This window comes from Salvia miltiorrhiza, chromosome 3 (genome assembly GCF_028751815.1).
Source record: "Salvia miltiorrhiza cultivar Shanhuang (shh) chromosome 3, IMPLAD_Smil_shh, whole genome shotgun sequence".
NCBI classification, from domain to species: Eukaryota; Viridiplantae; Streptophyta; class Magnoliopsida; order Lamiales; family Lamiaceae; genus Salvia; species Salvia miltiorrhiza.
The window spans coordinates 25,776,193-25,848,281 of NC_080389.1; the positions used below are offsets into that span (position 1 = coordinate 25,776,193).

At 37.8% G+C, this 72,089-nt stretch overlaps 3 protein-coding genes, 1 long non-coding RNA gene and 1 pseudogene across 12 annotated transcripts in view; 2 read left to right on the forward strand and 3 right to left on the reverse strand.

Annotated features, from left to right (window-relative positions):
- Positions 1 to 17,127: 17,127 nt before the first annotated feature.
- Positions 17,128 to 17,893, reverse strand: LOC131013933 (uncharacterized). Its single transcript, XM_057941863.1, has 2 exons — positions 17,682 to 17,893; positions 17,128 to 17,589 (listed from the first exon to the last, which is right to left on the reverse strand). The coding sequence occupies exons 1-2, from the start codon at positions 17,866 to 17,868 to the stop codon at positions 17,192 to 17,194; spliced, it is 585 nt and encodes a 194-aa protein (XP_057797846.1). The 5' UTR covers positions 17,869 to 17,893; the 3' UTR covers positions 17,128 to 17,191.
- A 1,505-nt stretch (positions 17,894 to 19,398) lies between these two features.
- LOC131013934 (cytochrome c oxidase subunit 6b-2-like) lies at positions 19,399 to 19,854 on the reverse strand (annotated as a pseudogene).
- An 11,802-nt stretch (positions 19,855 to 31,656) lies between these two features.
- LOC131013935 (DExH-box ATP-dependent RNA helicase DExH9-like) lies at positions 31,657 to 45,272 on the forward strand. Of its 2 annotated transcripts, none has more exons than XM_057941864.1 (14): positions 31,657 to 32,190; positions 32,856 to 33,056; positions 33,148 to 33,366; positions 36,631 to 36,966; positions 37,667 to 37,771; positions 37,880 to 37,990; positions 38,471 to 38,721; positions 39,260 to 39,383; positions 39,469 to 39,751; positions 39,823 to 39,977; positions 40,382 to 40,534; positions 40,619 to 40,851; positions 41,194 to 41,458; positions 44,519 to 45,272. In XM_057941864.1, the coding sequence occupies exons 1-14, from the start codon at positions 31,915 to 31,917 to the stop codon at positions 44,795 to 44,797; spliced, it is 2,991 nt and encodes a 996-aa protein (XP_057797847.1). In that variant the 5' UTR covers positions 31,657 to 31,914; the 3' UTR covers positions 44,798 to 45,272. The 2 variants fall into 2 exon arrangements, with proteins under 2 accessions (XP_057797847.1, XP_057797848.1); XM_057941865.1 differs by having other exon boundaries at positions 40,385 to 40,534.
- Positions 45,273 to 45,695: 423 nt separating this feature from the next.
- LOC131013936 (uncharacterized) lies at positions 45,696 to 47,672 on the forward strand. The gene is made up of 3 exons (XR_009097910.1): positions 45,696 to 46,418; positions 46,885 to 47,087; positions 47,320 to 47,672. It is a non-coding gene; the product is annotated as an uncharacterized LOC131013936 (long non-coding RNA).
- An 18,462-nt stretch (positions 47,673 to 66,134) lies between these two features.
- Positions 66,135 to 72,089, reverse strand: part of LOC131013937 (uncharacterized) — an 8,090-nt gene continuing 2,135 nt past the window's right edge. For 4 of the 8 annotated variants that reach the window (XM_057941866.1, XM_057941867.1, XM_057941868.1 and 1 more), the window contains 7 exons: positions 71,765 to 71,833; positions 71,061 to 71,183; positions 70,638 to 70,720; positions 70,435 to 70,510; positions 69,910 to 70,095; positions 67,567 to 67,695; positions 66,135 to 66,432 (listed from right to left, as the gene is read on the reverse strand). In XM_057941866.1, the coding sequence (XP_057797849.1) occupies positions 66,268 to 66,432; positions 67,567 to 67,695; positions 69,910 to 70,095; positions 70,435 to 70,510; positions 70,638 to 70,720; positions 71,061 to 71,183; positions 71,765 to 71,833 (831 nt within the window). In that variant the 3' untranslated portion in view covers positions 66,135 to 66,267. Of the gene's footprint in view, positions 66,433 to 67,566; positions 67,696 to 69,909; positions 70,096 to 70,434; positions 70,511 to 70,637; positions 70,721 to 71,060; positions 71,184 to 71,260; positions 71,326 to 71,449; positions 71,508 to 71,595; positions 71,714 to 71,764; positions 71,834 to 72,089 lie in introns of those variants that run through there. The other 4 variants (XM_057941872.1, XM_057941871.1, XM_057941873.1 and 1 more) reach the window with 4 other exon arrangements.

Consider the following 72,089-nt stretch of genomic DNA (forward strand, 5'->3'; position numbering starts at 1 on the left):
ATGGACATGTCCGGGCAGCTTTCTGTTCAAGCCGTTCCCAGGAATGCTCTGCGGAAATGTTGTTGTACGCTGCCCTTTTAGTGTTCTTTGTAAACCCATGTTGCCCACTTGATGCTCTAATTTTCTTTGAATGATATACATGGCTGCCACAACTTGCCAAAAAGTCACAAAAACTGAAATTCAACGAAGATTGCGGTCTGTCCCAACTCTTTCATGGCTGAGCAAACGGCTTTGAGATATCTTGAGTACTCGTTAGTTATGTTGCAAGCTGCCTTCGCAGCTTGATCTCGAATTTTCTCGCCCTCGGTTGACATTACTGAAGGTTTTTTCTGCGCTGACTTTAATCATGACTTCCCTGCTCCCATCAACTTAGAATCCGAGTGTCTTGGTGTTCACAGATGGAAAGTTCACTGATAATCCTCGCCGACAGCGCTGAAGATTGCAAGTTTCTTCCCGAGCTGAGTAGCTGCGCTGAAAATTGAGAGCTTCTTCCCGGGCTGAGCAGCAGCACTGAATCTTCCTTGTGAACCTGCGCTGCCCATTTAGTCTTTTTCGTGAACCTGTGCTGCCCTCTAAGGATACCGTACTACGCTGCCCTCGAAGATTACCGCCATGCCTGTTAATTCCCCGATCCCCCTGTCTTGGCCTGTGGGCTGCGCAGCTCCAGTTGGTCTCGCCTGCGCAGGCAAAAGGCACATATTTGCTGGAATTTCTTGAAACATGATCCTGCGCTGGAAATACATAGAGAGATATAGCAGCGCTGCCCTGAGACATCTTATATTTAGTCCATTCTTTCAACCTGTGAGGATCACACATTGATCTTATTAATCCCATTAATCATACATATCACATGGTTTAGAGTTGAAATTTAATCCAAGAATGTTGAATATAAAATATATGAAGCTTGAGACATCAAGCTCTTCTCTTGTCGAATCTTCTTGGCTATTAAGACAGCGCTAAGCGGGCCTGCATATGCTTGCTGAACGATATCTCTGCTCCAAAATTAGAAACAACGGTGACAGCGCTGCCCTTCGAGCTGCTTTACTTGAGTGGTCGTGACTCTTTCAATTATGACTTTCGACATCCATGCTGGAAAGTTTTCTTCAGTACCGACCATGTTCGCGCTGAACCAATGCTGAAAAACTTAGCTTGAAGTCAAAATAACAGACAACATGTTCACAAAAAAATGGATCGACTGAAAACACCCATTCTAATCTAATAATCCTAGCAAATTGAAAGCAAGAACGCAGCAAAATTAGTCCCAATATTAATCCCAAAATTAGAGTAGAATCATAGTACTATCTGATAATGTTATAAGACTCACAATCAAAGTTAATCCAATTTTGTAATATTCGAGTTAGAGTAAAGGAATCAAAGACTTAGCTTCATTCTTTTTTCCCGCAATTCGGAATTGATAACAAGTAGTGATTAGTATAGACTTTTCGAGCAAGCCTCTCTGGAAGCAAAGTGTCATTCTCGATCCTTGAGTGATACTTCAGTGCTGATTGGTTAGCTGCGCTGCCCCGGTATCTTCACCAGGAGCTTGGTCAGGACGACAGAGCTGGCGGCGCAGCTGCGCTGCCTCGATGTCTTTGCTGGGAATTCGATTATGATGGCCGAGCTGGCTGTGCAGGATCTCCACGAGTAGCACATGGTGTCTACCAAGACGGCACATAGGGCTGTAATCCTTGTATTTGGTCCACTCTTTCAATCTTCTCCTCGAAGATCACCACCCTGTGTTTCCATCAAAAAATGCAAACGCCCCAGATAAGGAACGAACCAACTGAAATAATACAGTAACTTGGCTAGTAAAGTCTAGACCGCAGTTGTATCAACAGCTCCCCACCTTCAAACATCAACAAAGAGCCGACACATAGTTTCCAGAAGTTACCAATCTAAATAATAGATATAATGGCTAAAAATATTGAAGAATGTAATTAAATATAGCAATTATCAGAGACATTTTCTTCCCTTATTCAAAGTCTTATTGTTTTTCCCAAAATCTTGTTCTAAGAGTAATAAGCTCCATGAGCAATTAACAACCCCTTCAGAGATTAGTATGCCAAGTACGCATTAAATTGGTTGCATAATCCCAAGATCAGAGCAGAATCCTAGTCTGCCCCAACATTTCAATGACAAAAATATTTATCATCATGATAAATTCAGGGAGCAATTTAACTAAAAATCAGACTATCAATCATGCAAATATATTAAGAACAAAATCTCCAGACTAGTGAGCCCTCTACTATTCGATCTTCCCACGAATATCATATGATCATACCCATATCTTGGTAAATTAACATCAGAATTGACACTTGAGTGTTTGAATCAGCAGCAACTAAGACAACTGCAGGAGAAATATAATTGATTCACAAAAATCAACAAAGCCAATTAAGATAAAGAACTTAGCTTAGCAGTGCTCGCCCTTGGCTTGATCTTTGCCAACTACGTCAATGCAAGAATCCCCTGCTATGATCTCAATTTTTCTCGCCTCATTTGGCAAAAACAATGTAAAAATAGAAGGTGCCCATAGCCAACTCAGATAAACTCTGCTCTGCTCCATCGGGGAAAGCAACGGCAGTTTGGATTCCGTCGGGGGAGATAAAAATGACATGATGCCCGAACAGAGGAAGCTTCGTGCTGGCGACGCATCGTCGGATGAAATCGAGCAATGACCCAGTTCATGGCTTAGCCGATGGCGAGATAAAAGTCGTGGACGGCCCGGGCAGGGGAAGCACCATATTCCACCTGCCAGTGGTAGGTGCGGAGATCTTGGCCTCAATCGAATCAGTAATACGCCGAAGCATTTGAGCTCTCAAATCGGAAAAACCCTTCGACGATATGATTCTGGCAAAGGTTGTCGCACAGCGCTGCTCCATTTCCATGTTTGATATGCACGGACCAAGTATGTCCTCTTCCCCTAGGGTCGTTTGAACGAAACCTCGAACGCCGCCGGAGCAGGCGGTAATCCAAGCAAAAAATAGGCGGCAAATGCGGCGGCCGTGCGCCGTGCGCCCTAGCGTGCTTTGTAGTAGCCCGCTCTTTTATATATATTAAATCCAGTATTTTGTGTTTATTATTTTTCATCAGTGAATGGAACCGATTATTATCCGGATATGAATTCAGCTTATGATCCTGAATTTATATTATTGAAGCAGTCAGTGATGTTTTTCAAAAGTTATAACTGGCTTAGCGAAGTCATGTTATTTATTGAGCGAGATGAGACTATCGATTATATTATTTATAATTACTTAAGTTGTGGATTATTTCCGACTCATGAGTTAATTAAATCTGCGGATTTAATTTAGACATCAGAACAACGAATGAATTAAATCTACGAATTTAATTTAGATTCATTTTACAACCTGTCAATTCTAGCAAGGCGGGAAATCATATGTCGAAACACAGGATTTATTTAAAAAGTTAGACAGTATCAAAGCAGATACGAGCACGTGATTCATATTACAATTACAAAAGCACCGAGATATACGAATATATCTCATTTATTCACCACAATCAACCTCCATTTCTATCTTCTAAATTACACCAACACTAAGTACCAAAAGGAAATAACAGAATAAGAAAAGGGAAAAGGAAAAGTGGGCTGCAAAGGCAGTCACCACTGCACTCTTTCCTCCTGCTCCACCGCCTATTTTGCACCTTTTGACTAAGCACACTCAAGCGTGCATACCACATCCAACCACCTCAGCCGCAACCTATGACTATACCTCCTCTAAAGGCAGATACATTTTGACTTCCTTGTAGTATCAGCCAACAACTCCATCTTTTAAATCATCAGCCAAGCAATTTCCATCCACTTCTTCACACGCCAACAACAAGAGAATGAGAAAGAGAGTTGATTTGCTGCTGCTTGCACTTCTTCAAGAGGTAAGTCTTGTCTTAATTCCTCCACTACCATTCTTGTTCACCTGCATTTATTAAGGGAACAACACATGATTCGTTTCAGTAAATATCCACTGGATTAAATCCAACAACAACAACGAGCAACGCTAAACCCTCACAAGGTATATACTATCTCAGTTTATCCAGTCCACATTCATACCAACAAGCATGCTCAGTTTTATGGAATGCAGAGTGCATAAATGAGTAATATACGTACATATGGTCATAAGCAAACCACGAGTTGCTGTAATAAGATTAATCCATAGTATATTTTTACACAAATTGAATCCCAATCTATGATGCTTCCCCTTGCTCTAGTAACATGAAAGACATAGATTATAGAATGAGAAATTCCTTTCAATTTAGTGAAACTGAATCTAGTATTTTAGGGAAAGATAAAAGTAGTATTTTGTTGTACCTGATTTCATTAAATCGGGGACGGGTACAAGATGACGTCGACGCTGACCGATGAAGAGGAGACGGAGGTCGTCCAGCTGAGCAGAGGCTGCCCTGTTTCGCCAAACCGAGGAGCATTGGCGGAGGCAGAGCTCTGCTGCTCGTCGGGCGAGATCAGGGGAGAACCCGGCGACGACGACGGTGAGGCTCTCGCCAGTTCACAGAGCGGCAGCGGAGGTTACCACGTCGATTCGTCAGGCAGGAGTTAGGGCTCCGATTCCAAATCTAGATTGAACATGTGTACGTCTGCCTTGGGTGGAGAAAAGAGGAAGCAGAGCCATGGGGCGACAAACATCGCCGGATTTAGGAACAGATGCGGCATCGCGGGAGAAGATGCCGGCCGTTCTCCGGCTTCCGGATTCAGACGGCGGCGATTTCAATTCAGGAGGAAAAATTAGGACTTTCTTTTCTTTCCTTTTCAGTCGATTGAGGGCGGAAATTGGGAGGAGAAATGGAAGGATGGCCATACAGCTCCGCCGGCCTTCAACAGCAGCGACGCCGCCGGAACCTCTAGAGAGGGGGCCGAGCCTCCGAAATCGAAAGAGGAGAGGGAGATGCAAGCTCGGTTTCATGAGGAAATCGAAGGCAGACAAGAGAGAGAGCAGAGCGCCGGACTCAGGCGCGGCGACGGCCGACGCCGGCCGGAGCCAGAAGCGGCAGAAGACCTTACGGGAATGAGCTGTTGAACGATAAAGAGAGAGAGAGAGATAGAGAGAGAGAGGATGATTGTTAAAGAAGAAGAAAGAGTTGGGCCATCTGATTTTTATCTCTTTGGGCCGAAAATTTGGGCCTTCATTTTAATTATGTGGGCTGCATATCTAAATTGATAATGGGCTGTATTTAATTAGTTTGGGCTAGAGTAAATTTTTATTTGGACTGCCATTATTTTTTTTTGGCTTAAAATCAGGCCCAATTTAAGGATAGCCTAGATTAATCTATTAATTAAATTGAGCTAATTCTAATTATTGATTAATTTAGAATGAGGCTATTAATTAGTAAGTGAGTTAGAATACTCTAAGATGAGCGGATTAATTATTTATCCACCCTCATGAGACGATCCTCAATTAGTTAATTTTATTTAATCCGACAATTAAGATTTATAATAGAATCTTCCAGATTATTATCTCAGAATAATAATTATCGGAATATGAGTCATGCATAGTTAAATTACGCATTCTCATTATTTGAGAATTTTCCGTGAGTTAAATTCTTACTTTATATTCTCGGATTAAAGGTCAAGCACAAGAGTACGAGCTAGTCAAGGATTCTTTGCTTATCAGGTGGGCATTAGTTTCATATATATCAAATGAGTTTAAATGTTACGTTCAAGCAAGTTATTTCATGATAAAATCTTTGAGTTAAAGTTATTTCAAGTATTGTCTTGCCATAAAATGTTTAAATTTTAGTATGATATCTATCTGCTTTGGCTTTGCCAATGATGCAATCGAATTCGGGTCCTGAGCAGTTGATAACTATCCTGCTAGGACTAGTGTACACCAGTGACCGTGAGTCATCTAGCGGGTTGGCCGGTCAAGTGTCCGTGAGAGGTGGCCACCTCTCCGGCACACAGCTCCAGATATGATAGATTACAAGAGAACTTAGTCTGCAGACGAACCTTAAGAATCACAAATGAATTTAGTAAGCTTGGGCCTTTTTAGCGAAAAACCCCCTTGCTGTACTATTTATGATGGCATGACAGTTTACAGTCTTTAAGCATGTATTTTTATACCTAGGCATACGTGCCCACTGAGTGCTTTTGTACTCAGCCCTGCATATGTTTTCTAAATGTGCAGGTTGAGCTGATGTGATGATGGTGCTGAAATGAGCGGAGTCTCCAGGGTTGTTAATAAATAGTTAACCTGTCTAGAATATGTCTTCATACATATGTCTAGCTACTTTCCGCTGCAAAATGTTGTTGATGTTATAGTATGTTATGTCATACTTTGAGTCTTAAGATAATGGTTTCATATGATGTATAACTTGATTAATGATATTAATTAAGTTTTATGCTGTCTTTCATAGACTGTTTTCAATTGAGTATTAATGAATAAAAATGACGAGTTTTATTAAGATGAGTAAGTTTTACGGCTATAAATGACGCCCCTTTTCTTCTCCTTCTTCTTTAACCCCATCCCTAGTCGCGGATCACTCGGCCTAACTATCTCTAGTTAGGGCGGGCTGTGACATGCTTCATGCTCCAGAAATCGCGCCGAATCCAGATTCTCGTGGTGATTCGAGAAAATTGCCCTTCGCACTCAAGCTATGATCCAACCAAAAATTTGCTGGGCAATCATAGAAAAGACAAGAAATCATCAGGGTTTGCCCAAAATTTGCAATAAATCGCTGAAAATTTTATATTGAGTGAGAAAATTGGGGGTTTTCCCCTATGTCCATGATCCGGTGATCTGTGCTATTATTCGGCGGCTGAAGCGGGATATTGAGGCTGCGCTGAAGCCAATTTGGGGGGATGGAGATTCGCTGAAGCCAATCTGGTGCACTGGGGACAGACGACGACGAGATTCGCTGGAGATTTAGCCCGCTCCCAGCCGTAATTTAGGAGCTGAGACGAGACCCAGCGGTGGTGCGCGGCGGCACGTGGTTTTCGCACGGTAGTAATCCATGCGAGGTGGTGGCGTGCGGTTTCTACTCTGCGGTGGTGCAGCTCGATTGGGAGCCCTCCCTTTCCTTCTGAACTTTTTTTATTTCTTCCAGCCTGATTTCCAACTTGTAGCTGGGTTTCCCCTTTTTTCTTTCTTCTCGGCATGGTGAATTTTCACCGGATCTTGGAGCCGCGGCGGCGGACGTCTGGGTTTTGCAAATCTAGGTGATGATCGGATATGGTGGAAGGCTGCCCACCGCCCCTGTCGGAAATTAGAAAAATAGACCCCTTCCTCCTCCTCTCCGTGAACAGTAACAAGGTTTGATTTTTTTTGATGAACAGTCACCTCCCGATGAACAGTGACCAGATCCCCCATTTCCCAAATTTTCGATGAACAGTGATTTTCTCGATGAATAGTAACCGGAAAACCATGAATCTCATGCATTAGCTCACTTTTCCCACAGACAGCGCCAGTTGGTGAAGCACGGAATCACCAACACCTAAACTAGAAACTGGAAAGCAATAAACGACGCACGGATTTACGTGGTTCGGCCATCAAGACCTACATCCACGGGAGTTCTTCGTTGGTTCCACTATATTGATAGTGTTTACATATTACAAGTGTGTTGCTCCAAAATGAATTGATTCTCCAGTTTTCCAATAGATGTGTTATTTATAGTTTGTGATCAAACCCTAATTCTAAAAGCCCACTCATCTAGTCAATTGGGCCCAAAACTCAGTACAACGGTCTTATTCCTGAAGTTGAACTATCATACGTAGCTGCGCGGGAAGGTTTCTTGGCTGCATGGCTGCGCGGGCAAGCTTCTTGGCTGCGCAGGAAGGTTTCTTGGCTGCGTGGCTGCGCGGGCAAGCTTCTTGGCTGCGCAGGAAGGCACCTTGGCTGCGTGGGATAGTTCCTTGGCTGCGCGGCTGCACGGGAAAGCTACTTGGCTGCTCAGGAAAGCTACTTGGCTGCGCGGGAAGGTTTCTTGGCTGCGTGGCTGCGTGGGCAAGCTTCTTGGCTGCGCAGGAAGGTTTCTTGGCTGCGTGGCTGCGCGGGCAAGCTTCTTGGCTGCGCAGGAAGGCACCTTGGCTGCGTGGGATAGTTCCTTGGCTGCGCGGCTGCACGGGAAAGCTACTTAGCTGCGCGGGAAGGTTTCTTTGTGCAATCATTCTTCACTCCATCTACTTAGGTGGATTTCTTACTCTTTTATCTAAGATATTCGATCGTACCTGCGTTGTTAGTTTCTGTAATAATAATAATAATAATAATAATAATAATAATAATAATAATAATAATAATTAGGTAAAATAGGCTTGGATTACTAAGCACAGCGCTGATGAGTATTCCAGTCCTCATCAATGAGTATTCCTCATCAACAGTCAACAACGCGCTGATGTAAGTGGGTCGTGGGTCTTCAACAGTGCCCAAGTTGATTTCTCTCAATTCATCAACAGTAGCCCTAACTCCTTCTTCAAAATGTTGATGAGCTATTTCAGCATCTTCTTCTTCGGCAACCACTTCCTCACATGAGGTGATATGGTTTGATGTAACAACATCTTCACGACGCACTTGACCTCAAGTAGTACGAGAAATTGGATCGTTAGCACCATTAGTAATGTAGTAAGATGAAGCCACACTCTCTCTATCTTCGTCGTCTTCGGCATCCCGTGTAAAGACGACCGTCTTCATTTTAGCCTTCAATTCTTTTCCGCATGATACGAGCAAAGTGGTACACCTCTTCATACGAGAAGGAATCGAGCTTCTTAGCTTTTCTGTCATGTTTAATTCATCGGCCCCTTTTGTCACGTCCTTTTTCCATGACTTGCCTTTGCCAAGCCTTTTAAAGACAGATATTCGTCGAGCTTCTCTTTTACCCAACCTTTTGAAGACAAAAACCTTTTGAATTTTTTGATTGTTCGAAGATTCCTAGATTTGCTTGGTGCTAGCATAGTTAGTCGTGGCTCTTTTGATGGCGATACGAACAGGACTTTGCACCGTGTATCCCAGGCCTGCCTTGGGATTTTGGCTCGTGTTAGCAGTTTTTCTCAAATGAGACCCTGACATGGAGCTTTCTTGAGGATTGTATCCGGCGTTTACAAGAAGTTTATACGCATTCGGACCAAGTGCTTTGAGAGTTCTTTGTTTGAGAGATCTACATGTTCTGTGGTGCCACTTTGCTTTGGTCGAACAAACCCTTCGAGTGGTTGGAGAATTGGCTTCTTGGCGTTAATCTTAGTTAGGGGGACGGTGAAACCTTCCAACTTTGGATGAGATTCTTTCTTTTGGCGGGATCCTGACTCCCCGTGCGGCATATCCCTTTCTACCACTGTCACTTTAGTTATTTCCAAATAGAACTTAGCATCGGCAAAATGCGACTCTGCTTCTGTGAAAGGCTTGTGATCACCAACCACTTTTCTCAGGACGCCATTTTGATAGTACTTGAAGTATTGATGCAATGTAGAAGGAATGACACCGTTTTCGTGAAGCCATGATCGCCCTCGAAGCATGTTGTAGGATGTCCTTGCATCAATCACATGAAGCAACGCCGTGGAGTCCATGTCCTGCATCTGCAATCGTAGCTTTGTAGTACCAAGAGCTCTTTGCCCTTCATGGTTGAAACCTTGAATCATTAATCGGCTATTTGATAGCTCGTCTTCTTGAATTCCCAATTGTTTCAAAGTTCTTAGTGGTAAAATATTGACCGCCGAGCCTCCATCGATGAGAATTCGATTGACCTTCTGTTCCTGTATATAACAACTCACGAACAACGGTCTGTTATGAGGTTCAGATCCTAGCTGCATATCTTCATCGGAAAATGTGATTGTGAAGGCGTCATCATCTTCATTCACATTTAGCTCAGGTGCTTCATCTACTTGATTGGATGTATCATATAGGATTTCAATACCTTCTATTATATCACTCAAGTCAGCATAAACCATATTTGCGACAGCAGAATCTTCTTCAAGGGATATCTTTCCTTCTTGAGCCAGTCGCATGACTTTGTCTTTGAAGATGAAGCAATCATGTATAGGATGTCCAACCAATCGATGGTATTTGCAATATTTTGGATCATCCGTTCGTCCTGCTTCATTTGGTCGCTTCATTTCAGGTAGCTCGATAAGTCCCTCTTTGAGCAGGTCATCAAATATCCCAGAGACATCAGAGTCTAAGAAAGGGTACTGCTTTTGCTGCATTTCTTTCAAGGTAAGTTTTCTTTGCCTCACGTCTCGGGAAGAGTCCTGATTGTCTCGTGGAGCATTCTGGTTGCCTTCCTGACTAGCTTCTTTCTTTAGAAATTTCACGGAAGTTGCTTTCACTGCCATAGATTCTTTCATTGGTGCTTTGTCATATGGTTTTCCTCCTTTGTTGAATTCAGGCTTGAATTTGCTAGGTTCTTGGATGGGTGGCCCTTCAATCCCGCTTGCTGCCATACTCAACTCCATGTCATGAGCTCTTGTAGCAAGTTCTTCGAATGTTCTAGGCTGGATTCCCCGCAAGATGTATTGCAAACCCCAATGCATCCCTTGAATACACATTTCGATGGCAGATGATTCAGACAATCGGTCCTTGCAGTTGAGACAAAGGTTTCTCCATTGGTTGATGTAGTCAATGACTGGCTCTTCTTTGAATTGTCGCGAACTTGTGAGCTCCATCATGCTGACAGTTCTTCTAGTGCTATAGAAGCGGTTGAGGAACTCATGCTCCAGTTGTTCCCAACTATCAATTGAGTTTGATTCCAAGTCGGTGTACCAATCAAAAGCATTACCTTTCAATGAGCGAACAAACTGCTTGGCTAGGTGATCTCCATAAGTACCAGCGTTGTTGCATGTCTCAATGAAGTGAGCCACATGTTGTCTCGGATTTCCTTTGCCGTCAAACTGTTGAAATTTTGGTGGTTGATAGCCAAGAGGCATCCTCATGCTGTCAATTCGCCGAGTATATGGCTTGGAGTAAGTCAATGATGACTTGGAGCTTCCACCGGAGTTATTCTTCATTGTTGCTTCGATGAACTCTTTGAGTTGGTCGATGGGAATGAGGCCACCAGACGAGAAGGGAGTGTCATTAAAAGAAATATTCGAGAAGGACAAGTATTTTAAAAGAAAAAATCTGTTTTGATTGAACTTGTCAAAATCTTCTCTAAAAATCTTTCCAACCTGTTGCCTCTGTGATAAAATTTCTTGAGAACCTCATTGACATGACATAATGCAATGATACCTCTCACCTTTTTGAAGCTTCAGTCCCCTGCAGTGACGGCGGACGTGAAAATTTTCTTCAAAAATATTTTTAGGCACAGTCTTCGAAAAACTTTTCATCCTCTTACTTGGTACAAATTTTGTCTATTTATACCATGTTGTCTTTACCCTTTTTCTGCATCAACTAACAACTATCCACAGCCTTCACTGTGAGAAAAAGTTTCAACCTTTCCAAAGTTGCAGAGAAATTTTGTTCCGACTAAAGGAGAAATCTATGACTGCAAAGTCATGGAGTGGGAGAATGACGCTCACATGCTTGGTCTTCACCGGAACCTTCCACTGGATCTCAACGTCTCTCCGACGTCAAAGTTTGCTCTACCCTCACTTGTATCCAGCGAAGCGAGTGTCTTCCATCCTCATGCCCAGATCATACGACTTGAAGTACCTGTCTCAAGAAGACGGTTGTCGCAGCCCGATCCCTGACGCTAGTGATAGCGTGGACCGAGTATCGATACGACTACTTTTTAAAGAATAAAAGATAAGAAGAATAGATTGAACATCAAGCGGAAGCTCGCATCAAAGTATGCTAAGGAAAATCATCATAAATTAACTCAAGGGTAAAAACGTCAACGTCATCATAACTTCATAAATATCAGGAATTTCACGAACAAAAACAAAACGGGTATAGCTCATTTTTCATAAGGAAGCATAATATTCAGAGTATCACAGCAAAAGGCGAACCGATTATATGTATGAAGACACATAACCGTGAGTATATTACTTGATTTCAAAAGAAAGCAAAGTATCTCAATCATCAAGACTCTATCAAACATAAGGGCAAATCAAAATATGAACACATCGATTGAAATGTTTCCCCACCAGCACCAGACTAATCTCGCTCTTTGCTTAGCCTGCACATTTAGAAATATATGCAGGGCGTGAGTACATAATACTCAGGGGCTGTTTGATTGAGTTGCGTAGATATGCAGACATTAATTATATGTGGATTATTAATACAGAATTTGTGAGTTTGATTAACTATAACATTGTTTGATAGATATTAACTAATGTCAAGATAACTCATTTTCTATGTTTGATACACTCTACTAAAATTTATAGATTGTTTTACGAGAAAGACTAACGTGTTGATTAACACATGAAATTACATTATTACCCTGCACTTCAATACCAAAATTACATAATTCTCCCTTGCGAATTTTGGGGGGAAAATAAACTTCCAGCCCCCATTAAACTTCCAGTCCCCATTTTTGTTCTTCGTCTAGGGCAAATAATTTCCGCCAGTATTAGAAAAAGTAGAACTGAAATCTTCCTGCGATAGATTCTTTGTAGAGGGTAGTACAACATGATATTCAAAGCCTTCGAGAGTGATAATCCGACCCTTGCAACTTGACTGATACTTTCTTTTCCCTTGGAGGTTCATAGCGCCGTCGTAAGAAATCCGTCAACACCATGAGTGCACTCAATCAAGGTTAGTTCCTTTCAATGTTTATAAGGCTTTTTGGATGCCCACTCGGTTCCTTGATGTAGCTCTCATCTTTGGGTAGACGACCATTTTAAATGAGAATTTCGAGTTTCCCTTTGGTATCTCTTCCGTTATTGTGCTTTCCTGTTACATAGATTCTTCAATTTTCTGCTTAATCTGGCTATGATGCTCATATTTTGATTGTTATAGATTATACTGCGTGATCGTGGAGTCATTCTTGTGTATTCCTGTATGTTATTGTTGTTGAATTATTCAGTTGTGTAGTGTTTAGAATCGTTTGGGTGCCTCTGTGCTTCATATAAAATATGGCTATGGTGCTCATACTTTGATTGCTTTCAATTATAAAATGTCTTCGTTTGGGTGCCTCTTTGGTTCATATAATCATGTACTTGATGTCTTCTTTGGTGTTTGCACGCGCAGCCTCGCCACGCGATGAAATAGGTCGTGGCAAATCCAAGAAATCCGACAAGACTAGAAGAAGCTGGTCAGTGAGAGAAGAGGAGGTTCTTCTCGCTGCTTTGAAGGAGCTCGTTGTGCAGGGCTGGAAGTCCGACAATGGCTTCCGAGCTGGTTATCTAGGAAAGCTTGAGGAGGCTATTAAGAATGTGTTTCCAGGAACGGACCTAAAGGACATGCCTCACATTCATTCAAAAATAAGCACATGGAAGAGGAATTATGGTTCACTAACAACTATATTAGAGAAGAGTGGAATTGGTTTCAACGTAGATGGCAAGTATATGATAGATTGCGATTCCGAGCAGTGGGCTTTAATTGTAAAGGTAACGTTATCCATTTTTTTGTTAAATATGTCAATTGAACATGTATATACCGCATAGCATCAATAGTAATTGCATTATTGAAGAGATTGTTTTTGTGTTGTGTAGAATGATCGTAATGCGTCGGGCATGCGCAAGAAGAGCTGGTATTACTTGGAAGACTGGAAAGAGATCTTCGGGAAGGATCGTGCGAATGGGGATGAAGCGGAAGATGTGGCAGACGCGATATACGAAATGAATGAAGGAGATAACTTTGACAACGATGGGACGCAAGGTGCTTACAACGTACAATTCGAGGAAGAGACTGAGAACGAGACAGCTGATGATAGTGTATGTCAGCCTTCGAAAAATGTGGGTGCTGCAAGATCAGGGAGCAAGAAACGGAAGGCGAACGATGGCGTTGACGTACTTGTCGAAGTGTTAGGAGAAATTAGCAAGAATGCTGACGAAAGGGTAGACACAATAGCATCACGCATGGGCTAAAAGCAGGACTTAAGCAAGGCAAGAAAAGAAGTGTACGAGCAGTTGAATAACATGCCCACTTTGACAATCAACGATAAATTCGTAGCATATGAACTTCTGGCAGGTGATGTACAGGCTTTGGAGCTGTTTATGGCACTTCCGGACGAGGCAAAACCACAATATGTAGTTCACATACTCATGTCCAAGAAGCCATAGTCAGCTTAATGGTTGGTTAAAAATATATAGGGGAGAATGGATGTGAATGAATCCTACTTTCTACTATGTTTTGGGGTTTCCATAGCTATAGGTTCATTTGAATCTTTCCTAGCTGTAAATTCTGACTTTACCCTATAGGGTTCTTTTGCTTAAATATCTTGTATTTTGACTTCACTTCATATTCTTAGATATGGTGTAAAAAAGAATGGTCTATGTTTATAAGTCCAATTTCCCGGGAACTGCTTTATTTCTACTCAATGATATGTGTGTTCCTTGTACAAGTACATATAATTGTTGCTTGCTGTGAGATAGAATTATGCTTATTTGGTCGACATATCAACCATTTTGTAGATTACTCCAACTATTAAAAGCTGAATTTAAAACTTCCATTAGTAGATAATACAAACTTGACATTTTTTTTTTTACAAAACTAACTACAGCTGCATATTACTTCAAATTAGAACATGAATTTTGTTTCTAGAAAAAGGAATAGCAAAGCAACCATAAGCTTCCTACAAAATACACAGAGGAAAGTACGAGTACGACGGGTGATATAATAATAACGGGCATATGACAAAATATAAAGATGACAACATGACGACACATTCATGCACTATCACAGGAGACCTCCTATTTGAACGGGCTTGATGAAGCACAAAAGCTATGCTCAGCGTCATTTGCTTTACCCTCACCAAACGTGGGTGTCTTAGGAAATGCGTTTGCCGGAGGGAAAGCAAGGCGGCGTTCGATCGGTGGCCAAACATGGTAGACTTGAGCAGTAGGTGATGCCGATGGACCAATCCTCGACTCTGCGTCGTCGTTGAAAACTAATTTCCGGGCTGTAGGACGAGATGCGGCGGATATCACAGGAGATGTAACTTCGTCATCGGAGATTGAGATGATAGTGGTAGTAGAAGGAGCACGCATAGGACGAGGTGAGTCGGATATCACGATTACAGTAGGGGAAGGTTCTTCCTTGATTGAGTTGTATCCGAAAAGTCGGCATAACTTGTGCCATAGTGGGTCTCCTTGCGAATAGTAGGCTCTTGTGAATGGATCCTTCTTTTGAATAGAGAAAAGGAAACAAAGAAAAAAGTTAGATCATATATATGTAATAGACAAACGTAACCAATTTTTTTTTTATAAATGCAATTCATTTCCTTCAAAAAAAAACTTTACCCCAAAGATGACCTTCCACACTTTGTCGTCGGCGGTCACTCGATTATTTTGAACGTCCCACGTAGTCTCAATGCGGGACGCGAGGTTCTTGAAGCATTCGTAGCGCATCCGTAGGAATTCCACGCGATCGAGCACCTCGCTGTATATGAGATCAGCTTGCATTTCCTTGTTAAGAGCCTCCATCGCACATATTAGAGCATGTGGTGAGTCGGCAGGTGACGGAAAGGGTTTGCACTCATGTTCGCGCTCCACCAGCCTGTTGATCAAGTAGGTATCCTTTCCAATGTTCCACTTGTAATTATACAAGTACCAATCCTGATCTGAAGGTGTGTTAGGCTCCATTATACGGCTGATTTTTTTATTATTATTGCTTGTAGATGGTGATGCTTAGACTTGCATGAGAACACATATATATATACCCAAATTGGTGTTTACCAATACAATGGTTGACAGTGAATTTGTAATTAATTACGGTAGTTGAGGGTTGATGGTGGTCAAGATGAGTTGACACAAATATGCCATTGCTTTCAAGGTTATATCCATTACGCAGCCAAATTTTGCAAAAGTAAGAATCCCAAATCTGCACATTTATGTCTCTGTTGCTGAAATCATTTCTCTTGGCTTAAATTGCAGCCACCTAACAATCCACTTACATAAATCAATATAATAATATGTCTTTGCTGCATTAGATTCTCATGTTATGAGAAATATAAAATACATAGACACAATTTGAGAGCATTAGAAGTAGCCTCTATAGCTATTGCACGGTATGATGCTAATTGCCAATCAAACTGTTATAAGGAATACACAATACATAGATCATAGTCGGGCAACAGTAGTTTCTATAGCTATGGCACGGTCGTAAGGAAAATTGCCAATCAAATAGAACTAGCCTCCATATTTATACAAAATATGTTAGAAAATATACCCCTAGTCTTTGATGCATAGCAAACGCTAGAATAATCTACCAATGCCAACACCAATCGCAACTGTGATAAGCAATAAAAACATAAGTGGAACTTGAACGTCATTTTCATGCCCAATTCGTTCGGCATTGTTGGAGGGTGGAGGTGGAGAATCGACGGCAGCAGAGGTTGAAGCATTCTCGGAATTTTGTATCCCATAGTGCTGTGCGGAATAGATGGAGGTACTCGGAGTATTTTCAGCCCACAATTGATGGTACTCGTCGTACCATATAAAGCTTCTTCGATGATTTGCTAACACCGGGCACTTGTAATACCATCTTCCCGGGAAATGCGCATTGGGACCGGCACACATCAACACCATTCTTCCGCATCCACACAAACAAGAAGGCACATGTCATCCTTCCATGGCTTGAAATAAGAAGGAGCAGTTGTATTAGAACGTCAACTTCTCAATCTTGACAACGATGTCGACATATCAGCTTCTCAATTTCAGTATCCATAGCAACATAGCAGCAAACATATATAAAGTACAAAGTTGATTTGCAGCAAGCATAAATCATATTCAATTTCCATAGCAGCACAACAACAAATATATATATATATATATATATATATATATATATATATATATAATCTCCATAACCAATCAATTGGTTAACATTGAAGAGCATTCAATCGCATAGCATCAAGCTTCATGGATTAACAAACATATATAGGAAATACTTTGCAGCTAGCATAGATCATATTCGATCTCTAGCATAAATACTATAGAAGCCATAAATTACCAGAAATGCTCCCCTGTTCTAAATGATGCAGCAACTTGTTAACCAAAGGACAGACACAATTACCTAAGTATCTATGAAGTACAAAATACAGAAAATACCCCAAATTCTACACATATATTGTCTGCTCAATTGTTGTGTAAATAGGTTTGCCACATATCCCCTGCTAGTGCATCTCTCAATGCATTCCATTAGGGTGAAGACTCTACTGCATCTATGAACTCACGGTCCCCTTCACCATCATCTTCGGCCTCCATGTTTACTATGTCAAATTCTTGCTCGATAGGATCGTTCGGCATCTCAGTTCGAATGTAATTGTTCAAAATGAAGCACGCCATGATTAGACGGTTTTGAGTCTTCACCGGGTAGAAAGAGTTGCTCCTCAAAATACCCCAGCGCATTTTCAATACCCCGAAGGCACGTTCGATCACGTTTCGTGCCTTGGAATGGCGTAGATTGAACAGCTCCATTTGATTCTGTGGTCTAGCAGCATTGGGCCCCCATTCCTTCAAATGATAACGAGTCCCTTTATATGGAGCCAAAAACCCTTCACTGTTTGCGTACCCATTGTCGACAAGGTAGTAATTGCCTGCACTCAAGCCATTCAGAACTGGCAGTTACCAAAAATGGACAAGGTTTGCAAAATCTCTATAATTGATAACACAATGGAACTTTATTTACCTTTGGGCACCCTCAAGCCATTCACAAGTGTGAGTGCATCACGCAAAATTCGCGAGTCCACCGCCGATCCTTCCCAACCAAGCAACACGTATACGAATTTCATATTTCGGTCACAAACGGCGAGTGTGTTTGTAGAAATCTGACCTTTTCTGGTTCGGTACCTCGGCTTGTCAGCATTGCTTACCATTACATTTATATACGTGCCATCGAGAGCACCTAAACAACCCTATATTCAATTTCAATATTGTCATTTTATCACGTCAATCACATACAAAATACCTCAATTAAATTTTAAACTCTAGCCATTGTGGCAGAACATATGAGACATAAGCTGTGGAATTGAAATGTACATTTCAGAATTAGATTACCTTGAACCATCGCCACCTATTGTTCATGCAGTCGTCTGGAACGGACACAGGTTTGACAAGTAGAGCCGTGTGCAATTTTAAAATTGCCTTCAGAACGATATGCACAAATTTTGAAACTGTTTGGCCGGAACGCCAGAAATCAAACCTAACAACTCTGTTTTTTTTATGGTGTGCTAATATGGACAAAAAAATTGCGACCTGTTCTTCAACCTTTATGTACCTCCCATCGGTTAACCCACCTAGATCACGCAGTACAATGCAAAGCCTACCGAATGTATTGCGGTCCATTCTTAGGTTTGCTAGGCAATCAATATCGCTAACACCTACGAGTCTACTCATATGCATAACTTGATCGGGAATACGTTCAATCATTCCAAAAGATGCAACATTATTAGTTCTCTTTCGTTTACGTGATCTCAATCTAGCCATAATGTGATATGTAACCAGTATTAGAATTATGTTTTGTAGCAAAAGCTCTTCCATCAGAAGATATATGCACATAGTGGTATCATCGTCAATCGGCATTCTGATTCTCAACCAACAATACGCAAAATATGTTCCCGTAAATACGTAACAAGTATTGTCCTACGAGTTAAAAGCATGAGTGTCAACACAATTTCCTTTGGACTCATTAATCAAGTATGCTATGCCCTACTAAGCACAATTACAACAATTCAAAGTTACAACCAAGCAAGTTGTTCATAATTTTACTAAGCACGGTTTGATTCACAAATAACTTGTAAATACCATAATCAAAACTAACTTCAGATACATGAAGACAAGAATCTAGAAAACAAACATCTCAGACTCCAGCTAAACAACAGGCCCCAAATTCTTATGTAGACAGACATATATATATATATATATATATATATATATATATACGCAATCAGCGGCTATGAAGTAAAAAAAAAAGGCAGAAAACTGCAAACATGATTTTAAACACGCAACAAATTAGAAATAGGAGTTTCAATTCACGAATTCCCTTATACCTCGTTTCAATCAGAGTGGAGATGGCCAAATCAATCCAATATATTCACCTGCGATGAACGACGACAGATCGAATCTGCAATTATTTGAAGGAAAAAATAAAATGGAAAGAAATAGCATCAAAATGGAAATACTCTTTCACAATCAGACATACTTTACCTCACACAAGAAATAAGAAGTATCGAAATGGTTAAAATTATCCACACCCATATATCTATATATTTCAAAAAAAAAATTGAAAATTCGGATGGGCTTCTGCCCACCCTAACCTCCATGTGGATCCGCCTCTATCTCTAATGAATGTAACCAAACATAATTTGATATCATCCAATGTTAGAAACGCACTGCAACAAGATGAATGAGAAAAATGGAACGAGGTGCAACTGAACAATCAGAAATCATCAATTCCGTTCATCAATTTCTTATTTCGAACGGTCAAGTTTAAGAATTTATGCAAATGAAATTATTATCTCACTCCGAAAGAGCCAGATTACTAGCTTCAGAAGAAGATGCAGGATAATAGAAAATCGAATAGAAAACGCCAGAAACGGTAATAAGGTATTTGAATTATAGAGGCCCGGGGAATGTCCCGTTATCCCTCTGCTCATTCCACTTGTCAACCCATTCACCAGGGCAAAGGGAGCGATAGTATTTGGCAAATTTATCACAATCACCAGCTTCTTCGCCCTTAGCAGCCACACACCTGTGGAACTCAATGTAGCGAGTGAAACATCGCCGCGTTTGGTTGGTCGTCGGGAAACGAAATCAGCAGGTGCTGTTTTTAGCTCAATCTCATCCATTGTAGAAGGCGTTGATGCAGAGCGACAATGGGATCGAAGAAGTAAAAGGTTTTTTTTTTTAAATTATCCACACTCATGAAATGCCCAATTCAATTTATAACCAAAAAAAAAACAAAAAAAAGGACAAGAAAATTTGAAAACCCTAACCATCAGTTGCACAAAACATGAGCAGGATATGATTTTTGAAGTGCAAAAATGCGAAATATGTCTCCAAAACCCACCTTCCAATGGATCTACAGCAGAAATTCGATGCTCAGTTTTTCAGCGCATCCTATTTTGTTCACAGGAGATGGCGAAATGGAGCGGGATTTGCAGGCCCCTCTAGATTTGAAGTAATTCAGGGATAAAAATGTAAACATCAAATATAATGTCAAGATACTGTTCATAGCAGCTTATTAAACTTGGGGGGGGGGCATTGGTTAAATTTTCTCAGCCGCACAGTGATTTTGAGTCGGGCTTTGTGTTAGTAGCGGGCCGCTGCTATTATTTATGTTGCCTATCAAACCGAGAGTTAAGGGAATAAATATAATTTATCTCGTCTAATATACCCTCTCAAACAGCCCCTCAGTGTGCAAACGCCGAAAAACAAGAAAGGTGCTCTTAGAGCTATAGGTTTGAAACTTGCCACATCTCAGCAATACACAGGAATAAAGTTAGCGTAAATGAATCTGTGCATGCAGTTTTAATAATAAACATCATAAATATGTGTCTGCAGACAAGTAATCGACATTTATGTACCGCATCTAAAACTCATCATCATGAACAAGGTACTGAGAAGTAGGCCTCCTTCTCGAGCACTGTGACCGGCAAATGTGACCGAATTCGTCTCATCTCATCAGTAGAGGGTAACATACAGGCTCAACATCAAAAACTTGGCAAGTCAAACAGTTCTCAAACATCATTTATCTCAAAACATTTGTTAAACTCATAACATCATCAATTCATTTTAGAAAGCTCGAATGATATACATATACTCAAAATATTGCCCACCTGAAGTCCTTCGCTCAACTTGGAAATGAAAACAGGCGACTTACTTCTTCGTCTCGCTCGGGCCTTCAAATATCATCATCATCGTCATCGAAGGTTCATGTGATAAAGCAAACCTTAGTCAGAAACTCATTTACTAAAACCAATCTCGTCTCAAACTATAATTTCTCACTCAACGTCTATTTACCCAAGAAAACTCAATCCCTAGGTATACTTAACTTCTAAGAATTTACACGTCCTTCTCTCGACTTAACACTCAACTCGGATCAAACTCATAGCAATCAAGCACATAAGCAAGCATAAACACATAAGCATATCAAAACACACATAGACAAGTCAAAAATAAACTTCAATCTGCACTGACTCAATTTCAAAACCTTACCAGACTCGGTACAGAACTCCACTAGAGTCGTGGTCTATACCAAAAGAAACCTCTTTGAGTCTATTTCCATTTAAGAAAAAGTAGGATTAAAAACTCCAAGTAATTTAGGAGATATGACTGTTTTACTACAGTCTACCATATTCTGCAGTTTTGAGCAATCGAAAACTTTGATTTTTGAAAAATAGTAAACGTTGTCAAAAGGTCTGAAATTTGGTGGGTACATAGATAAGACACTAATGTCTTAACAATAAAAATTTGGGTTCCAAAAAGTTAGGGAAAGATACTGGAAAAGGTGACTCTATTGGCTACTCACCGAACATTTCGGCAGAACGTAGCAGTTTTGGTTTTACATTTTATAAAAATATTAAACGAAGTCCAAATGACTTAAAATTTTACCAGAGTGCTCAAGACTCTCAAATATACTTACCATAAACTTTTTCATGGTGTTTGGGTAACAATACTGGAAAAGGTGACTCTATTGGCTACTCACCGAACATTTCGGCAGAACGTAGCAGTTTTGGTTTTACATTTTATAAAAATATTAAACGAAGTCCAAATGACTTAAAATTTTACCAGAGTGCTCAAGACTCTCAAATATACTTACCATAAACTTTTTCATGGTGTTTGGGTAACAATAATCCCTCGAAAACAGTAGGTCAGTGCGTCTCAAAAATGACTCCGAACTCAATCACACAAGCAAACATGCTCAACTCAACATTCCTTCAAAGAAAACTCATCTAAGCTCATCTTAAACACTTATAACACTCAAAAATATTCAAGCACATCATAATACTCATCATAACTCAAATTGACTCTCCTCTTACATCTTAAACTCAAATCTCAAAGAAAACGTTTCAACGAACGCATCGTTTCAATACTCATCTCATTTTCATGCTCAAAATTTCTCAAATACTCATATATGACCTCATACATCATATAACTCATTATACACACATATATTCTCTTATATCATGCAAACTAAACTCTAATAAAAACTCACGTATCAACGTAGACTCTTAATAAAAGCATGACAAACGCTCACATAATGATCATAAAGCAATTAGACCTCATTATACCAATCATCGACCTCTCAAAATATGAAAACTCAAAAACTCATATAAACTAAACTAAGTCAAAATTTTATTTAGCCAACAATTGACCTAACCAAACATAATTAGACACTAATATCATGCTCAATTACATATATCCTAAGCCAATTCACATAGGCAAGAAAGTCCTAATTTTTATTAAACTAAACTCTTTGAAATTCTACAAACACACATGAAACTTTAATCCAATCATGGATCTATCAATTATAACCATTTAATCACACATTTAAACCATCAATTAACAATTTAGGGCATAGATACTCACATCTCAAATTTTATCAAACTAACTCACATCAAGGTCATCAATTAACATCATATCCTCAATTTACTCCATCAATCATCATCATATACATCTCATAGACTCATTCTCATCATCAATTTATCATTTAAAACATCAACTCATAAATTCCCAATTTTGGGTAAACTAAACTCATTCAATTTTCACATCTCAAGGCATAGCCTTTCAAAACACACATCAATCATCACCAAACATATTATAGATCTCATTTTTCACTCCAATTCAAGGAAAGAAAAAGAAATTTTTTGGAAGGGTATATAAACCCATAATTTTCGAAAATTTGGAAAAAAAAGAAGGGGTGATTTTCTTGCTTCAATCTTCCAAATATGCGCACATATAATATATCATACAGGTTAGATCTATGGATTTAAAGATCACTTACCCAAACTTACACCAAAACTCAAACTTTCTCTTTCTAACTTTGAAATCAAACTCCAAGGATCTTCTTGGATTCAAGTAGATAGAAGGTGTTTAGGCAAGATTTAGAGGTGGATTTGTGTTTTTGGTATGTTTTTGTGAAGCTTCGAAGGTCTCATCAATGATTGTCAATGGAGGAAAAGTGAGAGATGAGGGAGAGAGAGAGAGAGTGTCGAATTGGGGTGAGGGAGAGAGAAAAATATTTTGCAAGATTGGAATTGATTTGGATGATCTTTGAGAGATTTGAAGATCTTAGCAAATATTTGGCATTAAATGCCTTGATCTCTCTCTCTAATCTCTACACTCTCAATTTAATCCACTTGGCAAATGGGTATATTTAGGCACATGCTCAAAGGAATAAAATAATCATGTGAGAGGGTAGTAATTGAAAAATAACAATAATAATCATGGAAATGTTACTCATTAATAAAATGCCATAGCATAATTATTCATGTGACCAAAATAAAATAATTATAGCACTAATATTAGTGCACTCACTCAATTATAATATTCCTCATCGTAGGAAAAATAATTTGAAAAATATTATGCTTGGAAAAATTTCCATAAACCGGCATTCTTTGATTTCTCGGTAAAAATAAACTGCACTTGCTTTGAAAACTTAATTAAAATTCCAAGTGCTAAAGTCCTCAAATAAAAAATCATAATAACTTGCTCATAAAGACACAAGTAATGAAAATCACATAATCAATCAGTCACGTAAATTCACATAATATCACGTCAAAGCAGTCGGCAAACACAGACAAACTAGACGTCTCTCTGACCGACTCTTTTCATCAAGGTTCTCACTCTTTCTTTCTCGACTTTATTTCCAACTCATTATTCCTATATTCTTAATAGGACAGTCAATTTCTGATAACTCGGTATCCGGTAACTCTATTCACGGTAGTTGAAAATAAAATATAATCTCAACTCAATTCAATCAGCATCTCTAACTCAACTCAATTCTCAAATCTCTTCACTCTAACTCTATCATTGGTTTGTCCGCTCATATCTCTATTTAAAAGATAATCTGTCTTATCTGCTCATAAAAAAAAAGTAGTCTCGCATCTCGACATCTCAGTACTCTCAATAATGTTAAGACACTATCTCACAACATAAGAAAAAGTACGGGGTGTTACAACGGTCTTCACCTGTTCCTCAGGCAAGCTTTGCACCTTTTGTAAAACTTTCGTGTGGTGCAACAGCAATGAGCATGAGCTCGTTGTCAATGGCGCAACATCGACAGTGTCTATCCTCATGATAGCCGCAGATTCGATTTTCATTACCCACATACCTCCCCTCTTATGCTTCTTTCTCTTCACCAAAAATCATCTCCTCAACCTCATTTGGTTTGCATGTCCACTGCTCTCTTCTTCCCTGTTTCGAGAGTCATGCAAATCAACCCCTTACCCTTTCTTCGTCTCCTCTCATCTTTCACTTTCTTCTTTTTTCTAAACCTCCGTATTCTCCGTCTACCTCTTACCCTCAGCATCTTTCTGTGGACCATTCTGCGATTCTGTTTCCACGCAGTGGTCTTAGCTTCGTCCTTCAGTCAATCCCACCTTTTTGATGTTGCCAAAAAGGGGGAAAAAGTTCTTAAGAGACTTATTCTCAAAAGACTGAAGACGATCAAGCAAAATGATCATCCGATTGATCCGATGATCATGAGGAAGATTAGCCAAAAGGATAAGACCTCAACTCAACGGAAAACAAGTGAGAGTGGAACAAGCTTAGGAACATAAAGACACGAAAACAGAAGATGAAGATCAAGAAGTTCAAAGGCGCAGCCAAGCAGACTGCTGGAGTCCATGGGTTTCCCATGTTGTTGTTTTTTTCTTTTTACTCCAATGTAAGTCTCGCTCTGTACCCCGACTGATGGCTTATCAGTCCCTTATTAATGAAAAGAACTTCTTTTTGATCTCAACCTGAAGACAATGACTCTTTGTCCAGGCTCTGATTATGTTTTTCTATCTTCTCCTGTTCTGTTTTAGAAGTGTTTTGTTCTTAACTCTAAGTACAAGTTTTTAGGTTCTATTGTTAAGGGGGAACTGTCTTCACCCCAGTTTTAGAACTTGTGCTGTGAGTTCAGTCTTTTTGTTGTCTAGAACTGCTGTATGGTTTTGGCATCATCAAAAAGGGGGAAATTGTTGGGAACCTTGTGGAATATCCTAATCCTTGTTTTGATGATACCAAAATTCATAGGTCTTAATTGTAATAGACTAGAACAGTTTTGAACTCAAGTGTTAGAGTTCGTTTCTAGTTTAGTATGCGGTTCTGAAGACTGAAGACTGAAGGACGAAGGACTGAAGACTGAAGACTGAAGATACCAACTGAAGTATCAGTTGAAGAATCAGTTTGGAACTGATTACTTAATGCGTGCCGCAGACTGATACTAAAGTCAAGTATCAGTTGAACATTCTTCCTCGGACTGATCTTCCAACGTTCAAAGGAAGCCACGTACTCATAAAAGTACAGCCGCATTAAATGCAGAGATCTCAGGATCTTATCTCTGCAGAGGTCATTCCTATTTGGTGGTTACTTTATCAGAGACGTCACATCTCCTGTCCCTCAAAAGAGCCGTTTCCACCAGACAAGGAACCTCGAAGATTGAAGCCTCAGCCCAAATTCGAATTGCTCTCCAACGGAAGAAATCTTGAGGATGTTCTACGCCAACGGATCTATTCAAGAGTTCTCCTACAAATAGCGCTCGAGGATCACTTCAACCTTCACCGATTCAACGACATAAGCTGAAGCTCTGCCAAAATCGCTACTCAGCCTAAAGCTCAACCTCCCCAAAGCTTTAATCGAAGAAAAGAATTCCAAAGCCAAAATCAGTCACTGCTGATTACATACATTCTCTTAGACCTTAGGCAAACCTCTGTTTACCCAGAAGCCAAGGTCAAACTTGCTACAAAGAACTTGTTCTTTGCAGTATAGTTGGCACTCGTTCAAACCTCCTTTCCGAAAGAAAGATTTGAGTGTTTTGAGTGATTCGGAGTTCAAAAAGGTTCTCTGACTCTGAGAGTCTTAGCGCGGGTTGTGCTAAGTAAGAGAAATCCGACACGAGTGAAGTGTGGGTACTGAAGAAGGATTTTCTTCAGTGGTGCAGTTGTGTGCACCCGGCAAGCACACGGTTTGGTTTGCAGTGCACCTGTTTCCAATCTTAGCATATATGCAGAAGGTGTGTAGCTTCGTTTACTAGTCAATTCATGTTTCAAATATGAGCACATATGCAGAAGTTGTGCAGCTTCCAAGACAATGTTGTAATCCATAAATCCCCTCAAAGATTATATAAATCATGATTGGCCCAAATTTGCTAAAGTATAACATTTTCTAATCATGCTTATATGCTTTGATAAGATCATGTAAAATAAACTTCAGCGTTGCAAAGTACCTGAGTCACCACCAATTAGTGGATTACCTTTTCATGCTATAGTGTTTACCATTTTTGCTCAAATATTTCTTCATGTTTGCTCATCCCGTGCTACAAGAATTCTTAAGCACAAATTCATTAGTAACATATGAGAGCCCCTTAAGACAGGGCTGTGAACTCACGAAGAAGGGAGATATATACCATGTGTCACCATAGTGACAGCGCTGTCCTAGACCTTTACTCTTCCGGGCAAATTATGCAGGATTGAAGAACTCATTTCTCCACATAATATTTAGCTAATAATTCATACAAGTGAATAAGGAAAACCATTTATCAAATATCAAGTTTCAATGCCCAAATCACGAAGTAATAAGAGAAAATTAGCAGCTTATGAGATCCAAAGTACGAAAAAATCTCTAAATTGGTGAAACCAATATAATCCGTCCCCAAATTGATAAACCCTCAGAAACCACCATCAATGTCAATCCGATTGTCAACATCTCAGCCAACATATTGGTTCTACTATCATGCTTAAACACATATATGTATCGATTTAAAGAAAAGTAAAAAATGATTTTAAGCCCCAAACTCAAATCTTCTAAGTAAGTAAGAGCATAATTCATAGGAGTAAGAAATAGGTTCCGAATCATCAGGTAACAATTAGCATAGCATACTTGTTGTATCACAACAATGACGCCCACTGCTCCATAACTTTGTGTCGTAAACTAGTTTGTTCTCCAAGTTCATCGTCCTTAATAAAATGAAAACAAATGAAAACAGGTTCCCCACATGCGGATATCAGTTCTTGTCGTGAAGTAATAAACATGAGCAGTTAATATATATATTGTTTGACAAATGCGCAATTTCATCAAGTGTAAAAGCAAACAAATGCACAAAACTCTTAAACCATTATTATTATTCATGAATAAGGCATGAAAGCAAGATATATATCACCACTGATCACTAGATCATAAAGAGTCAAAGAAAAACTGAGATAACATTTTTGTTTATCCATGTTCGTGCCCAGAGAACATTTTTCTAATACTTGTTTCAGCTAAATATTTTTATTCATCAGATACCTGCTTATTTGATATGTTGCCAACAGGCCCAACACACAATAAACTTAAAAACAAATGCCCTAGAAGCAGAGCTCTATAATGATGCAGGCATGCACGATCTATACGAAAATTGACAGTAAATTTGTGCCGATAGCAAACTAGGTAAATATATCAGGATCCCACATTAGAGAATGGAAGCATCGAACACTTAGCAAGCAGCAAACTTAGCTTAGGGAGGGGCAGAGCAGACTTCCTTGTTCAATCGAGCCTTGACACTACGGTCATGTGGCGCACGGCGGCAACCAAGCCCTGCTGCTCTCGGAGCTTAGCAAAATCGTTGATGAGTAGCCATACTTCTCATTGGAGTTGATCAGTGGTGGCAACCCCTGCTGGAGTTGTTATATTCCAGCGAAAAATAAAGATCGATATCAGTACATATGAATGTAGAGTGGTCTTCAGCTTTGACATCAGTCGACTCCTTCAACTGCTTCTTGGAATCTTTAGATGCAGCCTTCAGTGCTGCTCCTTTGGAAGCGGAGGGAGCATTCTCATATGAGGTTCCAGCCTTCTTGTTGTCATTGTTTCGTTGAATGTCAAATTCGTTGGCTTTAAGGTCAGAGAACAACTTCTCGATGCTCAGTGTGTTGAAATTTGGCTTAGTTTTCTGAGCAATAACATACATTTGCCAATCTGCTGAAGCTAGGCTTCGTACGATCTTCAGGTTGATCTCGCGTTGAGTGTACGTGTTTCTGGAAATGGCTTGGACCTCGTTCAGTATTCGGTGGAATCTGAACTCCATTTCTTCAATGGATTCGTTTTTCAGCATCTGGAAGTTATCGAATTTTTTACAGGCTATAGATAGCTTGTTCTCCTTGATTTTATCGGATCCCGTACGCATTCTTTCCAGAGTATTCCATGTTTCTTTGGAGGTTGAACACTTCATGATTTTCATCACGTGTTTGTCCGAAACAGTGCCTAATATGATGCTCTTTGCAAGGTTGTCCAGTTCATCTTGCTTCCTTTCTTCAGAGGTGTACTCATGCTTATCTTTGATCCTGGATTCGTGGTAGGGATCTTTTCCTATTTCTGTGGAAGTCCTCAAAGTTGTCTCTTTGATAATGATTGGACCGTCCGTAATTACTTCCCACATCCTGTAGTGTTGCGCTGTGAGATAGCTTCTGACTCTGAACTTCCATATCTCATAGTTTTCTATGGAGAACGTAGGTAGAGATGTAGACCTGCTGAAGTTAGTTTCCATAATGACAGAGGAGAAATAAAACATAACTCACGTAGCACGAAGAGAAGATATAGATTTTTGAAAATGATCTAGTTCAGTAGAACCGGGTCAAAGCAGACTGTTCTTGCGAAAAACCTGCTCTGATACCAATTGTTGGGTCACTTAGGGTTACTGAACTGGTGTATGGGGGGATACACCAGGAGACTATTTTTAAAACTTCTTTAAAAACTGAAGTTAGTATCAAAACTGATACTGAGATGAGTCGACTGAAGTAATCAGTGAGGTATGAGATCAGTTAAGAGAGGGTGTAGACTGATACTGATGATGGTTCAGTATTTTAACTTCAGTGTGAAGAACTTGTCAGCACATTGTAGTTCGCTTAGGATTTCAATCTTATCAGTTTTAAACAAACAAAGAAGTGTTAGAAATCTTTCTAACTATCTGAAGATTTGTTAGTTAGACTGATAACACTTGGAGCGGAAACGATTTTACGAAATAGCCTTTAAGTGAATCACTTTACCAGTTTTAGGGTTTCTCTTTTCTCTTAATCAGTTTCAGTATGGATATGAGATTGTGTGCACGTAAATGAAAGTAAATACTGAAAGTAAATAAGAACACAAGAGTTTTACGTAGTTCGGAAAATAATTTCCTACGTCTACGGTTAGTCGATCACACTGACAAATCACTGGGCTTGTGCTTGCGGGTGCACAATAAACATTGCTTCTGAAACACAAGTTTTAGAGCCAACACACTGGGTTGGACTTTTCTCATTCTTAACTCATTGTTGCTAAGACAACACACGTCTAGCTTGCGGTGGTTAAGATTCTCTGAGTTCAGACAACCTTCTCGAACTCTATCTCTATCTCAAACGCTCTTCTCACTCTGGTAGAAAATGGTTCAGATCTCCAACTAAGATTACTGAGAACAAGCTCTCGAGTAATCGAAATCTAGGCTTAGAATGAAGAATATTTGCCTAGAAACTTCTAAGAGAATGTTTATATATCAGGTGAACTGATATTTGGCAATGAGAATTCTCTTCTTCGATTCAAGTGTTTTAGCTAAGTATAAGCTGAGTCTTGAATTTGGTAGAGCTTCAGCATATGTTCTTGAATCGGTGATTTCGAAGGTTGATTCTTGAGCTCTATTTATAGGTGAATGAGAAGGAATAGATCCGTTGGAAGAGATCCTTCAATCCTATCTGCCGTTTGACTTGTCAATTCAAATATGGCTCAAGTCTTCATCCTCTATCTCCTTTACGCCGAAAGATGTATGGTCTTTCTGAAATGGAGATGGTGTTACAGGATAAAGTAACACGAAAAGGGAACCTCTGCAGGGTGAATGACGATTCACCATATCCTCGTATTAAATGCTCTGTCCTTAGCATTAAATGCGGCATGTACTGGAAGCATTCAAATTGTCCTTCGTTAACACTGAGTGTGTTATACATTACTCCAATTTCAGTCCACATCTGTAGTATCAGTTCGAGGTTTTCACTTGAAGCATTCCTTCAGTTGCATTGAATGCTTTGACTGATCAAGTAAACTTAAGTGTTTCCCTGACACTTATGCTTCAGTGCAGATTACACATTGAATTTAGCATTTAATTCAAGTGAATTCTGGTCTTCAGCATGGTGAACGGTATGATTTCAGTCCTTCATACTTCAGTCTTTAGTTATTTGGTTTTCAGTGTTTGGTCTTCAGTCCTTGAAACTTCAGTCATTGAGACTTCAGTGCTTTCGTCTTTAGTGCTTGGGAATTCAATGCTTTCGTCTTTAGTGCTTCAGTGCTTTGGTCTTCAGTCTATACTATAAAAAAAATGAACTCCAACAATTGAGTTCAGAGAAATTCTAGTATAGTAAAAATAAAATCTAAGGGTTTTGGTATCATCAAAACTAGGGTAAAGGACATTTCTTCTTATTTCCCAACAAGGTTTCAGGCGGTGGCTCTAATCCGATTTGGGGCGACCGATATGGGGATAGAGCTGGTCTTCGCCGGAGTTCGAGGAGAGGGCGGCCGATTTGGGGGTAGGAAGGGAGGTTTGGCGGCGGTCGATGATTGCTCGTCTGTGGAGGGAGTGGCGCCGCCGCTGTTTGTGTGTGTGCGTTTTGAATCCAGGGAAAACGAAGGGAGAGTGGAGAGGCGAGAGATGAGGGAGGAAAGAGAGAACGAAGGGAGAGGAGGAGACGCCGCTCCGGCGCCGGCACCGCCGTTGAGCCGGCAGCGACAGGACCGCCGAGAGAGAGGGGGTGGACGACGGCGACATGAGCGTATGCTATGAGTGTGTGTGTGTTTATGTGAGGTGTGTGTTGTGGTTATGCCACATAGATTTAAAATAAAAATTAATATATCACCTAAGTTTAAAATAAAAACTAATATGCCACATAGATTTTTATTTTTAATAAATTCAAATTATGTTAAAATTAAGATTAAATTTAAAATTGATGTATTTTTTGGCCAAATTTTAAGGTCATGTTATAAATAAAAAAATTGACAAATTTCAAGTATTTTATGACAATAACCCATATTTAAATTGATATCTTTATGTATTTATTAATATTTTAAAATTGTGTAATAAGTCTTTTGGATCTAGATAAGGTATGTGATTGTTGTTTTATAAGGATTTGAATTTTTATGGTTCTAATTAATACTAAGTGATTTTTAAGTATTACTACTATTTTTAAAAAGAGGTTGTAACTAAATATAGGAATAATTTTTTGGTTTATTATAAAACTTATTCGATTGTTCATCTTTATATACATTATTCATATTTTTTCAGATTTATTATTTTAGTAAGGAAATAAATAAAACCCATTTGAGGGACTTATTTGAGGGACGTCCCAAAAGAAAAAAAGAGAAACTTATTTCAGGGACGGAGGGAGTACTATGTGTTATGAAATGTATTTATTTTTCATAAATTTTTTAAAGTTAATATATAAAAACGTTTGCTAGCAGGTAGCATCAATACGTCGTCGTGACCTCCCAACTCCCAAATTATTTGTTTCTCCAGCAGCACAGGGCAAAACCAGTAAAACGAATTTCTCCTCCGCCGCCGCCACCCCGCTACCGCTCAGGCCTCAGCCGCCGTCACTAACAAGTCCTAGCATTAAAACCTGCTGTCTCGCTCGAAGACCTTTTCGAGTCACCGGCGGCTTGGAGAAAAGAACATCCCTGTTAGTTACTGATTATCTTGCCCTTTTCTCGCGTACTAATTAGTCATGGGTTCAGTGAAGAGAAGGCCTTTGGAGGAGGCGACGGAGGGCTGCGAGACTCCGCCGCTGAAGCAGCGGAGAGAAAATGGGAACGGTGATGAGAATGGGTTGACAGATGAAGCGGTAACTTGCCTTCACGAAGTATCGTATCCGGAAGGCTACGCGCCGTCCACTTCGAGTAATCAGCAATATGAAGCAAAGCCAGCCAAGGAATTCCCCTTTTCTCTCGATCCCTTCCAGCTGGAAGCTATTAAGTGCCTCGACAATGGCGAATCTGTCATGGTATGTATGTTTTGTTAAATACTGCTGGTGTATTATGGTGATTGGCAGTTTATGATTCATTGTTTTCTGTTTATGGAAGGAGCAGCAGATATGAACTCAAGTAATTGATAGAAGTAGTTTTTTTTGTATTATACTTGATGAGGAATGTTATGCTACATACTTACGTGAGCATCATTCTTGAGCACCGCTCTGGTTTGATTCACGTTAGCATAATCTTTTTTGTTTTATACATTTATTTTGTTCTAATACTTCAAAAGTTGTCTTTGACGCCATTAATGTTATAAATTACGTTAAAAAAAACAAAGCTCATTTTGTTCTTTTATTCCTTTATTTAAAGTTATAGGAAAAATGAACAAATCGAGCTTTGATGTTTATGTAATTTGTAAAATTAATGACATCAATAACAATTTTTGAGGAATTAGAATCAAAATAAATATATAAAACAAAAAAATAATGCTAATGTGCTCACAAATTGTCCTCGCATAAGGTATGTAACATAACATTCCTCTATACTTGATATGATATCAATATCATTTGAAAGTTTTGCTTGAACAAAACAAGTGTTGATTACTCAGTTTATATCGATCTTAGAGAAAACTGTGTGCGTTCTTGTGTGAGAGGTCAGGTTTTGATGGGCACAGAATTTGGTTATGAAATGTTTGTAGGTCTCTGCGCATACATCTGCTGGTAAGACAGTTGTGGCCTTGTATGCCATCGCGATGTCGCTGCGCAACAAGCAACGCGTGATATATACATCTCCAATCAAAGCTCTTAGCAACCAGAAATATAGAGAGTTCAAAGAAGAGTTTTCGGACGTTGGGTTGATGACAGGTGATGTCACTATTGATCCCAATGCGTCTTGCTTGGTAAGTTTGCTTATAATTACATATGCAGATATGCTTAATTGTCGATGTGTTCTTTGTTGTAGTTTACATAGATTGATTAATGTTGTTTCAGGTTATGACCACTGAGATCTGGCGAAGCATGCAATACAAAGGATCAGAAATTACTAGGGAAGTGGCGTGGATTATTTTTGATGAAGTGCATTACATGAGAGACAGAGAGAGAGGTGTTGTATGGGAAGAGAGTATTGTTATGGCCCCAAGGAACTCCCGATTTGTGTTTCTCTCAGCTACAGTGCCTAATGCAAAGGAGTTTGCTGATTGGGTTGCAAAGGTACTTGACTTGTTTCACCATTTTGCTTAATTTTTAATCAGTGCTGTTTAAAATGCTTATGCATTCTAATTCCAGGTTAATGTTTAGGCTTATCATGTTCATGTTGTTTTGTGCTTTGTGTCGACCTGTTAAATATAATAAAACAATAACCTGCTAACTACTCAATAACCAGGTAGTGCATGATTGCTAACAATCCCATAATTTTGATAGCAATTTGTTAGCTTGGTTTAAACAAGCCTCAGGCGCACCGAGGCACAAACTGCCCCGTGCCTAGGTGCAAGGCTTTAAGCTCAGGCGCGGGCTTTTCGTAGGCAAGGCGCACCTAAAATATAAAATTTCTAATATATTTATCTATAATAAGTATATTTTAGTTAAAACACATACTTAAAACACAAATACTTAAAACATACAAATACTTAATTTAAAACAATAAATAACACCATATAAAATAAAAATATATACTCCCTCCGTCCCAACGAAAGCGGTGCGCTTCTTTTCGGCACGGAATTTAAAGAGAATAAGATTGTAGTGTAAAAGTGTGTAAAGGTGTGTAAAGGTGTGTGGGGCCATTGTTTGTAATGTAAAATTATTAACAAAAAAGGAAATGCACCACTTTCGTTGGGTCGGCTAAAAAAGGAATACGCACCACTTTCGTTGGGACGGAGGGAGTATAAATTATGGGTGTATAAGTATTAAAATAATTAAACTAACTGTTAAAAATATTCCAAAAAAACTAAAAAGTTGTGTGTTACAATTATGGGTATTAATATATTTATACCTCCATATATTACTTAGAGGCAAATACTTTGTATAAAAGTTGCGGCTGAATGGCCCCTTCTAATAAAAAAATAATTTAATATACACAAAATAATATACTTGGCTGTTCTTTAACTGCCTCGTGCAAGAAACCGACTAACATAGCCTTTTAATTTGAGCTTGAGGCGGTGCCGCCTGAAAAAACAATTCCAAACCCTAAAATACCGAAGGCGTGCGCCTGGAGGCTTTTGCGCCTAGGCGCGCCTCCCATAGGTGGGTGCACCTCGCCTGAAAAAACACCCTTCTCTGCGCCTCGACTAAAGCTCGCGCCTAGGCGCGCTTTTTTAAACCATGTTTGTTAGTGACTCGATAATATGTCAATTTAAATAATACTTATAAAGTTATATGCATACATACTATTAAGAAAAATTTTAAATTTAATGCAAAAATGCTTGTAGTCGTGTCATTATATTGCGTGTTGACACGAAAAGTTTTGTGTTCACTTGAGGGCAGATGTATATTGTTTCATGTTCGTGTCGGGGCTTATCGTGACACAGTTTCACCGCTTAGGGTTAAGTTAACCAGCATCGCAGGAAGTGAGAGGTGGCTGGGGTAGCTCGGTTATTTAAATAGTCTTATTCCCTTAATTATTTTTCTGTAATGGATGTTTCTATCATGAATTGTGTTTTGGAACCCTTGCACGGGCTGATATCAGAGTGCTAGGGTATCAGTATGTTATTAAAGGAGTTGGGTAGGTTTAGATATTCTCTTATTGAGTTTCCGGCAAGTAATTGTGGGCAGATAATAGTGATTCATTCAATTTTTCCTCGTATTTTGTGCCGTTTACCCTATTGTCTGCTTGTGCCATTAAGTCTTTCATATCGTCTCAACATGACACACGACATGATTGCACAAATCCCTAGCCCTACTCAAAACTATAAGGCCCCGTTTGATAGGGCATATTAGGCTTGTTATGTTATATTTCTAGCTATTTCCGCCTGTTTGATAGGCGTGTTACATATTAGCCCAGGCCCGCATCCAAATCACTGTTCTACTTAGAAATTGTAACCACTACCCACCCCCAGTTACATTATACCGCCTTCTACAGTACTTGCTATTACATTTTCCACTTTACAATTTTGTCCCTTCAATTCACTTCAAAATCGAAAAAATTGAGGTGGATTTGCTTCACATCGGAGTTGCAGTGGATTTGCTTCTCTTGAAAACAATACTGCCGGAATCCGAGCTCCCCACCGCCAGTCCTCCATCATTCTTCTTCTTCTTCTTCTGCGTCAAAACAAAGGGCAATTTTTTTTTCTTTCTTTCTTTTTTGAAGTTTTTACAGCAGAAATTTGTAGCCCGGTCGAGGGAATCTTGGGAAAGCAGTGTGTTTCTTTTTCTTTCTTTCTTTTTTGAAGTTTTTACAGCAGAAATTTGTACCCCGGATGAAAAAATTCATTCTTGCAACGTGGGGTGTTGTTGATTTTCTATCGGATGTTGCATAGGATTCTTGAAACTTTGTTACCAAAAGAGAAGAAATATCGAATCTTGCTATCTGAGATGTTGATCTTTGGGCTTGAAAGTTACTCAGAGCTCTCGGAAACTACAGAAATGGATGGGGAGAGAGAGAGAGAGAGAGAGGGGTCAAAGGAGGTGAGGTGTAGAGAGAGAGAGAACTGAAATGAATGGCATTGAAGTAAGTGGGGGATGGATTTATCGAGAAAAAAAAAAGTGGAGGATGAAGAGTGAAGGACAATTGAGACATTTTTTGAGTAAGTGGAGGGTAATAACGTAATTTTAGAATTTATTCAACATCTTAAACTACCATATCAATTGTAAACCATATAGCTATTTTAGTCTACACCATCAAACAACCCTAAAATATTAACAATCTCACCTAATCTATACTACTCCCTCCGTCCCGACCAAGACGCTACATTTGCTTTTCGGCACGGGATTTAAGGAGTTGTAGATTAATGTTTTAAGTGTGTAATAGTGAAGTGATAAAGTAAGAGAGAGAAAGTAATAAAGTGATAAAGTAAGAAAGAGAAGGTAATAAAGTGATAAAGTAGGAGAGAGAAGGTAATAAAGAAATACTTAATTAGTGTTAATTAAGTGTTTAAAATTCCTTATTTTTGCCAAATATAGAAATGTAGCATCTTCGTTGGGACGGCCCAAAAAGGAATATGTAGCATCTTGGGCGGGACGGAGGGAGTATTTATCTAGATTTTATTTATCATCCCTTATCTCAAGTTGTGTATCAAACACACCCTAAGAAAACTATGAGTGCTTTTAATGCTTATCTATTATATTTGCATGACTGTGGAAGGTTCTTAATTTGTGATCCTGTGAGACTTCTGCATATGATAGAGATAGTTAAAGACCTGTTTCAACTCTTTGATTTTACAGTAAAGAAATGACTTTCCACTTTTAACTCTCTTGAATCTCTTTTGATGCAAGTTTTTTCTCTCTTGCATTGGTACGCTAATATTATTATTTGTAATGCAGGTGCATCAGCAACCATGTCATATTGTTTATACAGATTATCGGCCAACTCCCCTTCAGCATTACGTCTTCCCTTGTGGAGGTGATGGTCTTTATTTAGTGGTTGATGAAAAAGGTAAGTTTCGTGAGGACAGCTTTCAGAAGGCTCTAAATGCTCTGATTCCGACCAGTGAAGACAGAAAGAAAGAGAATGGAAAAGGGTCGAAAGGTTTAGTTGCAGGTAAAGCTGGTGAAGATAGTGATATATTTAAGATGGTGAAAATGATCATTTTGCGCCAGTATGATCCTGTCATATGTTTCAGTTTTAGCAAAAGAGAATGTGAATTTCTTGCTATGCAGGTACTATTCTTTCTTTACAGTATACATTCTTTTGAGGCAGAATAAGAAAGATTAGTACCTATTAAGAGCGACCGATCACCTTCATAATTTCATGAATTGCATATTTCTCTTAGGGTGCGTTTACTTTGATGGAAAAGGAGAGAAAAAGTATATTTTCATCCATTTTCCACCATTTCACATGTTTACTATGATGAAAAATTTTCTCCGGCCAGGGTGGAATATTTTTTCGGGTAGCCCCTTTTCACTCATTTTCTCTCCAATGTTGGATAATATTATCCTAAGGTAGGGGTGTGAAAATATTTTCCAATATTTTCTCATCTTTTCATCTCTAGTAAACATATGATAAAAAAAATAAGAAAAGGATAATATTTTCTCACCTTTTCTTATCCATCCTTTTCCAATGAAAATTTTACAACCAATGTAAACGCACCCTTAAAAGCAATTGTAAGTTCATATCATCAGAAATAGCTGAAGCCTGCAAATCCTGACAGACTTAGATTCAGCCTAAACTTTGGTACCCTTGCGGTTTAGAGTGCTAAGTTTATAGTAAGTCTTTATCTCATCATTTAGAAATATCATGCTAATCTTTTAGTACCGTTTATTTTAATTATTCTCTAGCTTGTAGGCAAGTGCTGTAAAGATATTATAGTTGTTATTTGTCCTTTTCTATTTAGTAGATAACATATTCTCTTTCCAACAGATGGCAAAAATGGATCTAAGTGATGAGGATGAGAAAGTAAACATTGAAACTATTTTCTGGAGTGCTATGGATATGCTGTCTGATGATGATAAGAAGCTGCCACAGGTTAGAGTATTCCATATCACATACAATATATAAGATGCATTAGCAATTATGATGAACATACTTCTTACTATGTTCTTATGCATGTCTTCGTATGTTGACCAATCCTAGGTTTCAAATATGCTGCCCTTGTTGAAACGAGGGATAGGTGTACATCACTCTGGTTTACTTCCCATACTAAAGGAAGTCATTGAAATCTTGTTCCAGGAAGGATTTATCAAGGTCAGTAACTCAGTAGTAGGAGTTGATGAAACCTCACATTACTCCATTTGTGTTGCTTCACTGCTTTGCTCGCGTATAGTGCTTGAGCCTGCCCCTAATATTTGCTCAAGTTTGTACTTTCTTGTCTGGAAGTTGAAAACGCAAGCTTTAGCTCATAACTTATTTAATGTACAATTTTATTGTGGTGCAGTGACCTACCTTCTATATATTGTATCCTTCCTGTAATCTATATAGTTTTCCTCTGATTTGATGTAAAAATCTATATGGGGTCATAGGTATGTTATAAAAGTGCATGTTTTCTAGTTATGGCTAAGTGGTATTTTCTAATGGTGAAGGCACCTTCATCCTGCCCTTTTACCTTGCCCTTTCCTCTTCCCCTTATTGCGTGTATTGCAGCAATAATTTAAACTGGAGCTGCATGTTCTTTTGCTCTCATGCATCTGTTCTGATTAGGCTTTGTTTTGTACCTTTTGTCTTTAGTGCTTGTTTGCCACAGAGACCTTCAGCATTGGGCTAAACATGCCTGCAAAAACTGTTGTCTTCACTAATGTTCGGAAATTTGATGGGGATAAGTTTAGATGGATATCTAGTGGGGAGTACATACAAATGAGTGGGCGAGCTGGTCGCCGAGGAATTGATGATCGGGGGATTTGCATCCTTATGGTTGATGAGAAGCTAGAGCCTTCAACAGTGAAATTTATGTTGAAAGGAAGTGCAGATTCTTTGAACAGGTGATTTGCCAGAATTGTTACTCAGTGACATGGTTATGTGGCTTAATAAATTGAACACGGATGTATACCTAGACTGACCTTTTCTCCTGTTCAATTTGAACATCTTAGCTGCATCCTTTAAGGTGCCTATCCACACATTAATAAGTATGAATCCATGTTCTAAATGTGGATTTAGACACTGCTGTAAATTAATGGCTAAAGCACATTTTTCTTTTGTATAGATGGATAAAAATTTGACTCATTTTTACATTATAGTTATTGCTCCAACAAATAGTCAGATTGCTTTGAACTTGATTATGGTTTTACATTGTGTGATTGCATTGAACTATTTGTTAATGATGAAAATACAGTGTATTCACATGCTTTGAAAATTCTTCATCTGGATACTGTCTTTCACATTAGTCATAAAAAACACTTTAGATTACTTTTGGAATCAGTATTAGTTGCTTGGGTATTCAACACTGCAAATTATTGTTATGGATAAATACTTATAGATCTAATTGCATATATTTGATGGTTTGCTTCTCTTAATATCCAGTGCGTTTCACTTGAGCTACAATATGCTTTTAAACCAAATACGAGCTGCAGATGGGGATCCTGAGAATTTGCTTCGTAATTCATTCTATCAGTTTCAGGCAGATCGTGCCATTCCTGATCTTGAGGTCAGTTGGTGTATATGCTTTTTTGAATTAATGGTCTCATATATATATGAGATCAAATTCTAAGCATGTGACTTTATCCTTGCAGAAACAAGCAAAAATCCTTGAAGCAGAGAGGGATTCTATTATAATTGAAGAAGAAGATAGCTTGGAAAATTACTACTCTCTTCTAAAACAATACAAAACTCTGAAAAAGGAAATACGTGATATAGTTTTTTCTCCAAAAAATTGTTTGCCTTTTCTGCAGCCTGGAAGACTTGTTTCTATACAATGCACAAAGATTGATGAGGACTCCCCGTCATTCTCTACACAGGATGAGGTCACATGGGGAGTCATAATAAATTTTGAGAGGGTAAAAGTAGCCTCTGAAGGTGAGATTGGTTTAAGTTATTTGCTTTCTTTATGGTTGAATTCATTCACTAGCCTTAATCTTTTGACTCAGATGATTCAAACAAGAAGCCTGAAGATGTAAGCTATACAGTGGATATTCTCACGAGGTGCAGAGTGCATAAGGATGAAATTTCTAAAAAAACAATTAGAGTCGTTCCCTTAAAGGAGTCTGGAGAGCCGGCTGTCGTTTCAATCCCTATTTCACAGGCAAAACTTTCTATTCCATGACTCTCAGATATCTCGTGGTGGAATTTGTTTTTCACATTATGTGATGTGCTTTTTTGGGCATTTACTTTCTACCTGATGATGCCGAAACAGAGGTTGGTTCTACAGTGGATCTGAGGAAAGATGACTGAAGAGTAATAAATTGTTTAGTGGCCTTAATTTTGAAACTTGGAAGCTTACTTGTTCTGTCCTTGGTAGGAAATTATTTATATAATCCAGAGCACTCCAATATGCAGATTGAACTTTGAAGGTGTTCGTAGTATATGCTGTTATAGAATAAAATACAATATAATTTTTTTTCATTTTGTTGTAGTTATTATTGCTGTTGTTTTTGCATGTAATTTGCAGTTATCCTTGTGATGACATTTTCTATGATGTGTTTTCAGCAGATTGATAGCTTAAGTAGTGTCCGGCTAATAATACCAAAAGATCTTCTTCCACTAGAAGCTCGAGAAAATACTTTGAAGAAAGTGTCCGAAGTTCTGGTTAGATTTGCAAAAGAAGGTGTACCTATTCTAGATCCTGAGGATGACATGAAGGCAAGTCAGAAATTCAGTTTTCCATTATGGTTCTGATACTCAAGTATCTTGTAAGTTTTTAATTTAATGGTCTAAAAACTCCAGGTTCAAAGCAGCTCTTACAGGAAGGCGACACGAAGGATAGAAGCACTTGAGAATCTTTTTGAGAAGCATGAAGTTGCTAAATCTCCTCTGATTGAGCAGAAGCTCAAAGTCCTGCACATGAAGAAGGAACTTACAGCAAAAATTAGATCTCTTAAGAAAGCAATGAAGTCTTCGTCAGTGTTGGCATTCAAAGATGAATTAAAAGCAAGGAAAAGAACTCTTAGGAGACTGGCGTAAGATTACTTCTTTTATAGTCAAAGATGTCTTAACATCCATGTTTCTTCTTTTTTTTTTTTCTCCTAAAAAACTGCTTTTTTCACCTTTATTGAAGGTTATAGTGCCTAAGTAACTGTTCACTAAGTAAAAGTATGTTAGTTAATTAGAACCAATCCATTCTAATTTTGCAGTGCATAAATGCATGAAGTTATGTCATGCCTAAAAACCCTTTGTTCAAGAACTTTTATATGCTAAGGCTATACTCTAGATTATTTATTAGTGATAAGTTCTTCATCTACTGCTATTGCTGTAATTTAATAATTATCAGTCTTAATTCTGAAGATCTTTGAAATATACAGATATATTACAAGCGATGATGTTGTTGAGCTAAAGGGGAAAGTTGCTTGCGAAATCAGCAGTGCGGAAGAGTTAACATTGACAGAACTCATGTTCAATGGGGTTCTAAAGGATGTAAGGGTGGAGGAGATGGTATCTCTTTTGTCATGTTTTGTTTGGCAAGAAAAACTGAAGGAAGCTCAAAAGCCGCGGGATGAGCTTGAGTTGCTTTTTACACAATTACAGGAGACAGCACGTAAGGTGGCTAAGGTTCAGCTTGAGTGCAAGGTACCTGTTCGCTTTAATAAACTCTTTCTTTCATAGATTGTTTAGAATTGTTCTTAAAAAAGATGGAAACTATAATCAACGTTTTATAAGGCGTTTTCAGCCTCGGGGCGTTTTCCAATGGCCCCGTGAGGCGTAAGCCTGAGGTGTAAATCACAAAAACACATGAAAATCATGGCAAGTATAATTGTAAAACACATAAAACATACTTCCTCCATCCTGGAAAAATAGTCCTAGGGCTAGGAGGGATTGACATGGGTTTTAATAGAAGTTGTTGTGTATTGTGAGTGGAGAAAGGGTCCCACTTTAGGGTCAGTGGTTTAGTGAATAATGGGGATAATGTGGTGGGCCATATGTGATAGAGTAGGTAAATAAGTTGATATAAGGGTAATATGTTATGGGGTAGTGTATAAATGGAATGAGACTATTTTTTATGGACGTCCCAAACAACAAATTGGGACGATTTTTCTAGGACAGAGGGAGTAGTAAATATAATAAAACACAAAAATTGTAACTTTTTGTAAGTCTTTATAAGTCGAGTCACCGGAGGGCATAGTTATTAATCGCGCACAATCGTGCAAAGCTATCCTAGCGCTATCGCGCATCGCGACGAGCGCGCTATATGAATATATCGCACAGAAGCATATAAAAACATGTATTTCATAATCATAAGAAAAACCTGCATAATATGTCTAGTTAATAAAAAGATAGTCATAAAAACTTAATTTCAAATAAAAATAAATATCTAATTATATTAAAGCCTCCAGCTAAATGCTCTTTCAGCCTTGTAATCCCTCCTTTGAAGATTTTAGAGCAATAATTGCATCTAATGCTTTTTGTGTTGTTTGGTTCGACCATAGTTCCATGCAACCATCCGACATCCTTATCTTTTCACTAGTTGAACATTCCATAGAATAGAAACTGAATACGAGAAGAGAGGAAGAAGAAGTGATGAATATGAGAAGAGGAGAGGAAGAAGAAGTGAAGAAAGGTTCTTCAAGAACAGAAGAGTCTGTCTGTTGCTAGGGGAAGAAAGAAATAGAAACGATTAACTTTAAAAGAAAAGAAGAACCGAATAGTCTGTCATGCAGTTGGAGTTGGACGGTCAGATCAGACTTAATTTATAAGTTATCTATAACTTTTAAACTCTAATTAAATCTTAAAAGCCCAAGCCCATGCAGAAAATATATCAATAGCGCGCTACGCGATCAGGAAATAGCGCTCGCTATTGAATATTAACCTCTGAATTGTGATGCGGTTCGATCTGCTTGCGCAATCTGCGCTATTAATAACTATGCCGCTGGAGAGGTAGAGGGTACGGCACGCAAGAAGAAGGGGGTGGGGGGAGGGGAGAGAGAGAGAGTAGAGTGGGAGGGACCAGTCTGTGATTGTGTAATTTTTTCTCCCTTATTTTAGACTTGATTTTTCTTGTAATTTCTCAATTAAGGGTTTATATAAACAGCTGGCTTAAGATTAGGACTTAAACCTTTTAAAGTCCATTGTGTTTGAGCTTTAATAACCCAAAAAACATAAAAATAATGCAGAATTGAAACCCAAAACGCAAGGCCTGCTCCTCTGTATGCCTCGGTGTACCTCATCTCAGATTAGTCGCTGTTCGCAGCAGTTGAGGCGCCGCCTCAGATGCGTTTGCTCCGATGCACTCCTCAAAAAACACCTTTTTATACCATGGCCATAATTTATGTGAAAATGTTACTCTTTGACAGTGTCCACAAGGAATAGAATTTTGATAGGAGTAGGCTTATCTAACAAATCGGAAGGAGGGCAGTGACTGGATTATTCTAGACTTCTAGTAGCTGACTTCGAGACAGCCTCCAAATACATAAACCGATAACCTCCCTAATCAGTGAACTGGGTTTCTCTGTTTGGTTCACAAGGTTTAATGGTTACAACATGATCAAAGACCACCATTCTAAGAAATTGTTGCCCTTGGTTTTATTATACTCGATTCATGGTTTAGAAAGGCATTTTTGAGGTGCACCACAGCGCGAGGCGCCTGAAATACGCATCTGAGGCTGCTCCTCACCTGCTACAAACAAGGCGGATGCCTCATCCAAGTCGAGGCGCACTGAGTTGCACGCCTCACTTTTAGAGTTTCAATTCTGTGTTATTTTTCTGCCTTTTGTATTTGAAACACAATGGGTTTTAACGTTTAAGCCCTTATTTGAATTAAGCTGTTTTTATGAAGCCCCAACTAAGAAATTAAAAGAAAAATTAAGTCTGGAATAAGGGAGAAAAACCTACACATTCGCAGACTGCTTCCTCCCGCTCTATTCTCCCTCTCTCTCTCTCATGCGCCCTGCCCTCTACCGCTTCGGTGACTCGACTTATTATGACTTGTAACTAGTTGTAATTTTTAAACTTCCTCCGTCCTATTACAAATGTCCCACTTTCCATAATGGGATGTCCCATTCCTTTTTTGGTAACATATTCTCTCTCTATACCTAATCTTTAAACAATTTCCACCAACCCACTTTATCTACTAATTACACATTTCTTAATCTTCGTGCCCAAAAGTAATGGGACATTTGTAATGGGACGGAGGGAGTATGTTTTATTCTATTTGCTATGTTTTAATTATTTACCCCTCAAGGCATGGGGCCATTGGAAAACGCCCCAAGGCTTAAAACGCCTTTTATACCTTGACTCGAGTAATTTATGGGTGGCATCAGCCGTCAGCGACTTTCTGCTGAAGGTATTTGCTCCTGCTCGAATACCGAGTTTAATCTCTGGATTCTAGGTTCAGTTTTTTCTAATAACAGCTTTACCTTCTGAGGGCCTACAGCAGTTTTTATGAGTGAAACAAATGGTGGAAACAGAATTTGAATTTTGTGCCTATATTCACCCTTTTCTTGAGTCATGCATACATGCATATTTTGTTATCTGCAGTAGAAAGCTTGGTGCTCTGTAATTGAGACAATCTGATTTGTGCTTGCCTATGCAACCTTAATCTATTTTGATATCTTTTTCATTTGAAATAGTGATTGTTTAAAACTAACTGAGACTACTTCCAACCGTGTCATTTTCAAATTCTATTTACCCCAGGTACAGATAGATATAGAGAATTTCGTGAGTTCTTTCAGACCAGATATCATGGAGGCTGTCTATGCTTGGGCTAGAGGATCTAAATTCTACGAAATTATGGAGATGACACCTGTTTTCGAGGGCAGCTTGATCCGAGCAATCAGGAGACTGGAAGAACTCCTTCAGCAGCTCATACAAGCTGCAAAATCTATTGGTGAGACAGATCTTGAAATGAAATTCGAGGATGCTGTCACCAAGATCAAGAGAGATATTGTCTTTGCTGCATCTTTGTACTTATAGACTATACACTTCGTGTAATTATTATGCATATATGATTCAGCGGGAGAGCAATGGCTTCAGTGTTAAAGGTCATGTGTTGAAGAGAGCAAACATAGTTTTTCGGCTCTGGAATGTATATTGAGTCCTCGAATGAAGAGGAAAATGCATTTCTGATTGACAAGTTGGCGTAAGTTCCGAATTCCAGAGGGAAGGTGCTACTTTGGAGTATCCAGGAGGAAGAGAGAGACTTAAGTTGGGAAGAAACATGTTGCTATAATCATCAAGCAATTTAACTGAATCTTGTACTTGTTCAGTTTCACTTTAGGTGTATAAGTAGTTGCTTCCTGTTCCATGGATTATAAGTAGTTTTTATGCTATTTTGTTTTCCAGTTTCTTCACATCTTCAATTTCCTGTTTCCTGTTTCTTGTTTGTAAAATGATGTTAGAACATTAAATCAGTTACGTGAATGAGCAATTTTGATGCTGAGTTTCCCCATTGTGCTACGCATGGAGATGATGATTATCATGCATCTGGAACGATTGATTATAGGGTTAATTGCCTGTGAATTCATAATGTTTTTTCGGATTTGGTTTTTGCTCCCAATTTGAAAAATCGACTTTTAAATTCATTACCTTTTGTTTTTGTCTCAAATATATCCGGTGACTGGTTTTTCTTTACGTAAGAGCATCCACTATGGTGCTACCCCATAGTGGTGCCACATACGCGCCACATCAACAACTACCTCATTTTTCTACTACCTCAAATTTCTCCCACTATAGCACTACCTCATATTTAACTATTCATGGACTCCACTATAATAATTACTACCTTACCACAATATAATATATATATATATATATATATATATATATATATATATATATATATATATATAGGGTGCGGTTATAGTGAGAACCACAATTATCGTGAGAACATAAGAACCAATAAAATTACTGCATCTGCTATACAAATTAATGCATTCGCTATTAAATTTAATGCATCCGAAAAAAATAATTTTTTTGCTCCCTTCAGGATTCGAACCCAGCACCTGCATCCATCCACCAAGATGATGCATCCACCGTAGATCTTGATGATCGAATGGCTTAAAATGGTTCTCCGTTCTTATTTTATTAGTGGTTCTTATTTGAACCTCTCCCTATATATATATATATATATATAGGGTTGGACTCCTGTGAGAATCTATAATCTTGTAAGAACTAAGAACTATCTTAGACCATAGATTAAGCTTAATCCAACGGCCTAGATTATAAATTAGGCGATTAATTAATTTACAATCTTTAATTTTAGAGCTGCGTTTTTTATGAACAAGGGTAATAATGGAAAATATGTTTAATGTCCTTATGGTATGAATCATCTTAAATTTGGTAAATCAGAAATGAATCTCTTAATTATAGGGTTGACTCCATTTGTTTGAATAAAAAAAATTCACCTACACTAAATAAGCTATCAACATCAATCTATTCATCTCCACCGCCATTTTCTACCTATCATAGCAATAAATATTCAAGCTCTTACTCCACCATTTTTTTTACTTTGTTCTTCAACTTTGTTCACGCCGGAATCGCAAAAAGCGGCGAATAGAAGACGCCTTTCACCTTGTTCACGTCGGGCTCGGAAGAGGTAATTTTCCGATTGAATTTACTTCTTTCTTTTGCCGGCGGAAATTTCTATAAATTTTTTTTGCAAATCGTCAATTGTTCTTTTTCGGCGATTATTGGCGAATAAACGATGATATATGCAAATGTTTGTTTATCTCTTGGGTTTTATATAATGTATGTGGTTGTGAGTGGTTTTTTGTTTATCTCTTTGTGTTGAACAGTGATTTCTTGGTGGTACTTTGAACAAAAAAGTATGAACTTTGAACTTTCAACAATTTTTTGTTTGAAAATACAACAATATATGAAAATATTTTAATTTTCGTTCAGTTTTTATGTTTTTTTTTTTCGGCGGTTCCCGACGGTGGTTCTTTGGTTCTTTGATAGTGAAGAGTGGTGAAGAGTCTACAATCTATGAACACATTTTCTGTTCCATTCATATATTGCATTTTTTCTTGTTCATAATATGTGTTTCATTGTTCATGTGACAGCTAGACCATCCAATAAGGAAATAATATTGCAAAATAAGTTGATAGAAGCATAGGCGAGAGGTATGAATTAAGTACTTGAACAAATGAGGTATGCTCATTATCTATTTTTGATCTAACTTGACATTATTTGCGGCCACAAAGTGGAGGCAAAGAGTTCTTCATAAGGCACAATTATATCGCTAGGAAAGTCAAGCGTGAGGCAGGTAAGAATGATGTACTAATGTTCATTAAATTTAGTAATATTCACAATATTGTTGCTCTTGTTCACCAGTTATTATTCATTAACTGAAATTGTTCATCAATTGTATTGTTGTGCTTGTTCACAAGTTTAGTGTAATATTCACGATATTGTTGTGCTTGTTCATGAGTTTCATTGTTATTGTTCATTACCTTAAATTGTTCAACATATATATTCATTTCCATTATCGTGAACAGTTGGCACGAAGAGAATGCACTCATCCAAACCTGATACGGCTGAACAATCATTGATTTTCCGGCGACTTCCGTTGAAGCAATGATAATTTATGAACATCTATGTTTTACTTTGGGATTTTCAATAATGTATTTGTTGTTATTTTTTCCCGTTGCTTTCCGACGACTTGAAGAAAAAAATTGTTGCGTACAAGGATGGGTCGTTGTTGGTATCATTGTCGTTGTCGTTGTTGGGATATTCACGGTATTGTTGTTTTTGTTCAAACTGTAATTTAATGCTTATTGTTCGTTACATTTAGGATATATTCAGTAGACGTGGGATATTCATTCATGTAACTGGTGATATGTTTATTGGATTTGGGAATCTTATTCATTGTATTGTTGTTTTTGTTCAAAATGTAGCCTAATGCTTATTATTCATTAGATTTGGTATATGTTCATTACTTGTGAGACATTACGAACAGTATATGTTCATTTATGCCACTAGCGAACATGAACAATGTATCAGAGTTTGTGAATAGAATATATTCAAACATGAATAACACAAAAGAACATGAACAAATGTGTGGTGATCACACTATATGAATAGTATATATGCGAACATGAACAAGTGAATACATGACCATTAACATGTGCATAAACATAAATATGCAAGTGTATATTGTATATGCGAAGGTGGACAAGTGTATTAAAATTCAACAAATACTACTTGAGTGAAGTGCATGGCATATGATTCGTTAAAATTATATGGGAAATCTCTAAAAACTTGGACGAAAGGTTGTAGATATAATTTAATATAAAAGCATGTACTTGACAATTCCTATTAGTATTCGACAACTACAGTATGTCTTAGTTTTCTTAATCGAGAAAAAAAAAAGTTCATGTGGGATTCAAGAACAAATTCAAAAGTTTGATGAACTCTACAATTTTTTAGGTTGTTTATCTTGAATTTCGAGTGATTTTTCTAAATTAGTTGGTCGATGATTAATGAATAATCTGGTATGATTCATAAATAATTCCAAAAAAAATCAATGAACAATATTTCATCTCAACTTAGCATTTCTTTTCCTAAAAACATATGATTTATAACATACAGTAAATGCTTTAAACAATAACAACGAGTTCAGAAAAACAACATCCACGATGAACCACATACCACAACAAACTAAAAAATTGAAAAAAAAAAATCAACGCCAGTAACAATTAACATAACTCATGAACAATATTTGAAAAAACGTGAATAATGAGAATTGTCTTTTTCTCATTTTTTAGGTGTGGTACCAATAATTTTGGGATATACATAGTGTGGGTCATGAACAAAATAAAATTGTAATCTTTTTGGTATTTTGGTATGTTGTTGGTATGACTTATGTGGTTTGGATAATAAGAAAGGTAAATTTATATGAATACTCTTGTTAGTAAAATATGAATAATCTGTAAAATGAAAAGATATATAATTCATGTTGTTAACAATAGTAAAATATGAACATTTTTCCATGAACAAATAAAAAATATGCAGATACTTAAACTCTATCATAACATGACAAATTTTGATTATGTATATGGAGTCCAAGAAACATGAACATGATGAAGCTTTATTCAATTGGACACGAAATCAAAAAATACATATTTTGATTAAAAAGATCAGTTGTGGGTTAGTGGATATGGGATGATATGATTAAAATATTAGATACCATAATTAGGAGATACGTTTTTGCTTATTTAGTGGAAGAGATCGGTTATGATAAAATAATAAAAGACAAATCAGCCCTTAAGTGCCGAAAAGTTGTGGGATTTCTTAAATCATATCCCAGCCGTTGGATTGCGAAAATGAAGAACTGTGATTGGTTCCTAGTTCTTACAAAATATTTGAGTTCTCACAGGAGCCTCTCCCTATATATATATATATATATATATATATATATATATATATATATATATATATATACTTATGTATTTTAATTTTTGTATTATATTTTATATTTAATAAAACTAATATAAATACATGAATAAATTATTTTTTTTAATAATACAATATAATTGTAAAATTAATATAATTATGCTAAAAAATTAAAATACAAACGTCTGTATTATTGAAAAGGAAATTGGTACAATAGACAACTAAAATTGTAAATAAGTAAAAAAACAAAAAAACAATAAACGAAAATAAAGGGAAAAAAAAAGGTTACAATTTATAACATTACAGTTTTATTTTATTAAATGCAACCACAAACATATAAAATTAATGGAAAAAAGTAACGTAAAACAAAAAATAAAATAAAAGAAGAGAAGAGATAAAAACAAATAAGAATGAATAAAATTTTAAGCAAACAAAGGACACGAGTAAAAAGGCTAATTTAATGTAATTCATAGATGAAGTGAATCAAAAGCTACAAAATTTAGGCAAAAAGTAAAATAAAACAAAATAATAAATAAATAACCAACAAAGTAATAAATTGCAAATGGTAATATTTTGGAAATATTGCAAACGGTAGTACTTATTTGAACAAAAATAAATTGCAAATGGCAATCTTTTGGAAATGTTGCAAACAGTACAATATTGAAGCAAGCATCAGGATTTTTGAAATAAAGAAAAACCAAAAACAAAAAGGAATAGAAGGCAAAAACAAACATTAAAGTAGCGTCCGTGAATCCTAGGCGCACAGTGGGCGCATGCACAACACGCGCTCCATCTGTGCGCTCTGGGTGGGCATGTGCAGCCACTCGCGCGTCTGCTCGGCTCTCCTGTGGGGCCCGCGTTGCAGTAGTACCTGGGTAGCAATCTTGCTACCCCTTGCCATTTTGCTACCCCATTTTTCTTCCTCCACTATGGCACTACCTGTTAAGAGGTGACTGCAAATCCATTCAGCTAAAAGATGAGGTCCTTAGTTGCAAATAAGGAGTTTGTTTGAGATGGTTATATGGATGTGATGCAGGAGCCGATCTCAGCCGTTGATGGTGTATGGTCTAGATTCATCAAGCTATGGTATATAAAATAGCTGGTAACTGCTAAGCAAGAGAGGATTCAACAATCATGCAGATTGTGTGTGAGAGAGAGCAGTGGGTAGTGAAGAGGGAAAAGAAGTGAGAATATTGTAGTTCAAAGTTAGGTTTTACAATAGCTTATTTCTTCAATCTGTTCTTCCTTGTAAACACATAGTTCCATGGAAATAAAATAACCACCGATTGACCCTCCCGTGGAGTAGATCAAATCTTTGATCGAACCACGTAATTGTTGAGTTCTTTTATTCCTGTTTTGAGTGAGTAAATTTGTCAAACAGTTTTCGTGCATTCGTGTGTTTCTTGCGCAACAATTGGCGTTGTCCGGTGTGGAATCGAACTCGCGGCGAGCGAGCAACGATTGCAGCAGAAGAAATTGCCGAGGGGGAGGAGAAATCGCTGTGGAAGATTGCGGTGGAGGATTTTGTAGAGATAGTTTTCTGATCGGCGAAGGTGGAGCAGATCGATCGGTGAAATTGATCGGAAGAAAAGCTTACGCGAGGTCGGTGGAGAATTGTTTTTTATCGAAAGCAAATCACTGCAGAGAAGTTCGGCAACTGAATCACGGTAGAAGGATTTCTGATTGGGTATCATCGAAGAAGAAGGTCTCAGCGGCGAAAATTGGAAGTTCTGGCCAGTGAGAATACTGATCGAAGGATTGGATAAAATCTACAGAGCTATGGCATCGGCAAAATTCGATATGGAGAAATTCAATGGCAATAACGATTTCTCTCTATGGAGAATAAAGATGCGAGCCATGCTAGTGCAGCAGGGATTGGCCAGCGCATTGACGGAGGAGAAGGGAGAATCTGATTCGACTGCCAAGAATCGAAGAGAAGAGATTCTGGAAAAAGCACATAGTGCGATTATACTATGCCTTGGCGATAAGGTTTTGCGAGAAGTGGCAAAGGAGAAGACCGCCGCAGAAATCTGGAAGAAGCTCGAGTCATTGTACATGACGAAGTCACTCGCCAATCGCCTCTATATGAAACAGAGATTGTATTCATATAGATTCTCGGATGAAAAAGGCATTGATGAGCAGTTGGATGAATTTAACAAATCTGTTGATGATCTGGAAAACATCGACGTTAAGCTCGGTGATGAGGACAAGGCTATCATGCTCCTGAATGCCCTGCCCAAGAGTTTTGATCATCTTCGTGATGCGATGCTGTTCGGGAGAGAGAAGAGCATAACCTTGGAAGAGGTGCAGAATGCTCTAAAGGCGAAGGAGCTTCAGAAACAGAACGCGAAAAAGCAAGAAATCTCGAATGAAGCTCTGAATGTCAAGTTTCAGAAAAGGGGCAAGTTCAAGAGAGGTAAAGAGAGTTTGAAGAAAGTTGTTTCTGAAAGTGAAGGAACTGAATCAGAAGAAGAAGAAGAAACGAGAAAGTGTTTCCATTGCAAGAAGCCCGGTCATATCAAGAAGGACTGCACCATATGGAAAAGAAAGCAAGAGCAGAAATCCAAGAAAGCTGGGAACGCAGAAGTTGTTGAGAACTTTGAAGATGCGGAGATGTTAAATGTGGTGGAGAATCACGTTGGAAATGATTGGATTCTAGACTCGGGTTGCAATTTTCATATGTGTCCGAGAAGAGATTGGTTTATGAATCTCCAGAAAGTCAAGAAGGGTTCAGTTTTGTTAGGAAACGGTGAAGCTTGCACAGTTGAGGGGATTGGGAATATCGAGCTCAAAGTGCATGATGGTTCGTACAAGATTTTGACTGATGTCAGGTATGTTCCTGGGATTAAAAGATGTTTAATATCTCTTGGTATGCTTGAATCAAAGGGCCATAAATTCATGTCAGAAAATGGATGTTTGCATGTTCTTAGAGGTTCTAAGATTGTGTTGCAAGGTGTTAGATATCGTGGTTTGTACTATCTTGATGCTATGACTGTTAGTGTTGATTCTGAGTCTGATATCATTGATAGTTCTGAGGTCTGGTGTGTAGAATCAAGCCATAAAAATGATAGGGATAAGGATGAACTTTTGGAGCAGAACATAGAAAGAACTCCATGTATGTTTGGTGTTGATTCTAGTGAGCAATGTATTCTGGATAAAAATATTTGTGTTTGTAAGGATGTTCAAATGGAGGTGGAGCTTGAGGGATCAAAAACTCTAGAAAAGGAGTTCTCATTTGAAGAAAGTGGAGTTTGGTCTCTGGTGTTTCAACTTCAAAAGCTTGTAGATTACAAGTGTGTTTGCAAAAGGAAAATTAAGGAAGCTGAAGGAATGCAAGTCAATTTCGGAGCCAAATTGGTAGCTCAATGTTTGGCACAGAAAAGAGAAGATGATGCTGCTGCTTCCATGGATGAATGTTATGTTATCAGAGATGATGTGCAGAAAACTAATGAGAGTTTTGCAGAGGTTTATGCAGAGCTTGAGTTAGTAAGCTCAATGTCTCGGTGAAGAGACATTGGAGAGCCCTGTGATGGGGCAGGTTGGAGGGGAAGTTGGATCATGGTGATTTGAATTTTATGGATTGACAGTCAAGGTGGAGATTGTTAAGAGGTGACTGCAAATCCATTCAGCTAAAAGATGAGGTCCTTAGTTGCAAATAAGGAGTTTGTTTGAGATGGTTATATGGATGTGATGCAGGAGCCGATCTCAGCCGTTGATGGTGTGTGGTCTAGATTCATCAAGCTATGGTATATAAAATAGCTGGTAACTGCTAAGCAAGAGAGGATTCAACAATCATGCAGATTGTGTGTGAGAGAGAGCAGTGGGTAGTGAAGAGGGAAAAGAAGTGAGAATATTGTAGTTCAAAGTTAGGTTTTACAGTAGCTTATTTCTTCAATCTGTTCTTCCTTGTAAACACATAGTTCCATGGAAATAAAATAACCACCGATTGACCCTCCCGTGGAGTAGATCAAATCTTTGATCGAACCACGTAATTGTTGAGTTCTTTTATTCCTGTTTTGAGTGAGTAAATTTGTCAAACAGTTTTCGTGCATTCGTGTGTTTCTTGCGCAACACTACCCATGCCACATAGACAACTACCCCAAAATTTAAGCCCACAGTGGATGCCCTAAACGCTAGAAATTGACACGGTGGCAACTGAAATTGACACTTAGGTACATTTGTGACATGTGGAAAAATAAAATAAAAAATAAACATAAAAACACCCATGCATCGTTTTCCCCTTTTCCCCCCACCCGTCGCCGCCGCCCCCCCCTGCTGCCACCATTGCCAGCGTGACTTCTACACCCACGATAGCGCCTTCTTCATCCTCTGCCGCCACAGTTCACGGCACCGGCGCCCAATCCCCTCAATCATCCTTCGCGCTCAAATTCACCCCTTACATTTCCCGCCGCACCCCCTCAATCTCCTGTGCGGTCGACGCCGTTGCTCCTCATCTTACCACCGCCACATCGAAACACAACAAAATCAAAATCGAAACAGACACACAAAAATCGAGAAAAATTGAGGCGCGTCTGAAATTCTGCGAGGCAATTTCTTTGAACCATGCAATTGCTCTTCTCATCGCGGTCCATGTCTACCTCTCTTCTCAATTTCTCTGAATCACGCATAATTGAGGCAAAAAGGAGAGGCAGGGGGTGGAAGGCGTTGAGATGGCGGTGATAAGATGGGAAGAAGGGCGGTGGTGGCGGCAGGGGGCAGGTGGGGGGAGGAGAAAATAGGGTGTAGGGGAGAAGGAGAAGACGATGGGTACGGAGGAGGGGAGTTTTTTTTTTTTTTTCCACATGTCAAAAATATGTCTAGGTGTCAATTCTAGTTGCCACTGTGTCAATTCCGGCTGCCACCGTGTCATTTCCGGCGCCGACGTAAGAAAAAATCGATCACGAGAAAAATTTGAGATAAAAACAAAAGGTTATGGATTTAGAAGTCAACTTTTTAAATTGAGAGTAAAAACCAATTCCGGGAAAACGTTATGAATTTACATGCAATTAACCCTTAATTATATAAATTAGAGTAATTGTGTTTAAATATACATGTTTTCATCAAATTTTGCTTTTGTATATGAATGAAATATTGTCTTCAAATATGAGAATTTTCAATTGTCTACTTTTTGCACGGTTATTAATTGCTTTTAAATTAATGATGAGATGAGCGCATGATATGTCTACATGGCTTAATAAGATTGTGACAGCCCGAAGTAATTTTTTTTATTCAAAATCATTTATTTTAAAGTGTTTTAAATTTCAGTTTTTGTGAAACATTTAAACGGTGAAATTATTTGAAATTTTATTATATGTCAAGTTTATGAATTTGTTTAGTCATATCCGTAGTTAAATATCTGATTTTAAATTATAAATTATACCTTTTAGAAATAAATAAAATTATATTCAGATTTTTAATACAAGTGTAGACCTAAACAAAATTGTTTATTTGAGTCTATTTATGTTGGACGTTGTATAAATTTTTAGGCTAATATTTAATATAGTTTCTTTAAAGTGTTAATAGGTAAAAATACCCACATCCTTAAGTTTGATATTAAAACTGCCCTAAGTTATAAAACAAAGCATTATATGCCCAAGTTAAGTGAACCACCGAAAATGCTCTTTGATTGTGATGGGTATGCATTGTTTTCCACAAAAAGTCTTACACATCTATTACAAAATCATACACATTTATGACAAAAGTTGTTAAAGCGTAAGAAAAACATCAATGTCATCAATTTAAAGACTGATTTCGGTCAAATAAGTGTTGAAAAAAGTGAAAGATGGTATACAAAATACAATATTAATTTATTTTTAAATTAAATCAAAGTTTTTAAAATTAAATTGTAGGCTAATTAATCAATGGAATATAAATACTAAAAATTAACACAATCGAGATTGGCACTCAAAACACACAATGGTAAAAAAAAAAAAAAAAAAAAATCCATGTGTCCGACAGGAAAAAATCAGTGTCCGGCCGTGACAACCTTGTGTCTGGCCGACCGGTTGGACATATGTTTTTTTTAATAATTGATTATAAACGACAAATATGATGTGAAATAGCCTTGTCCGTAAAGTATTCACGTCAAATACTCTAATTTCATTGAAATTCACGTGAAATGAAGGAATCTTTGTTTATATATGAGATCTCGACGGGCACACTCCATTGCAAATTGAAAAAACACTCAAATTCAATAGAAATTATAATATTTTCCAAGTGGTGAAGCTATTATTTGTGAATTTTCGCATCCCAAATTTAAAGGTATGTCATTTTACATTTAAAATGTAATTAAAGAAGTGCTAAGTTGGTTATTGTTTATTTTCAATGTTTTGTTTGATCCTATGATGTTTATGTGAATTAGAGCACATTCTAGCATGTTTTAAAGTATTAATTAGTAATTATTACTTACATTTTAGTAATATACACATATTTCTTCATAACTCATGTTAAAATGCTCGAAAACCATCTGTCCGCCCAGACAAGTGTCCTTGAAAATGTGTTCGGCCGTGTGTCATTATAGATTATGTAATACACGACCGAACACATTTTCTCATAAACGTTCCCGGACGGACAAATGTTTTTCGAGCATTTTAACATGTTATATGTTGTATTTTTACATTTCATTCCCTTTGTATCATATATTTATTTATTTATTTATTATTTTTCCTGTAGATGAATGAATATGTGAGATACTTTACGGTTAATTATGGAGGTGCCTTCAATGGTTATGAGTACATCGGCGACTCTTCTAAGGGTTTGCATATTTTCGGAGACACCATGTGATATGATCACGCAGCGGAACCAAATGATATGATCCTCGCCGGTATTGGTATGAACTTTGCCGGACCGATCAAACAAATACGCGCGGAAGACTTGATATGAACGACGAATTGGATTAACAAACAAAGTAACAAAGATAAAGGATGGAAATCCCAAAATATCTGAATCTAACCCACGAAATGATCTAGGCGAACGAATCCCTAAACCCCAACGTGTAGTTGATGCAGCCACTCGGGGACAATGAATGACACGCGACGGGGGTTGGTGAACTCGCCGTTACGTCGATAAATTGAATTTGCTTGGGCAAAATTCAGGAAGAACTCGAAGTCCTCAAGAGAGAACAAACTCACAAATTTGATTGATAAAAGATAAGTTGAGTTTTTCGTTCACATGCAGCCATATATATAGGCAAAACTAAACTCTAATCTAATGAAGGAAATAAACATAAAAAACAAGGAAACTTAAAAATAAGGAAACAAAAGAAAACTTGTTCAACAAGCTTTGACAACTCTGGCGAGAACGCCAGCTCTGGAAAATGTCAACTTTGCTCTGAAACGCCAGCTCTGGTTATGGTCTGCTCTGGACTTAAGTCAGCTCTGAAACTTAGCTCTGCTCTGGAAGCTTATTCTGCTCTGCTCTGGAAGTTTGTTCTGCTCTGCTCTGGAAGTACGCTCTGCTCTGGACGTCCGCTCTGCTCTGGACTTCTGCTCTGCTCTGGCGTTCTTCTCTGCTCTGCTCTGGCATTCCATTCTGCTCTGCTCTGGCATAACGACTTCAGCTCAGGAATTTCAGCTCTGGCTCTGGCGAGCTTGGCTCTGTTCTGGCGCGAGCTTGGCTCTGTTCGGGCTGCATCATTCTCCTCCTCTTGAAGAGGATTTGTCCTCAAATTCAAGTCGTCAATGCAAATGCCTGGATCAAAAACCAAATCTTCGTTTGTAGCAAGAAACGGCTGTTGGACCATTGCTCTTTTCTCTTGTCCATCATTCGTCTTTGTCGGGATCAAAAATCAGATGCTTCGGCTCTAATTCTGATTTTTCGTGAACCTTGAACATGAAGAAGTTGTTGAAAATACCGCCATGCTTCACTTCTCTTCCGAACAGCGTACCGCCATGCTTCACGTCTCTGCCGAACAGCCATGTAGCTTGCATCGGCGCTTTATCACAATAGATTTCCCTTTCATACTTGTCGATGTGGAACGGAACCTTCACCAACTTCATCAGCTTGGTATCTCCAATATCAATCTTCCATTGCAGATTAGGTTGCTCGAACAAGATCAGTTCGAACTTATTTGCACCATCACAACGCTGCTCATTTTCAACACCTTTAGCTTGCGTCAAAGCCTTTGCTTCCAAAATAGATGAAGTAGACTTCTCAAGCACTTCCTCACGTGAATCCTCATCCTTGATATCCACCACGACTTCCACTTCAACCTTCGTCTCTTTTGGATTCAGACATTCCTCATCTTTGATAGCAACAACCTCTCGATCGATTTCCACCACAACCTTCGTCTCCTTTGGACGTCTGCTCTGCTCTGGATGTCTGCTTTGCTCCGGCGTTTTTCTCTGCTCTGCTCTGCTCTGGCATAATGACTTCAGCTCTAGAATTTCAGCTCTGGCTCTGGCGAGCTTGGCTCTATTCGGGCTGCATCACCATGGCTACTACGATGTACATGATAAATCACCCGATGACTATGATCTAGGGCGCGTAAAGCGAATAAATGCCTAGGCAAAAAGTCGTTGCAATATATTTAACACAGAAAATACATGACGATTGTGAGATCTTGAAGTCGAAGGCCATCCGACTGGAGATGCAACGTTAGTATGGTGTACGCATCAAGTACGATGTGGCATTGCGAGCTCGAAATCGAGCGACCGAGATGGTTTATGGTCGACATGATCAATCCTTCGAGATGCTGCCTAAGTATTTATACATGTTGAGACAATCCAATCTCGGTTCGTTGTTGGAGTGGAAAGTTGACCCTGAATCACTGGGATCGTCGTTGCGGGGACTTGAATCGCGGGACCTGGAGCGCGGGGACCGTCTATGTTCCTTGGAGGAGACCGTCAATGGTAATCATCAGGGGATTCTGACCCTCGAAAATATTTGCTCTTGCCCTTGTCCTTGCCCTTGCCCTTCAGTTTATCGTATAATTGTTTAAAGAACCCCTTCAGCTCCTTACGGATTAGCGTCTTGACCCATTTACGGTCTACCTCTCCCTCGCTGGGACTGGATATTGGCCGAGATCCGCTCGACGATGAAGAAGTATGCGCCCTTGGCCGCTTTCCCGAATCAACAGAATGACGAAGCGGCTCCTGGGCTCGAGCATCCCTCACAGGGACCCGAACACTATGGTTGCGAGTCATACGGGTTGACTAGCTACCTCCTCCTCGTCCCCGTGCTCCTCCACAACATGAGCCCTGGTGCACTGTGGAAATTGGACACCCTGAGCTAATGGGTTCTCGGGGGATCTGAATCTCACCGAGAGATCGTCCGGTGTCAGCGCTGATATCCAATAGTCACTCTCCATCTCATGTTCATTGGGGTTCAAACCCAAGACACCACCCTAGAAAGCAACATAGATAATATTTTAGAACATAAGTAAAATCAGTAACTGTGAAAAACTAAATTTGAAATAACTGACTACCTGTCCCTCAAATAGATCTTGTAAACCGTGAAGATGGGGCTTACCCCTAAAAGTCCATCTCAAAAATCTAGGGTGCGCTGTCGGATCACCACTAGATGCTACCACCATCCGTCCAAAGCCCGGGACGCGCTCCAATGCCCAAACAAATAAAGCCCACGAAGGACCGTAGAAGTGATACTTCTCGCCCCTTTCTATCAAATGCCTCCAAATCATCCACCAGCACCCAAACCCACGGATGTACACAGATATCCGACCCAAGAAAAAAGGTGTGAGCCACACACACGAGCACAGCACGAAGGTACAGGCTCACATCATCATCATCTACTCGACGATTCAAATCGCACACGTGTTTAATGAGCTCGGTTATGGTCATAGTTCGCCCACCGCAAAATCTTCGGTAAGTATCCACGCATCTGCAGTTGTGCTGTAATGTCGCATCAAACGTCGTTGGACCGAAATTGAGCAGTGACTGTTGCGTAGTCTCTGGGGGAAAAGCTGACTCGTGCTCCGCACAAAAAGAACCACATCTCATCATTTGCTGACTCAATCTGCCTCGATATAACCTAGTGCAATGCTCTATTACTCTTCATGCCGGGTCTCCAATCAGTGAAATGGGAAAAACATGAAACTCTAAACCTTCCCAGTAACTCTTCATTGCCGACCATCAATAAAGTGCGCATTAGCTTTAGAAAAGAATTTTTCCTATAGTATGTACTGATCAATATCTCTGGCTGGTTAATATTCTCGGGATGAAGATATGGGACATCCGCCTATTCATTTACAAAATAAAAATCATATTAAATTCAGTAAAATAGTAAAAATAATATAAACATAAAAATACATAAAAAAAACATGAAAATATGCAGAAAAAACATGTGTCCGACCGGTGAAGTGGCCGGAAACCAAAGTACCGGCCGGACACATGTTTTTTCTGCATATTTTCATGTTTTACAGACAATTTCAAAGTTAAAAATTAGAAAAAAACAAATCTATATTAAAAATGTCTAATTCAAAACTCATGTATATCAAAATGCACAAACTAACATCTCATCTATATAATTTCATAAAGCAATACTAATCTCGACAAAATGAACACTGTTAACTTCATATATAATTTCATACCATGCAATATACATAAAACAATTAAGTTTATGATTGATCTAATAAAAGTTACATTTATTAGCATATAATCTAAATATCTAATGCTTTACTTATAGTATTAGCTTTATGTTTTATGTTTTAATTAAACTGATTTATGCTAAAAGTTACATTGATCTATATAAAAGTTACATTGATCTATATAATTAGTATAAGCTTTATGTTTTAATTAAACTGATTTCAAATTATGATTGATCTAATAGAGTTGGATATCTTCATGACTTCTTTATGTCATGCTTTAGGACCCAAATATTGATTGTTTGTTTAAAATCAAAGTTAATATTTGAGTATATTATTTAGATATTGATATCTTTTAATTGTATTAAAAGTGTTTTAAAAATTTATTTCATTTAAGGATTTACTTGCCTTAAATTATTTTTAAAATATATATACACATATATAAAGGTTTTCGTATTAAATATTTATTTAAAAATTTAAAGTTAACACTTAATTAGATTAAACTGTTATATTTTACGTTCATATATATGCAAAATCAAAATTAGGCGAGGATTATTATATTTAAACACAATTATCTTTATAAACTGATCTGATACATCTTTGAAAAGAAAAGGCAAAAAAAAAAGAGAGAGAGAAAAACGTCAAGTGGGCCGAAAAAATAAGCATGATTAGAAGTAAAAAAAAAACTGATTTTGCAGTAGGTTGAGTGGAATTAAAAGTAGATGTTTTTGCAGTTGCAAAAAAAAAACTGATTTTTTAAAAATAACAGTAAAACATAATCGCTAAAACTGTGTTTTTATTTTCTGATTCATCCACAAAAAATAATTATAATTTCACTTTTTCGAGTGTCCACAAAAAATAGTTTCATTTTATTTATGAACTCTATCTCACAACATATTATCCTCAATATATTAACTTATTAACATATTCTACCACATGATAAATCCCTTTTCTTACTCACAATACAATTATTTATTATTATTAACACTAACTTTAAGATAATACTCTTTCTCTACACATAATATATTGAGCCAATTTTTGAAATAGTCATATTGCACAACGAAATTCAATATTTGATCTCCCATCTAAAATACACAAATTTTGATTATTTTTTACGTTTTAGGGTTGTTTTGCCCTTAATTAGGGCGGACCGAGTTCGGGTTTGCGTACAGGTTGGGCTTCGAGATCGAATTGGGGCGTGCAGGTTATGATGGTACATTGGTACAAATGGGTAAATTCGTGTCAATTGTGTCATTCATTAGGTATACTTGGCACAATTATGCACATTTATGTCAAATGTGACTGAAGATTGAATGATGATACAATTGGTAGAAAATGGGTAAATTCGTGTCAATTGTGTCATTCATTAGGTGCACTTGGCACAATTATGCTCATTTGTGCTAAGAGAAAGAGATGGTGGAGAGAAAGAGAGAGAGAGAGACAGAGGGAGAATCACGTGTATTGGTTGGGCTGAGTAGAGTAAGATCTGCGGGTCAAGGGTATTTTGGACCTGTAATACCCCGTTTTCCTCGAGCTAAGTTTAGAATAATTTTTGAACTTAGATTTAAGATGATTCACGCCGGATTGAGAAAAAGAATTTATTTTAATTCCAACAAAAATGATTTACAAAAGCATTTGTAAATTTAGTTATTAAATTCATATGCATTGCATATTTATTTGATTAAGCATTCAAGCATTCCATGAGTTGGGATTTATTTTTGTTTGGGCCTTATGTTTTAATTTAATTATGGGTAATAAAATGAGAGCCCAAACCAATCTTGACAAAGCCCAACCCATCTTGATTCCTAGATATTTTTCTCCATCTCCACCGCCTCACTATTCCCCCTCTTCAAATACACCTCCGTTGCACTCTCTCTCTCATTCACGCAATTCTCTCTCTTTCCAACCAAAGAGAACTTCAAGAACAGCAGCCAACGATTCACCCAGAAATTCAAGCCAAGGTTTCACCTTTAACTTTTGCTTCTTCACTTCACTTTTCGATCTTTAAACCCAAATATTCATGTTCATGTTTTTGTGTGTTTATGTCCTTATTTTTGCTGCATAAGTTTTGAAAGAGTAGATAAAGGTAGAGTCTTGTTTTCATGCTTGCATACCTTGGGTGTCTGTGTTAAGAATAGGAAGAAATGTAGAATTCTTGAGTTGGGTTGGTTGTGGATCAGTCGAGATCGGGAGGAAAGGAGAGTGAGGGTAGATGCCGTGGCTTGCTGCGGTTGTCGGAAACAGAGGGAGGTGACGGCGCTTCGCCGTTGCCAAGGAGGAGATCTGCGTGAGCTGTACTGGTAGGCTGAGAAGGAGAGAGAGTCGGCGTATGTTCAGAGGTTGGGGGTGAAGAGCAGAGCAGAGTAGCGAGAGTTTAGGGCTGGAAAGACCACCAGAGCTGGGAAAATCAGGGCTGGAAAGGTCAGAGCTGGAATGGCAGAGCAGAGCTGGAATCCAGAGCTCGAAAGCCAGAGCTGACCATCAGAGCTGACCGCCAGAGCTGACCGCCAGAGCTGACCACCAGAGCTGAAAGGCAGAGCTCAATGCCAGAGCTGAAATGCCAGAGCTGGAATCCAGAGCTGAAATGCCAGAGCTGAAATGCCAGAGCTGAAAAGCAGAGCTGAATACCAGAGCTGAAAATGCCAGAGCTGAATACCAGAGCTGAAAATGCCAGAGCTGAATGCCAGAGCTAAAAAGCCAGAGCTGGAAGGCCAGAGCTCGGAGGCCAGAGCTGAATGCCAGGGCTGGGAAGCCAGAGCTGGTAGAGACCAGAGCTGGTTAACAGAGCAGAACGGATGTAGAACACTTGAGCATATTTTAGTAAACACTTTTTATGCTTAAGTATGAAATGAGCCATGCATTGCATCATGTTTTAATTGGTTTTAGTTATAATTCCAATTACAAAAGAAAGATGAGTAAGAATATTGTTGGTGTTCTTAACTCAAGAGAAATGTTTTTAATTATTTATTCTATAAATTTTGAAAACCCGGCTAAGTGAATCATAGAATGTTAAGTACTTTACCGTGACTTAAGATTAGATTCAAGGAGACCTATTAAGAATAGATTTCTTGTGGGCTTTCAACGTCAGGAGGATTAGCATTGCTATTCCGATTCAGAGATAAGGTTAAACGACAGGCTTTGCCTATACAGGTGGGCTTACTTTCCAAATGTATAAAGTATGATTGAGTTATTAAGCTCTAAATGTTTCAATGAAATGCAAATTACTTATTCAATGAAATGCAAATTACTTATTCAATGAAATGCAAACTGTTTATCCAATAAAATGTTTATGTGCACTCTGCTCTGTTTAAGGCTCGCCACAACGAATCAATTGAGGTTCTCTTATGGCCTAACACGTTATTTGAGAATTGTGTACACTCGTTAGCTGACTCGGTGGGTTGATCTCCATCGGGCACTAACTAAGAGGCGTTATAAGGGTGCTTGTTGGATGTGTTCCGAAGCATATAATGTAAGGGCCTGTCTGGGTAGCGTCCCGAGGTCAAAGTAAACTTGTCTGGGTTACGCCCTCAGTTCAAGTAAATGGGAGAAATGGATCCGTCGGTGGCTAAAAGGTCCGGGATCACAGCGAGTAACAGAAAGGGAGTGTGACATGTGCGCACAAATGAAAGAAATGTTTTAACATGCTTAGAAGTTCTTTTACTTTAAAACCTTCTAAGTCATGTCAAGTATGATTGGATAAACTGTCTTTACGAAAATATGAAATGTTTATGAAAATGCATGCCCACTGAGTACATTAGTACTTAGCCCAAAATTACTTTCAAATGTTTTCAGGTTGGCTGGCTGGTGCTGACGGGACTGAGCTGAGGCTAAGGTTCAATTACTATATAGACTTCCGCTGTTGTAATAACTGTTATACATCTTTTATTTTCTCAACTTAAGATGACTTCATGTCGAGCTTCAATTTAAAATTTCTAGTTTCAAGTCAATGAATGTCGGTTGTCAGAAATATGAAACAAAACTTGTGATCCAAAGGGGCCTAGCCCGACTCGTTATCTTATTGTACGGGTTTTAACAAGGTTGTTCCTTGTTTATTTCTATGAATTATTCACACCTCGATCATATTTACTCCTTCAAGAATTGGGGTGTGACAGGACCGAATTGTAAAAAATTGTCATAATTTGTGTTTTTCAGATGGGCGGCCGAAAATTGAGTTTCATTACTCAATATGACTATATGAGTGCATATTCTCTAATATATTTAGAGTCAACTTTTGAGAGTCATATTGAGCAATGAAAATTAATATTTGGCCTCACATCTAAAAAACACAAATTTTGACATCTTTTTATGTTTCAGCACTGTTTTGCCCTTAATCAGGGCGGACCGGGTTTGGGTTTGCGTGTGGGTTGGGCTTCGAGTTCGGGTTGGGGCGCGCGGGTTATGATGGTACAATTGGTACAAATGGATAAATTCGTGTCAATTGTGTCAATCGGATCAATGGTATTTTTGACCGGAATTATAAAAAATAGTCATAATTTATGTTTTTTAGATGGGTGGCCGAAAATTGAGTTTCATTGCTCAATATAACTATACTAGCATTTTCACCCCGTGCAATGCACGGAAAATGTTTTTATATTTTTATATATATAAATTGATACCAACTCAATTATTATATTTATAAATATAAGAAAAAAAATTATTTTTCACTTAATATATTTGAGTTGAATATTAAAAAAATAAAAAAATAAAGAAAAATTCACAATAATAAAAGTTGATATTGTGAAAAGGCATAAATAATAAGTAAAAAGAATAAAATAGAAAAAATAGATTTATTCAAAAAAGAGGAGAGATGAGAGAGAATTTTTAAAAATCATCAATCTTTAAATAAATATAACTCTCCATTTTAAATCAAATATTTACATAAAATATATCAAATTAATGCTCTTATCATGATATTTAATTTGATATATTTTATAAATAATTTTAATTTCACAATTTTAGAAAGAAATAATATTAAAAAATAAGAACACAAAGAAAAAATTATATTGTACAAATAAAACTTCAATTTTTTATAACTACAAAAGTGCCACTTATTAATTTTGAAATCAATTTGAAATTGAAAATGATCTTCTTAATATATTATAAATTATTATATAAATATAAATTTATAAATTATTTATAACCAATGCCTTATAAATTGTGTATATATACACATATAAACATATAATTCATTATGGAATTATAAACGTGGGTTATGCAATTTTTCTTTGTAAACGTGGGGTGTGCATTTTTTTAAAAATTATGGGTTATGCAATTTTAATTGAGTTAGTTACTTAATTTTTGAATATATACAATAAGTCATTATTTTTGTAAGAAATCACAAAATTGCCATTGAAATTGATTTAAAATCAATTTCTAATTGAAAACTGTTGTTTTAATATAGTATAGATGAGTGCATATTCTTATATATTTAATCACTTTTATTAAAACTTGTGTCACTCTTAAACTATATTTTTTAAATGGGGAAAGTATTATATAGATTAACATACATGTATCTAGATATGTCAATCAAATTTTGGGTCAACCCTAACTAGGTTTGGATTATTTTTACTTCGATCGAAAAAGATTTAAATTCAAGTTTTCAGCTCTAATCATAAACTTAAACCTTCAAGTTTCAAGCTAAGCTCATTAGACCAAAAAGACCTATTAGATACAAAAAGGGGTTTCGGCAAATAAAATCACGAACTATTTTAAATCTGTAATTTTAACATGACTTTTGAAGTGTGGTAAATTAAATTACCACATTTTCAATTTTTGCAATTTCATCCCTCCAATTTTTTTCGATCGTCGAATTATCGAGTTGGAGTTTACGTGGATTAATTCGGCACATAACATTCATGTTACGACATTGTTTTCAATAAAATTGTTGAATATTGAAAATATGGTGCAAATAGATGATACAATCCTTTTATATTTTGATAACTTTTTTATTTGAACTTGTACGAAACAACATCGTTTAAGCCTAATAAAAACAATATCATCTTTATTAATCCACGTAAGCTCCAATTCAATATTTCGGCGACCGAAAAAAATTAGATGTACAAAATTACAAAATTTGAAAAGATGATTTAATTCGCCACACTTTAAAAGTCACATTAAAATTACAAATTCAAAATAGTTCGTATGACTATACAAAATGGACTATAATATCAACCTCAAGGTCGTATGGTGATATGCTAAGCATCTAAATTATCTCATCATAAAATTCATAAACAAAGAAATGAACTTTGACCGAGAAAAATTTAATTAATCACGTTAATCCACTTGGTTTTCAAACTTAGCCTATTGTGCTAGTCCATCTTCAATTTGAGCAAATCGAGCTAAATATCAAACAATAGAACATCTACTAAGGATGACATCTATAGAAAACATTTCAATCATGAGGCAGCCAACATCTTCATATATAGCTCTGCTAGTGCAATCACAATTTGCATAGAAAAGACAATCCTCATAAAAATCTACACAACAGTAAGAGAACTCTAACTGGTTTACATTACTCATCTGCACTTTCCATATTTGCTCCTTTAAGATGTAAATGTTTTTCTCTTTTCTGAAACTCTGTCAAACCTTTCCCACTTCCAGTCACTCCAACTTTCCCAAATGGATCATCAGGAGACTTGAATATGCTCTCGCGCTTTCGGCCGGAGAAGAAACCAACCTTTAGGGCAAAATCAAAATTCAATACAGTACATGAACCTTATTGAAAATAAACCACACAACAAAAATGCTCATCTTGCAGATGTAAAGAATTCTAAGCATTAGTAATATTTGGTCACTAGATTCCCCTGAGAGTATAGCTTGAAGTGTAGAAAGCAAACAAACGATAAAATGACAGGAAAAAGAAGAAATAACAGAAATAAGATACGTGCAGCTAGTATGACAGAAAGTGTCTTCTCCGAAACAAGCATCCATGTAAGGGCTAAGCTCCCACTGCATCAGCCACCCAGTCACATACTGATGTGTCATAAAAATGCGTTTAATGGCGTGGCACAAGTAGGATTTGAAACTTCAGTTCACCCATTGATGTAAATTTCTTTCATAATCTTGGTTTATTACTTTATCTTTTTTACTTTCAATTGCCTGCTGGCGGGTTTTGAAGCCCACTGAATACCCCACCCAGATATATGATTATAAGCCTTTTGAGGGAAACCGAAAAGCAAAAATAGTGGAAGTTCACGGTATTACTGCACAAGTGGAGGCACAGTGGTGAATAAGCATCACATTCCAGCACGCAAGAGAAGATAAAAGAAAAAAGGTTTGATTCTGATAACTAGATAGAGAGGATATGATGCTAATAACAAGATGAATATCATTGGTTACATAAAAGTATTTTCTAGTTCTCTTCATCAAACAGAAGGGGGATACTATTGCCAGTGGTAACAAAGGGGCTCTGTCACTTGCGCAATTGAAACAAAGTGGTTTAAGATTCTAGCTTCTATCACTAGACAGTTATAGCAGAGAATAGAATTGCATGGAATTGCAGGTGCTTATGCTTTAATGAATTATGCATGTAAGCACATTGAGACATGCAGGGACAAGCAAAACCAGAAAAATTATGAACAGATATACCAGCATGATGTCCACAACAGAATGTGTGGGCGTGTATGTGTATGTTTATGTGTGTGTGAGATCGAGAGAGAGTGAGTCCCGCATAAATGGTGGTGCAGGCTCCCTTAAAAACAACAAAAAAGAGGGGAAACATTGCTAGCTTGCAGCAGTTTATCAGCAGTCAGACTCCACATAATGATTTGTGGAACACACAAACACTAGCAGGCAGCAAACATAAACACACCTTTTTAGCTTTGCCTTTAGTGGTCTGGAATTGCTGCCAGGCATTCTGCCTCTTATTTTGTGTAACTTCTTTTGCTTCCATGCGCATTTTGGACTTAAATGCATGTATCTTTTTACGCTTTGCAGCTTTCTGCAGAAAAAGAAAAACAAAATTATATTAATAATCAACAGCTAAACTACAAGAACACGGAAAATCATAGTGATAAGGGATGGCAAATTTTCCAGAAACCCCATCATGGGTCCTATCCTCAACCTAATGGAGGGTATAAAGGGAGTTCCTGGATGCATTTAAACAAATCAGTAATAGGCTATGGATATTTCAAGATAAAGGATTGAGGACACGTCCAGGGATTGACCAATACCCACCCCAATTTACCTACATAAATATTATATATAATATATATATATATATGTGGTTATCTACCAACTATTTCTCAAAATTCGTGTCATTCTCAAGTGATACTCTTTTATGGGACGAAGTGTATTTTAAAAGGAGTTTTTATTTTAGTCCATCCCTAATATATATATATATATATAGATATATATAGGGTTAGATTATAGTGAGAATGCTATTTTTCATGAGAAATGAGAATACTGCATAAGTCAATACATAGTGTTGCATAAGCTGCTTGTAACGACTGAATAACAGTATTCAATTAACTAATAAAATTTTCGCTCCCTCCCGGATTCAAACCCAAACCAGGAAAATTTTCGCCCCCTCTAAGTAAATATCAACCATAAGATTGAAAATCTAACATTACAAATATATATATATATATATATATATATAGGAAATAGATCATATGGATCCTATTGATTCTCGTGGTACCATAGATACCCTTAACAATACATTGTGTTGAACACAAAAGTGTATATATGAATTTTAAAGCACATAAATGCATTAACACAAAAACACATTAATGCATATATGTACACATAATACAATATAAAAAAATACATGATTATTTATGTATTAATGCATTATTATATACACAAAAATGCAAGGGATCTACGTTACTACGGGATTACTGAGATACAATTATGTCACCACCTATTAACCAATTTTCAATTATGTCACTTTTAAAGTGTTGCAAATAAATATGCAACCTATTGATTTGTCACAAATGGGATCACCCCCAACTTTTCCGATGATTGGAATTATGACTTGGCTTTCTTTTTATCCACTCAGACTGATCTTTTTGATGTGGACATACTATTGCAACATTGCATCAGAATGAAGAAGAAGAAGAAGAAGAAGAAGAAAAAAAAGCCACATCACATTTTCAATAGCCGAAAAAATTGGGGGTGTAACTGCAAATCCATATATTGTTAATTTTTTACACTTTAAAAGTGGTTGTAATTGCAAATTGGGTTATAGGTGATGATTTTATATGCAATTAACTCTTAAGGGTGTGTTCTCTTTGATGGATAAATTTATAATGGGAAAATGAGGGATAACAACAATTTAAGCCTTTACATGCCTCCTTTCTTTTCCCTCATTTTCTACAAAAGAGAAGTTCGTCATTTTTCATTCCTTCTTTCCACTTCAAGGAGGGATAATATTATCACACCAAAAATAGAGTGATAATATTATCACTCCTTGAAGTGAAAAGAAGGAATGAAAAAATGGTGAACTTCTCTTTAGTAGAAAATGAGGGGAAAAAAGAAGGCATTTAAAAGTATAAATTTTTGTTATCTCTCCTTTTCCCATGATAAACTTATCCATCAAAGAGAACACAACCTTATAGTATCTATTTACATCTAAAACACTGACTTATTTGATGAACTATGGTGATTGGATATGGTAAAGAAATTAATTCATACAACTTCACAAGATCTGATTGGTGGTTGGATACACAAATTTCAATAATTAGTTATTTCTTACAATGTATATATGGAAAACGTGATAGTAGGCTATATGGTAGTGTATGACTACCAATCCTCCAATAGAAATGGGGAATAATCATATCTGACCCATAGCCTCTAAAAATGAGAACTTGAACTTGAGCAAAAAGAAGCCAGCAATATGATAAATAAAAAGGACATTACAATATAAGCACAAAATAAGTAAATTATTTGTTTATCTGTTAGCTGTTAGCAGAAGCGTTGCATAATACTATTTAGTATGAGTTGTGGACAATCAATCTTAGATCCCACCCTTAGTTCATCTATTGGAAAAGAAAATTAAATACCCCCTTCATATAATAGTTGGATTATAGTTAGCTGCTAACTCATTATATAAGCAAAAATTAATTTGCAGGAAGAAGTTGGTCATGATTCGCTTAGTAAGAGAACAATTTGACCATAATAATCCCTATAAAATGAGCTGCAAATGCAAACATACCACATCTTCAGGATCATTAGGTTCAATTTGAAGTTTCGCAGGAACAGTCCAGGTCTCGAATTCTTTACTAGCAGATTGGGCAATCTTCCGTTTAAGGGCTTCTTTAGTAGCCACAGCAATCTTTTCAGCTTCCAGCAAAGGGTTTGCAGTGTCTTCTTGGATAGGTCTAACATTATCAGGATCCACCTGGAATCATCAATCAAGAATCCTAAAATATTAATCAAATCAAATATTTTCAACTTTCCCACATTCTAAATGGATGAAGGGTGTGTGTGATAAATGAACCAGACAGAGGGTCAGATAGTAGACAGACCGGCTAATCCATTTTAAATTTAACAAATTTCATTAGGGTCCTTTCCTATTCCTGCTATATTGAAGGTTAAAACAATTTATTTTTTATTTTTAATTCTTTTCAATGTTTGAGGAAGATAAGAAGCAAACAGAAATTAGAATTCATAGTTGATTGAGGTCTCCCCCTGTCACCCCTCAAGATAAGCACCATGCAGGAAGGAAGATGAATTATACCTCTTCCTTGTTACCCCATCCATCATAGCAGACATAATACCCATTGGGTGTATGAGCCTCAATGGTTGCGTCATACCTGAAGATTCAATCTAAATCAACCACAAACAAGAGGGAGAAGAGATAAAGAAACTGAAGGATAAAGATATCTCTACTAATTAATACAGACACAAAACCCAGCAAAAACATATATACACTTTAAATACCACTCTCCATCTTCGCTCCAGACTGCTTGGACTTTGATGCCAATAGGAAATTTATTACCATTAATAGCGGTAGTTCTTGGTTTCTGCAAGGGAACGCCAATAAAAGTAGTCACATCAGCATTGCATGTATGGCAGTGACACCCAGAACTCAGATGCATTTAGTAATCATACATAAAGTACACTCAAGTTCATTTTGAAACTTTAATGTGTGTAGTTGAAGTGTTCGGTACGGGGACCACGGGGACTGTGAACCAACATTTAAAAGGGGTGACGCTCAAAACGGATGGCTCAGGCCATCTCTTAATGGGTAGTACACCATGGTTGAACAATAGTAAAGCTGTCATATGAGATCAGCCATCACCTCTAAAGACTAATCTAAAAACACAAGTAGGAATGGACTAAAAACAAAAAAAGTGGACTAACATCAAAGGTGCTCCCAGAAAGTTGCAGATCAGGAGATGCTTCACCACTAGCGCCAGTAACAAGTTCAGAACTACCATCATTTTGTTTTGCAGTTTCCAGAAGCTCCTCTGTTAATGCAATCACCTTCAGTCACAAATAAACCCAAATTATAATCAGCCAATAATTATACTACAATTAGTGAAAAGATGAAAAACATGAACTTCAATCCAGAGTGATAGCCGAAATTCACGAGACAGAGCAGGCTGGCCATCACCACATAGCACACCTGCAATAGAATCAAGACACAAGTGATGGGCATCTTGACCAAGTCCTAGTGCCTTTTTCTAAAACCCCGACACTTCTGCACACCATGTATGCTTATTTCTTTTAACAAGATAAAATATTCTCACCTTTAACAAACCACAAGGGAAAAAACATCTTTCATCTGTCAGAGGTAGTTCCTTGAAACTGCTTGTTCGAGCAATAGTAATATTTGAGAAAGAAAGAAAGAGAGAGAGATTGAAATTAAACTTTAAGAAAGTAATGACCTTCTAACCTATTATTTAACAATGGTCAGTGATCTAAAACATCTCTAACAACTAGCAACTATGATGATACCTGTAATGTAAAGCCAAAAGAATAGAAGAATCCCATCCTTAGAACGGAGGGATCCACCAGAAACGATGGGAGAAAGGAAGTTTGCAATAACAAAAAATGAAAATCACCTCCACAAGTTCCTTCTCCATGTCCAAAAACTCGGAATTCTTCGGGTCATCATTCAATAGTTTGCGCACCTGGAATCATTGAAGACAAACAAAATGAATATAAATACCACATTTTCAATACTGAAGCAAAATGTGTAATGTTCAATTTTAGTAGTATAAACCAAAAATCCCAAAGTTAACAATAGTGTAAGGAATGAAAAAATTGTACTTGGGCATGACATATCCAATACGAACAAGATAATGAACAAGTGAACACAAATATATTACTCCCCTAATACGAACAAGATAATCGGACCTAGATACAAAAAATGAACAAAACAACCAT

Bases quoted from the DNA above. Each gene is read 5' to 3' on its own strand.
- LOC131013935 (XM_057941864.1), top strand. From the start codon at position 31,915: ATGGGTTCAGTGAAGAGAAGGCCTTTGGAGGAGGCGACGGAGGGCTGC. The intron at 37,991-38,470 runs GTCAGTAACTCA...TTTTGTCTTTAG, and splicing joins TCCAGGAAGGATTTATCAAG to TGCTTGTTTGCCACAGAGAC. The intron at 40,535-40,618 runs GCAAGTCAGAAA...TAAAAACTCCAG, and splicing joins ATCCTGAGGATGACATGAAG to GTTCAAAGCAGCTCTTACAG.
- LOC131013933 (XM_057941863.1), bottom strand. From the start codon at position 17,868: ATGGTAAGCAATGCTGACAAGCCGAGGTACCGAACCAGAAAAGGTCAG. The intron at 17,590-17,681 runs GTAAATAAAGTT...GCTTGAGTGCAG, and splicing joins TGGCTTGAGGGTGCCCAAAG to GCAATTACTACCTTGTCGAC.